Source organism: Arachis ipaensis, chromosome B7 (genome assembly GCF_059453495.1).
Source record: "Arachis ipaensis isolate K30076 ecotype BB chromosome B7, ASM5945349v1, whole genome shotgun sequence".
Taxonomy (NCBI): domain Eukaryota; kingdom Viridiplantae; phylum Streptophyta; class Magnoliopsida; order Fabales; family Fabaceae; genus Arachis; species Arachis ipaensis.
The window spans coordinates 82,180,877-82,252,965 of record NC_142442.1 but is presented as its reverse complement, the minus strand read 5'-3'; the positions used below and the strand labels follow the sequence as shown (position 1 = coordinate 82,252,965).

General features: G+C 38.8%; 5 non-coding genes across 5 annotated transcripts; 4 read left to right on the top strand and 1 right to left on the bottom strand.

The window, feature by feature from the left end:
• The first annotated feature begins 887 nt into the window (after window positions 1–887).
• Window positions 888–995, top strand: LOC148553169 (small nucleolar RNA R71). The gene has a single exon (XR_015892663.1). It is a non-coding gene; the product is annotated as a small nucleolar RNA R71 (small nucleolar RNA).
• Window positions 996–21,873: 20,878 nt separating this feature from the next.
• On the top strand, window positions 21,874–21,981 carry LOC148553168 (small nucleolar RNA R71). The gene has a single exon (XR_015893451.1). It is a non-coding gene; the product is annotated as a small nucleolar RNA R71 (small nucleolar RNA).
• A 9,122-nt stretch (window positions 21,982–31,103) lies between these two features.
• Window positions 31,104–31,211, top strand: LOC148553167 (small nucleolar RNA R71). The gene has a single exon (XR_015892808.1). It is a non-coding gene; the product is annotated as a small nucleolar RNA R71 (small nucleolar RNA).
• An 18,076-nt stretch (window positions 31,212–49,287) lies between these two features.
• Window positions 49,288–49,395, bottom strand: LOC148553166 (small nucleolar RNA R71). The gene has a single exon (XR_015892789.1). It is a non-coding gene; the product is annotated as a small nucleolar RNA R71 (small nucleolar RNA).
• A 10,152-nt stretch (window positions 49,396–59,547) lies between these two features.
• LOC148553165 (small nucleolar RNA R71) lies at window positions 59,548–59,655 on the top strand. The gene has a single exon (XR_015893425.1). It is a non-coding gene; the product is annotated as a small nucleolar RNA R71 (small nucleolar RNA).
• The last annotated feature ends 12,434 nt before the right edge of the window (window positions 59,656–72,089 follow it).

Genomic DNA, 72,089 nt, shown 5'->3' with positions numbered 1-72,089 from the left:
GTCTCTGAATGAGCCTCAAATTCCTTTGGTTCCTCAGAGGGAAACTCCTTATTGATCACTGGACGTCCCAGGAGGTCTTCCTCCTTGGGATTCACGTCCTCTCCTTCCCTTACAGGTTCGGCCATGGTGATCAATTCAATGGCCTTGCACTTTCCTTTTGGATTTTCTTCTGTATTGCTTGGGAGAGTACTAGGAGGGATTTCAGTGATCCTTTTACTCAGCTGGCCCACTTGTGCTTCCAAGTTTCTAATGGAAGACCTTGTTTCATTCATGAAACTCACAGTGGCCTTAGATAGATCAGAGACTAAGTTTGCTAAATTAGAGGTATTTTGTTCAGAGTTCTCTGTCTGTTGTTGAGTGGATGATGGAAAAGGTTCACTATTGTTAAACCTATTTCTTCTACCATTATTAAAGCCTTGTTGAGGCTTTTGTTGATCCTTCCATGAGAGATTTGGGTGATTTCTCCATGATAGGTTATATGTGTTTCCATAAGGTTCACCCATGTAATTCACCTCTGCTATTGCAGGGATTTCAGGATCATAAGCTTCTTCTTCAGAAGATGCCTCTTGAGTACTGTTGGATGCAGCTTGCATTCCATTCAGACTCTGAGAAATCATATTGACTTTCTGAGTCAATATTTTATTCTGAGCCAATATAGCATTCAGAGTATCAATTTCAAGAACTCCCTTTTTCATAGGCGTCCCATTATTCACAGGATTCCTTTCAGAAGTGTACATGAACTGGTTATTAGCAACCATGTCAATGAGTTCTTGAGCTTCTGCAGGCGTTTTCTTTAGGTGAATGGATCCACCTGCAGAAGTATCCAATGACATCTTAGTTAATTCAGACAGACCATCATAGAATATATCCAGGATGGTCCATTCTGAAAGCATGTCAGAAGGACACTTTTTGGTCAGTCCTTTGTATCTCTCCCAAGCTTCATAGAGGGATTCACCTTCTTTCTGTCTGAAGATCTGAACATCCACTCTAAGCTTACTCAGCTTTTGAGGAGGAAAGAACTTGGCTAAGAAAGCCTTGACCAGCTTATCCCAAGAGTTCAGGCTATCCTTAGGTTGGGAGTCCAACCATACTCTAGCTCTGTCTCTTACAGCAAAAGGGAAAAGCATGAGCCTGTAGACTTCAGGATCTACTCCATTAGTCTTAACAGTATCACATATCTGCAAGAATTCAGTTAAGAACTGAAATGGATCTTCAGATGGAAGTCCATAAAACTTGCAGTTCTGCTGCATCAGAGAAACTAATTGAGGTTTCAGCTCAAAATTGTTTGCTCCAATGGCAGGAATGGAGATGCTTCTTCCATGTAAATTGGAATTAGGTGCAGTAAAGTCACCAAGCATTCTCCTTGCATTATTGTTGTTGGGTTCGGCTGCCATCTCCTTTTTTTGTTCGAAAATTTCTGAAAGGTTGTCTCTGGACTGTTGTATTTTAGCTTCTCTTAGTTTTCTTTTTAGAGTCCTTTCAAGTTTTGGATCTGCTTCAACAAGAGTATTCTTGTCCTTGCTCCTGCTCATATGAAAAAGAGGGAACAAAATAATAATAATAATAGGGATCCTTTTTACCACAGTATAGAGGTCCCTGTGTGAGTAGGTGAATAAATAAATAGAAGGAGATGAGGGAGAAGGATTTTCGAAAATTATTTTTGAAAAAGGGTTAGTGATTTTTGAAAATAGTTTTTGAAAAAGGTTAGTAATTTTCAAAATTATAAAATCAAAAGTTAAAATAATTAGTTAATTTAAAAAGAAATTTTGAAAAAGAGGAGAGATATTTTCGAAAATTAGAGAGAGAGTTAGTTAGGTAGTTTTGAAAAGATTTGATTTTTAAAATCACACTTAATGACTTGATTCACAAGAAATCACAAGATATGATTCTAGAACTCAAAGTTTGAATCTTTCTTAACAAGCAAGTAACAAACTTGAAATTTTTGAATCAAAACATTAATTGATGATTATATTTTTGAAAATTATGAGATAAAAGTAAGAAAAAGTTTTTTGAAAAATATTTTTATAATTTTCGAAAATAAAAAAGAAAAATTAAAAAGATTTAATTTTTGAAAAAGATTTTGAAAAAGATAAGATTTTTAAATTGAAAATTTGATTTGACTCATAGAAACAACTAGATTTTTAAAAATTTTTTAAAAAGTCAAATCTAATTTTCGAAATTTTAAGAGAGAGAAAGGGAAAGATAGTTTTTTGATTTTTGAATTTTTATGATGAGAGAGAAAAACACTAAAAATGCTCAATGCATGGAAATTTTAGATCAAAACAATGAATGCATGCAAGAATGCTATAAATGTCAAGATGAACACCAAGAACACTTTGAAGATCATGATGAACATCAAGAACATATTTTTGAAAATTTTTATATGCAAAGAAAATATGCAAGACACCAAACTTAGAAATCTTTCATGTTCAGACACTATGAATGCAAAAATGCATATGAAAAATAAGAAAAGACACAAAACATGAAGACATCAAGATCAAACAAGAAGACTTACCAAGAACAACTTGAAGATCATGAAGAACACTATGAATGCATGAATTTTTCGAAAAATGCAAGATGAACATGCAATTGACAACAAACTTTCAACTTGACTCAAGACTCAAATAAGAAATACAAAATATTTTTTTGATTTTTGATTTTATGATTTTTTTGTATTTTCTTTTAATTTTTTCGAAAATCATTTTGAAAAAAGAAAAATAAGGATTCCAAAATTTTTAATATGAATTCCAGGAATCTTATGCTCTTTAGTCTAAAGCTCCAATCAAAGGGTCATGCATGGCTTAATAGCCAGCCAAGCTTTAGTATGTAACATGAGAGTAATTCATTCAATTTTAAGCCAAAACCTCAGTCCAAAAGAATTCAGACATGGCTCTACAGCCAGCCAGGCTTCAACATGCTTCATGAAACACTAGAATTCATTCTTAAAAATTCTGAAGAAAAATATATTTTTGAAAATATTTTTTTTTTCGAAAACAGATGAGAAATTTTTGAAAGGTTTTTTGAAAAATTTTTGAAAATAAAACAAAAAGAAAATTACCTAATCTGAGCAACAAGATGAACCGTCAGTTGTCCAAACTCGAACAATCCCCGGCAACGGCGCCAAAAACTTGGTGCACGAAATTGTGATCATCAATGGCGCCATCAACATGGTACGCTCAATTGTAATCTCAACTTTTTATCACAACTTCGCACAACTAACTAGCAAGTGCACTGGGTCGTCCAAGTAATAAACCTTACGCGAGTAAGGGTCGATCCCACGGAGATTGTTGGTATGAAGCAATCTATGGTCATCTTGTAAATCTCAGTCAGGCGGATATAAAATAGTTATGGAGTTTTCGAACATAAATAATAAATAGATAGAAAATAAGGATAGAAACACTTATGTAATTCATTGGTGAGAATTTCAGATAAGCGTATGGAGATGCTTTCGTCCCTCTGAATCTCTGCTTTCATGCTGTCTTCACCCAATCAGTCTTACTCCTTTCCATGGCTGGCTTTCTGTAAGGGCATCACCGTTGTCAATGGCTACATCCCATTGGTGCACGAATTATGAATCACACTTTTCACAACTCGTACCACTAACCAGCAAGTGCACTGGGTCGTCCAAGTAATACCTTACGTGAGTAAGGGTCGAATCCCACGGAGATTGTTGGTTTGAAGCAATCTATGGTTATCTTGTAATTCTTAGTCAGGAAGTCAATTTTATTTATCAGTTGAATTGCGAATAAACAAGAGAGCATGGGTTAAAGGTTACTTGTTATGCAGTAATGGAGAATATGTTGGAGTTTTGGAGATGCTTTGTCTTCTGAATCCCTGCTTTCCTCTGTCCTCTGATTCACGCACGCACGTCCTTCTATGGCAAGCTGTGTGTTGGGGCATCACCATTGTCAGTGGTTACATCCACTCCTCTTGTGAAAATGGTCCAAATGCTCTGTCACAGCACGGCTAATCATCTGAGGTTCCCGATCATGCTGGAATAGGATTCACCCTCCTTTTGCGTCTGTCACTACGCCCAGCACTCACGAGTTTGAAGCTCGTCACAGTTATTCAATCCCTGAATCCTACTCAGAATACCACAGACAAGGTTTAGACTTTCCGGATTCTCATGAATGCCGCCATCAATCTAGCTTATACCACGAAGATTCTGATTAAGGAATCTAAGAGATATTCATTCAATCTGATATAGAACGGAGGTGATTGTCAGACACACGTTCGTAGATTGAGAAAGGTGATGAGTGTCACTAATCATCACCTTCTCCATAGTTAGGCGCGAATGGATATCTTAGATAGGAACACGCATGTTTGAATAGAAAACATAAATACTTGCATTAATTCATTTAGACACAGCAGAGCTCCTCACCCCCAACAATGGAGTTTAGAGACTCATGCCGTCAAAGAGTACAAAGTTCAGATCTAAAATGTCATGAGATGCAAAATAAGTTTCTAAAAGTTGTTTAAATACTAAACTAGTAGCCTAGGTTTACAAAAAGTGAGTAGACTATGACAGATGGTGCAGAGATCCACTTCTGGGGCCCACTTGGTGTGTGCTGGGGCTGAGACTTAAACAATTCACGTGCATAAGGCTGTTTTGGGTGTTCAACGCCAGGTTTGGATCCATTTCTGGCGTTGAACTCCAACTTTTAATCCTTTTCTGGCGCTGGACGCCAGAATTGGGCAGAGAACTGGCGTTGAACGCCAGTTTACGTCATCTATCCTTGAGCAAAGTATGGACTATTATATATTGCTGGAAAGCACTGGATGTCTACTTTCCAACGAAATTGGAAGCGCGCCATTTTGAGTTCTGTAGCTCCAGAAAATCCACTTTGAGTGCAGGGAGGTCAGAATCCAACAGCATCAGCAGTCCTTTTTCAGCCTGAATCAGATTTTTGCTCAGCTCCCTCAATTTCAGCTAGAAAAATACCTGAAATTCAGAAAAATACACAACTCATAGTAAAGTCTAGAAATGTAAATTTTTCCTAAAAACTAATGGAAACAAACTAAAAACTCACTAAAACATACTAAAAACTATATGAAATTAACCCCAAAAAGCGTATAAAATATCCGCTCATCACAACACCAAACTTAAACTGTTGCTTGTCCTTAAGCAACTAGACAAATAAAATAGAAGACTAATAAGTTAAGAAGCAATAATATCTCAGAGTTTTGAGTGAAGCTCAGATTCTAATTAGATGAGCAGGACTAGTAGCTTTTTGCTTCCGAACAGTTTTGGCATCTCACTTTATCCATTGAAGCTCAGAGTGATTGACATCTATAGGAACTTAGAATTCAGATAGTGTTATTGATTCTCCTAATGAAGTATGATGATTCTTGAACACAGCTATTTCATGAGTCTTGGCCGTGGCCCTAAGCACTTTGTTTTCTAGTATTACCACCGGATACATAAATGCCACAGACACATAATTGGGTGAACCTTTTAGATTATGACTCAGCTTTGCTAAAGTCCCCAATTAGAGGTGTCCAGAGTTCTTAAGCACACTCTTCTTTCTGCTTTGGACCTTGACTTTAACCGCTCAGTCTCAAGTTTTCACTTGACACCTTCACGCCACAAGCACATGGTTAGGGACAGCTTGGTTTAGCCGCTTAGGCCAGGATTCTATTCCATTAGGCCCTCCTATCCACTGATGCTCAAAGCCTTGGGATCCTTTTTATTACCCTCGCCTTTTGGTTTTAAGGGTTATTGGCTTTTTTTTTTGCTGCTTTTTCTTGCTTCAAGAATCATTTTTATGATTTTTCAGATTATCAATAACATGTCTCATGTTCATCATTCTTTCAAGAGCCAACATATTTAACAGTCTTAAACAACAAATTCAAAAGACATATGCACTGTTCAAGCATTCATTCAGAAGACAGAAAGTATTGCCACCACATGTAACTAATTAGAATTTCTCTTATTAAAACTCGAAATTTTATTGCCTCTTATTCAAAAGATCTACTATTTTATTCATGTTTGCTGATGATGAGAAAAATAAACTATGGCTTAATTGGAGATAAAATAAAAATAGATACTAATTACTACTATATGACTCCTAATGTGAACTTCTATAATGACACTATCACAGAGTTAAAGCAGAAATTGGAATTTAACAACCTTTGTTCTGGGAAGTAGATGTTCCTCTGATCTGTGGGGTGCTTGGTCCTTCAAGAGATAACTTCTGGCACTTCAATTCCCTTAAGTCACGCCCTTGCTCCTCTTGTTCTTTAAACATATAGGTAAGGATTTGACTGTGTTCCTTCTGTTCTTTTATTATTTGTTCCATAGCTTCCCGTATCTTGGTGACAGACGTCTCAAGATACTCCCAGTATTCAGATTGAGGGATTTCTGGGAGAAATTCCTGTGTTTTCTTCTTGGTGGGATCATCCTGTGCTTGTTGTTTCTCCATTGATGCTTTGGTGATTGGTTTCTCAACTGAGATATACTCAGTTATTCCCATCCTTACTCCAGCGTTCTTGCAGAGCAGAGAAATCACGCTTGGATAAGCCAACCTGGCTTCTTTAGAATTTTTGTTAGCAATTTTGTAGAGTTCAGCTGAGATTAGCTGATGAACTTCCACTTCTTTTCCCATCATGATGCAATGGATCATCACTGCTCTTTTAACAGTGACTTCAGAACGGTTGCTAGTGGGCAATAGAGAATGCCCAATGAAGTCCAGCCATCCTCTGGCGACTGGTTTGAGATCTTCTCTCTTGAGTTGATTTGGGACACCCTTTGTGTTGGTGGTCCACCTGGCTCCAGGGATACATATGTCCTCTAGAATCTTATCCAGGCCCTTGTCTGTTCTCATCATTCTCCTGTTGAAGGAGTTTGGATCATCTTTCAGCTGAGGTAGCTTTAAGATCTCTCTAATCTTGTCAGGGATGGTATGAACAATCTTTCCTCTGACCATGGTCCGATATTCATAGAAAGCAGTTCCAGATAGTTTTTGCTTGTCAGTCTACCATATATTAGCATAGAACTCCTGGACCATATTCCTTCTCACTTTCGTCTCAGGATTAGCTAGGACCTCCCAGTTCCTGATTCGAATTTGCTCCTGGATCTCTGGATATTCGTCTTCTTTCAGATCGAATCTAACTTTCGGGATCACTGATCTTAGACCCATTATTTTGTAATAATGGTCTGCATGTTCTTTAGATAAGAACTTTCCTTGATTCCAAAGTGGTTTTGGAACGCTCTCTTTCTTGCCTCTTGAAGTGGGTTGTTTTCCCTTAGGAGCCATGCTCTTAGTGATCACGGATAAACACACCAAACTTAGAGGTTTGCTTGTCCTCAAGCAAAAGAAAAGAAAGGAGAGGGATAGAAGGAGAGCTAGGTGCAATTGTTGATGGAGGAGGGTGGAGGCCGAACCCATATATAAAAGGAGGGGGGTGGGTTCGAAAATTTTGAAAAGATATGATAAAAAGATTGATTTGGAAAAGATAAGATAGAAGATATGATAAGAGAGGATATAGTTTAAAATTGAAAAGATATGAAAAATTTTTGAAAAAGATAAATCTAGATTTTGAAAAAGATAATGTGGAGATTTTGAAAAAGATATTGATGAGTTGAAAAGATAGATTTGTTTTTTTTTTAAAAAAAGGATTTGAAAAGAGTTGGATTGAATTTGCAAAGAGGCTTGGTGCTTATGGATTAAGATACATTTGATATTTTTAAAGTAGGGTTTTTAGAAATTAGGGATTTTAGAAATTAGGGTTTTTAACATGTTTATGCAAGAAATCATGAATTAAAAATATGGAATTTTAAAATTAGAATGAAAAAATATGAAGAAGAATGATTTTTACCTCCTCCCCACTATCCTGGCGTTTGAACGCCCAAACACTGCCTGTTTTGGGCGTTCAACGCCCAATTGCTGCTCTCCTGGGCGTTCAACGCCCAGTTGTTGCCCTTTTCTGGCGTTGAACGCCAGATTGCTATCCTTACTGGCGTTCAGCGCCCACTGGCTGCCCCTTTTGGGCGCTGAACGCCCAAAATAGGCTCTTACTGGCGTTTTCTTGCTAGTGAGCTCTTTTTCTCTGTTTTGTGTGCAGATTCCTTCTGTAACCCTGTGAACTTATGCAATTGATTCTTTATCTTGTTATCAATGAACTCTATATAAACAAATAAAAATAAAAATAGGGCAAAATGCTTAGAGGATTGATGCCCCATGGCTGGGTTGCCTCCCAGCAAGTGCTTCTTTATTGTCTTTAGCTGGACCTTGCTGAGCTTTTAGTCTAGCTTCAGCCTTGAGCACTCTTGCTCAAGGTTGCCTTCAAGATAGTGCTTGATTCTCTGTCCATTGACAATGAACCTCTTATCAAAATCAATATCTTGAAGCTCCACATAACCATATGGCGATACACTTGTAATCACGTATGGTCCCCTCCACCGGGATTTCAGTTTCCCGGGGAATAGCCTGAGTCTAGAGTTGAACAGCAGAACCTTCTGTCCTGGCTCAAAGATTCTAGATGACAGCTTTCTGTCATGCCACTTTTTTGATTTCTCTTTATAAAGCTTGGCATTTTCGAAAGCTATGAATATGAATTCCTCTAGCTCATTTAGCTGGAGCAATCTTTTTTCTCCTGCTAATTTGGCATCAAAGTTTAGGAATCTGGTTGCCCAGTAGGCTTTATGTTCCAGTTCCACGGGCAGGTGACATGCCTTACCATACACAAGTTGGTATGGAGAGGTCCCTATAGAGGTCTTGAATGCTGTTCTGTAAGCCCACAGAGCATCATCCAAGCTCTGTGCCCAATCCTTTCTACGGGTACTTACTGTCCGTTCTAGGATTCTCTTTAATTCTCTGTTAGAGACTTCAGCTTGCCCGTTAGTTTGTGGATGATATGGAGTAGCCACCTTATGGCGAATTCCATACCGAACCATGGCGGAGTAAAGTTGTTTATTGCAGAAGTGAGTGCCCCCATCACTGATTAGTACTCTAGGGACACCAAACCTGCTAAAGATATGTTTCTGGAGGAACTTCAACACTGTTTTAGTATCATTGGTGGGTGTGGCAATGGCCTCAACCCATTTTGATACATAGTCAAATGCCACCAGAATATAAGTGTTTGAGTATGATGGTGGGAAAGGTCCCATGAAGTCAATTTCCCATACATCAAACAACTCAATTTCCAAGATTCCTTGTTGAGGCATGGCGTAACCATGAGGCAGATTACCAGCTCTTTGGCAACTGTCACAGTTACGTACAAACTCTCGGGAATCTTTATAGAGTGTGGGCCAATAGAAGCCGTATTGGAGGACCTTGGTGGCTGTTCGCTCACCTCTGAAATGGCCTCCATATTGAGATCCATGGCAATGCCACAGGATCCTCTGTGCTTCTTCTCTAGGCACACACCTACGGATTATTCCGTCTGCACATCTCTTAAAGAGATAGGGTTCATCCCACAAGTAGTACTTTGCATCAGTAATTAATTTCTTCTTTTGTATCCTGTTGTACTCCTTGGGTATGAACCTTGCAGCTTTATAGTTTGCAATATCGGCAAACCATGGTGTTTCCTGAATGGCAAATAAATGCTCATCCGGAAAAGTCTCAGAGATCTCAAGAGAGGGGAGGGGCGTTCCTTCTACTGGCTCTATCCGGGACAGATGATCAGCCACTTGGTTCTCTGTCCCTTTTCTGTCTCTTATTTCTATATCAAACTCTTGCAGAAGCAACACCCATCTGATGAGCCTGGGTTTTGAATCCTGCTTTGTGAGTAGATATTTAAGAGCAGCATGATCAGTATACACAATCACTTTTGATCCTACTAAGTATGATCTGAACTTGTCAATGGCGTAAACCACTGCAAGTAATTCTTTTTCTGTGGTTGTGTAATTTTTCTAGGCATCATTTAGAACGCGACTAGCATAATAAATGACGTGCAGAAGCTTGTCATGCCTCTGTCCCAACACTGCACCAATGGCGTGATCACTGGCATCACACATTAGCTCAAATGGTAATATCCAGTCTGGTGCAGAAATAACTGGTGCTGTGACCAGCTTAGCTTTCAGCGTTTTAAATGCCTGCAGGCACTCTGTGTCAAACACAAATGGCGTGTCAGCAGCTAGCAGATTGCTTAGAGGTTTTGCGATTTTTGAAAAATCCTTTATAAACCTCCTATAGAATCCTGCATGCCCCAGAAAGCTTCTGATTGCCTTGACATTGGCAGGTGGTGGTAATTTTTCAATTACCTCTATTTTTGCTTGATCCACCTTTATTCCCTTGTTTGAGATTTTATGCCCAAGAACAATCCCTTCAGTCACCATGAAGTGACATTTTTCCCAGTTTAAAACTAGGTTGGTCTCTTGGCATCTTTTCAGAACAAGTTTCAGGTGATCAAGACAGGAGCTGAATGAGTCTCCATATACTGAGAAGTCATCCATGAAGACTTCCAGAAATTTTTCCACCATATCAGAAAAAATAGAGAGCATGCATCTCTGGAAGGTTGCAGGCACATTACACAGCCCAAATGGCATCCTTCTATAAGCAAACACTCCAGATGGACATGTGAATGCTGTTTTCTCTTGATCCTGAGGATCTACTACAATCTGGTTATAGCCCGAGTAGCCGTCCAAAAAGCAGTAATAATCATGACCTGCTAGTCTTTCTAGCATCTGGTCTTTGAATGGTAAAGGAAAATGATCCTTTCTGGTGGCTGTGTTGAGCCTTCTGTAGTCAATACACATGCGCCACCCTGTAACTGTTCTTGTAGGAACCAGTTCATTTTTTTCATTATGAATCACTGTCATGCCTCTTTTTTTTGGGACGACTTGGACAGGGCTCACCCAGGGGCTATCAGAAATAGGATAAATAATCCCAGCCTCTAGTAATTTGGTGACCTCTTTCTGCACCACTTCCTTCATGGCTGGATTTAGCCGTCTCTGTGGTTGAACCACTGGTTTAGCATTATCCTCCAATAAAATTTTGTGCATGCATCTAGCTGGGCTTATGCCCTTAAGGTCACCTTTGGACCACCCAAGAGCTGTCTTGTGTGTCCTTAGCACTTGAATAAGTGCTTCCTCTTCCTGTGAATTTAAGGCAGAGCTCATGATCACTGAAAAAGTGTCACCTTCTCCCAGAAATGCATATTTCAAGGATGGTGGTAATGGCTTGAGCTTGGGTTTAGGAGGTTTTTCCTCTTCCAGAAGAGATTTCAGAGGCTCTTTCATGTCCTCTGAATCCTCCAAATCAGGCTGAACATCTTTAAAGATGTCTTCCCCAACTCCGATTCGAGACTCTCAGCCATGTTGATCTCTTCTACCAAGGAGTCAATGAGATCAACTTTCATGCAGTCTGTTGATGTGTCTGGATGCTGCATGGCTTTGACAGCGTTCAACTTAAACTCATCATCATTGACTCTCAGGGTTATTTCCCCCTGTTGGACGTCAATGAGGGATCGTCCAGTTGCTAGGAAGGGTCTTCCTAGAATGAGAGTAGCACTCTTGTGCTCCTCCATTTCCAGCACAACGAAGTCAGTGGGAAAGGCGAATGGCCCAACCCTGATAATCATGTCTTCAATCACGCCTGATGGGTATTTAGTGGAGCCATCAGCAAGTTGGAGACATATCCGGGTTGGTTTAACTTCTTCAATTAAACCAAGCTTTCTGATAGTGGATGCAGGTATTAGGTTGATTCTTGCCCCAAGATCGCATAAAGCTGTCTTGGTGCAATTACCTTCTAATATGCATGGTATCAGAAAACTCCCAGGGTCTTTAAGCTTTTCAGGAAAGCTCTTCAGAATGACTGCACTGCATTATTCAGTGAGGAGAACTCTTTCTGTTTCTCTCCAATCCTTTTTATGACTCAAGATCTCTTTCATGAACTTGGCATAAGAAGGTATTTGCTCAAGTGCTTCTGCGAATGGAATCTTTATTTCAAGAGTCCTGAGGTAATCTGCAAAGCGAGCAAATTGCTTATCCTGCTCCTCTTTCCGGAGTTTTTGAGGATAAGGTATCTTGGCTTTATATTCCTCAACCTTAGTTGCTGCAGGTTTATTGCCTACAGAAGTGGTTGAATAAGCCTTTTTAGAGGGGTTGTTATCAGCATTTGTGTGTGTCTGATCCCTCACTGGCAATTGAGTGCCAGGGTTAGAAGCTGGAGTGAAATTGGACGCCAGCTCCTTGTCTGTTCCTGGCGTCTGAACGCCAGAACTGTGCCCATTTTGGGCGTTCAGCGCCAGATCTTGCCCATTTTGGGCGTTCAACGCCAGATCCTTGCCTATTTCTGGCGTTGAACGCCCGTCCTGCCTTGTTTCTGGCGTTGAACGCCAGTCCTGAGCATGGTATGGGCGTTCAGCGCCAGCCTTCCACCAAATTTCTGGCATTTTAGTTCCAGAATTACTTTTTCCTGGGCTCTTACTGTCCTCAGGTGAATTTTGGGTGGTTTGCTCATTTCTTAGCTTTTTGCTGCCTTGAGGTTGGGTATTTAATATTTTCCCACTTCTTAATTGAATTACTTGGCATTCTTCTGTTATTTGCCTTGACAGCTGCTGCTTTGTTTGCTTAAACTGTTCTTCCATATGTATATTAGCCATCCTTGTCTCTTGTAGTCTATCTTTGAATTCGGCTAACTGCTTTGTTAGAAAGTCCAATTGCTGATTGAATTCAGCAGCTTGTTTTACAGGGCTGAGTTCAGCAGTTACTGTCTTAACCTCTTCTTTCATGGAAGGGTCGCTACTTAGGTACAGATGCTGATTCCTGGCAACTGTATCAATGAGCTCTTGAGCCTCTTCAATTGTCTTTCTCATGTGCATAGATCCACCAGCTGAGTAATCTAGAGACATCTGAGCTCCTTCTGCAAGCCCATAATAGAAGATGTCTAACTGAACCCACTCTGAAAACATTTCAGAGGGGCATTTTTGTAGCATCTCTCTGTATCTCTCCCAGGCATCATAAAGAGATTCATTATCTCCTTGTTTAAAGCCTTGGATGTCCAGCCTTAGCTGTGTCATCCGTTTTGGGGGAAAGTATTGATTCAGGAATTTTTCTGTCAGCTGTTTCCATGTCCTTATGCTGGCCTTAGGTTGGTTATTTAACCACCTCTTAGCTTGATCTTTCACAGCAAATGGAAACAGTAATAGTCTGTAGACATCCTGATCTATTTCCTTATCATGTACTGTATCAGCAATTTGTAAAAACTGTGCCAGAAACTCTGTAGGTTCTTCCTGTGGAAGACCGAAATACTGGCAATTTTGCTGCACCATGATAATGAGCTGAGGATTAAACTTAAAGCTACTGACTCCAATGGAGGGTATGCAGATACTACTCCCATATGAAGCAGTAGAGGGGTTAGCATATGACCCCAGAGTCCTCCTAGACTGTTCATTTCCACTTAGATCCATGATGGAGAAAGGGAGATGATAAAAAAAATATATTTTATTTATTTATTTATTTATTTCGAAAATGAAATAAATTAAAATAAAATAAATAAAAATGGTTGAAAATTTTCGAAAAAAAATGAGGAGAGAGAAAGTGGTTAGGATGTTTTGAAAAGGATATGATGATTTTTGAAAAAGGTTTTAAATTTTGAAATAAAAATCTGAATTTTAAAGGCAAATTTCGAAAATTTGCTTTAAAATAGAGAGAAAAGATATTTTTGAATTTAAAGAGGAGAGAGAAAAACAATAAGATAGCACAAGATTTAAAATTTTTAGATCTAATGCTCCTTGTTTTTGAAAATTTTGGAGGGAAAACACTAAGGAAGACCAAACTTAAAACTTTTAAGATCAAGACACAAGGAAAACTCAAGAACACTTTGAAGACTCACAAGAACACAAGAACATGAAGAAAGAACACCAAACTTAAAATTTTTAGAAAACCAAACCAAAATTTTCGAAAACCAAAGGGAAATCAACAAGAAAACACCAAACTTAAAGTTTGGCACAAAATTTAATAGAGAAATTATTATTTATGAAAAAGAAGATTTTGAAAAGAATATAAAAGATTCTAACCCAATTACCAAGAACACAGATTAACGCTCTAGCCAAATGAGTTATGAATGTAACACTTGTTTTGAAGAAGTATTTTTTATTTTATTTTTTTTAACCAAGAACAATAATAAGAGACTCTAAACCAAAAAGAAAAATTTTCCTAATCTAAGAAACAAAATAAACCGTCAGTTGTTCAAACATGAACAATCCTCGGCAATGGCGCCAAAAACTTGGTGCACGAATTATGAATCACACTTTTCACAACTCGTACCACTAACCAGCAAGTGCACTGGGTCGTCCAAGTAATACCTTACGTGAGTAAGGGTCGAATCCCACGGAGATTGTTGGTTTGAAGCAATCTATGGTTATCTTGTAATTCTTAGTCAGGAAGTCAATTTTATTTATCAGTTGAATTGCGAATAAACAAGAGAGCATGGGTTAAAGGTTACTTGTTATGCAGTAATGGAGAATATGTTGGAGTTTTGGAGATGCTTTGTCTTCTGAATCCCTGCTTTCCTCTGTCTTCTGATTCACGCACGCACGTCCTTCTATGGCAAGCTGTGTGTTGGGGCATCACCGTTGTCAGTGGTTACATCCCCTCCTCTTGTGAAAATGGTCCAAATGCTCTGTCACAGCACGGCTAATCATCTGAGGTTCCCGATCATGCTGGAATAGGATTCACCCTCCTTTTGCGTCTGTCACTACGCCCAGCACTCGCGAGTTTGAAGCTCGTCACAGTCATTCAATCCCTGAATCCTACTCGGAATACCACAGACAAGGTTTAGACTTTCCGGATTCTCATGAATGCCGCCATCAATCTAGCTTATACCACGGAGATTCTGATTTAGAAATCTAAGAGATATTCATTCAATCTGATGTAGAACAGAGGTAATTGTCAGACACACGTTCGTGGATTGAGAAAGGTGATGAGTGTCACTGATCATCACCTTCTCCATAGTTAGGCGCGAATGGATATCTTAGATAGGAACACGCATGTTTGAATAGAAAACATAAATACTTGCATTAATTCATTGAGACACAGCAGAGCTCCTCACCCCCAACAATGGAGTTTAGAGACTCATGCCGTCAAAGAGTACAAAGTTCAGATCTGAAATGTCATGAGATGCAAAATGAGTTTCTAAAAGTTGTTTAAATACTAAACTAGTAGCCTAGGTTTACAAAAAGTGAGTAGACTATGACAGATGGTGCAGAGATCCACTTCTAGGGCCCACTTGGTGTGTGCTGGGGCTGAGACTTAAACAATTCACATGCATAAGGCTGTTTTGGGTGTTCAACGCCAGGTTTGACTGGCGTTGAACTCCAACTTTTAATCCTTTTCTGGCGCTGGACGCCAGAATTGGGCAGAGAACTGGCGTTGAACGCCAGTTTACGTCATCTATCCTTAAGCAAAGTATGGACTATTATATATTGCAGGAAAGCTCAGGATGTCTACTTTCCAACACAATTAGAAGCGCGCCATTTCAAGTTTTGTAGCTCCAGAAAATCCACTTTGAGTGCAGGGAGGTCAGAATCCAACAGCATCAGTAGTCCTTTTTCAGCCTGAATCAGATTTTTGCTCAGCTCCCTCAATTTCAGCCAGAAAAATACCTGAAATTACAGAAAAACACACAACTCATAGTAAAGTCCAGAAATATGAATTTTTCTTAAAAACTAATGGAAACAAACAAAAAACTCACTAAAACATACTAAAAACTATATGAAATTAACCCCAAAAAGCGTATAAAATATCCGCTCATCACCCATCCTCTTGTGAAAATGGTCCAAATGCTCTGTCATGGCACGGCTAATCATCTGAGGTTCTCGATCATACTGGAATAGGATTCACCCTCCTTTTGCGTCTGTCACTACGCCCAGCACTCGCGAGTTTGAAGCTCGTCACAGTCATTCAATCCCTGAATCCTACTCGGAATACCACAGACAAGGTTTAGACTTTCCGAATTCTCATGAATGCCGCCATCAATCTAGCTGACACCACGAAGATTCTGATTAAGAGATCTAAGAGATACTCATTCAATCTAAGGTAGAACGGAAGTCGTTGTCAGGCACGCGTTCATAGGGAATGATGATGATTGTCACGTTCATCACATTCAGGTTGAGGTGCGAATGAATATCTTAGAAGCGGAATAAGTTGAATTGAATAGAAAAACAGTAGTACTTTGCATTAATCTTTGAGGAACAGCAGAGCTCCACACCTTAATCTATGGAGTGTAGAAACTCTACCGTTGAAAATACATAAGTGAAAGGTCCAGGCATGGCCGAATGGCCAGCCCCCATGATCTAAGAACCAGACGTCCCAAGATGATCAAAAGATCAAAAGATAATCCAAAGATGATCCAAAGATGTCTAATACAATAGTAAAAAGTTCTATTTATAATAAACTAGCTACTAGGGTTTACAGAAGTAAGTAATTGATGCATAAATCAACTTCCGGGGCCCACTTGGTGTGTGCTTGGGCTGAGCTTGAATGTTACACGTGTAGAGGTCAATCTTGGAGTTGAACGCCAGTTTGTAACGTATTTCTGGCGTTTAACTCCAGACAGCAGCGTAGAACTGGCGTTCAACGCCCTTTTACGTCATCTAAACTCGGCCAAAGTATGTACTATTATATATTGATGGAAAGCCCTGGATGTCGACTTTCCAACGCAATTGGAAGCGCGCCATTTTGAGTTTTGTAGCTCCAGAAAATCCACTTTGAGTGCAAGGAGGTCAGAATCCAACAACATCAGCAGTCCTTCTTCAACCTCTGAATCTGATTTTTGCTCAAGTCCCTCAGTTTCAGCCAGAAAATACCTGAAATCACAGAAAAACACACAAACTCATAGTAAAGTCCAGAAATATGAATTTAACATAAAAACTAATGAAAACATCCCTAAAAGTAACTAGATTCTACTAAAAACATACTAAAAACAATGCCAAAAAGCGTATAAATTATCCGCTCATCACAACACCAAACTTAAATTGTTGCTTGTTCCCAAGCAACTGAAAATTAAATAGGATAAAAAGAAGAGAATATACTATAAATTCCAAACTATCAATGAAACATAGCTCCAATCAGATGTGCGGGACTTGTAGCTTTTTGCCTCTTGAATAGTTTTGGCATCTCACTTTATCCATTGAGGTTCAGAATGATTGGCATCTATAGGAACTCAGAGTTCTAATAGTGTTATTGATTCTCCTAGTTCAGTATGATGATTCTTGAACACAGCTATTTTATGAGTCTTGGCCGTGGCCCTAAGCACTTTGTTTTCCAGTATTACCACCGGATACATAAATGCCACAGACACATAATTGGGTGAACCTTTTCAGATTGTGACTCAGCTTTGCTAAATTACCCAATTAGAGGTTTCCAGGGTTCTTAAGCACACTCTTCTTTTGCTTTGGACCTTGACTTTAACCGCTCAGTCTCAAGTTTTCACTTGACACCTTCACGCCACAAGCACATGGTTAGGGACAGCTTGGTTTAGCCGCTTAGGCCAGGATTTTATTCCTTTAGGCCCTCCTATCCACTGATGCTCAAAGCCTTGGGATCCTTTTTATTGCCCTTGCCTTTTGGTTTTAAGGGTTATTGGCTTTTTTCTCTTGCCTCTTGGTTTTAAGAGCTTTTGGCTTTTTCTGCTTGCTTTTTCTCTTCTTTTTTTTCGCTATTTTTTTTCTCTTTTTTTTTCTGCAAGCTTTGTTCTTTGCTGCTTTTTCTTGCTTCAAGAATCATTTTTATGATTTTTCAGATTATCAAATAACATGTCTCCTTTTCATCATTCTTTCAAGAGCCAACATATTTAACATTCTTAAACAACAACTTCAAAAGACATATGCACTGTTCAAGCATTCATTCAGAAAACAAGAAGCATTGTCACCACATCAATATAATTAAGCTAAGTTCAAGGATAAATTCGAAACTCATGTACTTCTTGTTCTTTTGAATTAAAACATTTTTCATTTAAGAGAGGTGATGGATTCATAGGACATTCATAACTTTAAGACATAGTTACTAAATACTAATGATCATGTAATGAAGGTACAAACATGGATAAACACTTAACATAGAGAAAACGAAAAACAGAGAATGTAAGAACAAGGAATGAGTCCACCTTAGTTATGGTTGCGTTTCCTTCTTGAGGAACCAATGATGTCCTTGACCTCTTCTATGTCTCTTCCTTGTCTTTGTTGCTCCTCCCTCATTGCTTTTTGATCTTCTCTAATTTCATGGAGGATGATTGAGTGCTCTTGATGTTCCACCCTTAATTGTCCCATGTTGGAACTTAATTCTCCTAGGGAGGTGTTGATTTGCTCCCAATAGTTTTGTGGAGGAAAATGCATTTGAGGCATCTCCAGGATCTCATGGTGATGAGCTTCATGCGTCTTTTGAGATCCATGAATGGGTTCTCTTGCTTGCTCCATCCTTTTCTTAGTGATGGGCTTCTCTTCCTCAATGGGAATGTCTCCTTCTATGGAAGCTCCAGCTGAGTAACATAGATGGCAAATAAGATGAGGAAAAGCTAGCCTTGCCATGGGGGAGGACTTTTCGGCTATTTTGTAGAGTTCAAGGGAGATGACTTCATGAACTTCTACTTCCTCTCCAATCATGATGCTATGAATCATGATGGCCCGATCCACAGTAACTTCGGATCGGTTGCTGGTGGGGATGATGGAGCGTTGTATGAACTCTAACCATCCTCTAGCTACAGGCTGGAGGTCTAGTCTTCTTAGTTGAACCGGCTTGCCTTTGGAGTCAATCTTCCATTGAGATCCTTCCACACATATGTCCATGAAGACTTGATCCAACCTTTGATTAAAGTTGACCCTTCTAGTGTAGGGGCGTGCATCTCCTTGCATCATAGGCAAGTTAAACTCCAACCTCACATTTTCCGGACTAAAATCTAAGTATTTCCCCCGAACCATGGTGAGATAATTCTTTGGGTCTGGGTTTTTACTTTGATCATGGTTCCTAGTGATCCATGCATTGGCATAGAACTCTTGAACCATTAGGATGCCGACTTGTTGGATGGGTTTTGTTAGAACTTCCCAACCTCTTCTTTGGATTTCATGTCGGATCTCCGGATACTCATTCTTTTTGAGCTTGAAAGGGACCTCAGGGATCACCTTCTTCTTGACCACAACATCATAGAAGTGGTCTTGATGAGCTTTGGAGATGAATCTTTCCATCTCCCATGACTCGGAGGTGGAAGCTTTTGTCTTCCCTTTCCCTTTTCTAGAGGATTCTCCGGTCTTGGGTGCCATCAATGGTAATGGAAAAACAAAAAGCTTATGTTTTTACCACACCAAACTTAGAATATTGCTCGCCCTCGAGCAAGAGAAGAAAGAATAGATGAAGAAGAAGAAGAAAATATGGAGGAGAGGTTGGAGGGGTGTATTCGGCCAAGGAGGGGAAGAAAGGGTTGTGTTGTGTGAAAATGAAGAAGAATGGAGGGCTTTATATAGGGAAGGGAGGGGGGTAAGGTTCGGCCATAAGGGTGGGTTTTGGGTGGGAAATTGATTTTGAATTTTGAAGGTAGGTGGGGTTTATGAGGTAGGTTTATGGGGAAGAGTGGATGGATGTGAGTGGTGAAGTGGTGATAGGGAAGAGAGATTGAGGTGATTGGTGAAGAGTTTTGGGGAAGAGTGTTTATGGGATTGTGTGAAAGAGGGGTGAGAAGAAGTGAGTGGAGGTAGGTGGGGATCCTGTGGAGTCCACAGATCCTGAGGTGATCCTGTGGGGTCCACAGATCCTGAGGTGTTCAAGGATTTACAACCTTGCACCAAATTAGGCATGCAAAATGCCCTTGCACACAACTCTGGGCATTCAGCGCCAGATTGGTGCTTGTTCTGGGCGTTGAACACCCATTTGTTGCCCATTTCTGGCGTTGAACACCAGAACCATGCTTGTTCTGGGCGTTCAGTGCCAGCTCTTCTCCTGGGTGCAATTCTGGCATTCAAACGCCCAGATGCTGCTAATTTTGGGCGTTCAGTGCCAGAACCATGCTCTGTTCTAGCGTTGAACGCCAGCCAGATGCTTCTTACTGGCGTTTAAACGCCAGTAAGGTCTTCCTCCAGGGTGTGATTTTTCTTCTGCTATTTTTGATTCTGTTTTCAATTTTTATATTTATTTTGTGACTCCACATGATCATGAACCTAGTAAAACATGAAAGAACAAGAAAAATAAAATTAGATAAATAAAAATTGGGTTGCCTCCCAACAAGCGCTTCTTTAATGTCAATAGCTTGACAGTGGGCTCTCATGGAGCCTCACAGATGTTCAGAGCATTGTTGAGACTTCCCAACACCAAACTTAGAGTTTGGATATGGGAGTTCAACACCAAACTTAGAGTTTGGTTGTGGCCTCCCAACACCAAACTTAGAGTTTGACTGTGGGGGCTCTGGTTGACTCTGTTTTGAGAGAAGCTTACTGTGCCTCTTTTCCATGTTTACAGAAGGGTAACCTTGAGTTGTAAACACAAGGGAGTCCTCATTCAATTGAAGGACTAATTCACCTTTGTCAACATCAATCACAGCTCTTGCTGTGGCTAGGAAGGGTCTTCCAAGGATGATAGATTCATCCTCATCCTTCCCAGTATCAAGGACTATGAAATCAGCAGGGATGTAAAGGCCTTCAACCTTTACTAACACGTCCTCTACTTGTCCATAAGCCTGTTTTCTTGAATTGTCTGCCATCTCTAATGAGATTTTAGTGGTTTGCACCCCATAGATTCCCAGTTTCTCTATTATAGAGAGGGGCATGAGGTTTATCCCAGAGCCAAGGTCACACAGAGCCTTCTCAAAGGTCATGGTGCCTATGGTACAAGGTATTACGAACTTTCTAGGATCCTGTTTCTTCTGAGGCAATGTCAGTTGATCCAGATCACTTAGTTCATTGGTGAACAAAGGAGGTTCATCTTCCCAAGTCTCAATACCAAATAATTTGGCATTCAGCTTCATGATTGCACCAAGAAACTTGGCAGCTTGCTCTTCAGTAACATCCTCATTCTCTTCAGAAGAGGAATACTCATCAGAGATCATGAATGGCATAAGGAGGTTTAATGGAATCTCTATGGTCTCTGGATGAGCCTCAGATTCTTTTGGTTCCTTAGAGGGAAACTCCTTATTGATCACTAGACGTCCCAGGAGGTCTTCCTCCTTGGGATTCACGTCCTCTCCCTCCCTTACAGGTTCGGCCATGGTAATTAATTCAATGGCCTTGCACTCTCCTTTTGGATTTTCTTCTGTATTTCTTGGGAGAGTACTAGGAGGGATTTCAGTGATCCTTTTACTCAGCTGGCCCACTTGTGCTTCCAAATTTCTAATGGAAGACCTTGTTTCATTCATGAAACTCACAGTGGCCTTAGATAGATCAGAGACTAAGTTTGCTAAATTAGAGGTATTTTGTTCAGAGTTCTCTGTCTGTTGCTGAGTGGATGATGGAAAGTATTTACTATTGTTAAACCTATTTCTTCCACCATTATTAAAGCCTTGTTGAGGCTTTTTTTGATCCTTCCATGAGAGATTTGGGTGATTTCTCCATGATGGATTATATGTGTTTCCACAAGGCTATTGTAGGGTTTTCAGGATCAAAAGCTTCTTCTTCAGAAGATGCCTCTTGAGTACTGTTGGATGCAGCTTGCATTCCATTCAGACTCTGAGAAATCATATTGACTTGCTAAGTCAATATTTTATTCTGAGCCAATATAGCATTCAGAGTATCAATTTCAAGAACTCCCTTCTTCATAGGCGTTCCATTATTCACAAGATTCCTTTCAGAAGTGTACATGAACTGGTTATTAGCAACCATGTCAATGAGTTCTTGAGCTTCTGCAGGCGTTTTCTTTAGGTGAATGGATCCACCTGCAGAGGTATCCAATGACATTTTAGCTAATTCAGACAGACCATCATAGAATATATCCAGGATGGTCCATTCTGAAAGCATGTCAGAAGGACACTTTTTGGTCAGTTCTTTGTATCTCTCCCAAGCTTCATAGAGGGATTCACCTTCTTTCTGTCTGAAGGTCTGAACATCCACTCTAAGATTACTCAGCTTTTGAGGAGGAAAGAACTTGGCTAAGAAAGCCTTGACCAGCTTATCCCAAGAGTTCAGGCTGTCCTTAGGTTGAGAGTCCAACCATACTCTAGCTCTGTCTCTCACAGCAAAAGGGAAAAGCATGAGCCTGTAGACTTCAGGATCTACTCCATTAGTCTTAACAGTATCACATATCTGCAAGAATTCAGTTAAGAACTGAAAAGGATCTTCAGATGGAAGTCCATGAAACTTGTAGTTCTACTGCATCAGAGAAACTAATTGAGGTTTAAGCTCAAAATTGTTTGCTCCAATGGCAGGAATGGAGATGCTTCTTCCGTGTAAATTGGAATTAGGTGCAGTAAAGTCACCAAGCATCCTCCTTGCATTATTATTATTTTCGGCTGCCATCTCCTCTTCTGTTCAAAAATTTCTGAAAGGTGCTTGCTGGATTGTTGTAATTTAGCTCCTCTTAGTTTCCTCTTCAGAGTCCTTTCATGTTCTGGATCTGCTTCAACAAGAATATTCTTGTCTTTGCTCCTGCTCATATGAAAAAGAGGGAACAGAAAAATAATAATAATAGGGATCCTTTTTACCCAAGCATAGAGGTTCCCTTATGTGAGTGGAAGAAAAGAAGAAGAGAAAATCTGAACTCAGAGAGAGAGGGTTCGGATTTTTGGTGAGATGAAGTGTTAGTAGATGAATAAAGGAATAGAAGAAGATGAGAGAGAAGGAGAATTTTCGAAAATTATTTTTGAAAAAGAGTTAGTGATTTTCGAAAATAGTTTTTGAAAAAGGTTAGTAATTTTGGAAAACTAAAATCAAAAATTAAAATAATTAGTTAATTAAAAAGAAATTTTGAAAAAAGAGGGAAGATATTTTCGAAAATTAGAGAGAGAGGGAGTTAGTTAGGTAGTTTTGAAAAAGATAAGAAACAAACAAAAAGTTAGTTAGTTAGTTGAAACAAATTTGAAAATCAATTTTGAAAAGATAAGAAGATAAGAAGTTAGAAAAGATATTTTAAAATCAAATTTTTGAAAAAGATATGATTTTGAAAAAGATAAGATAGAAAGATATTTTTGAAAAGATATGATTGAAATTAGTTTTGAAAAAGATTTGATTTTTAAAATCACAATTAATGACTTGATTCACAAGAAATCACAAAATATGATTCTAGAACTTAAAGTTTGAATCTTTCTTAACAAGCAAGTAACAAACTTGAAATTTTTGAATCAAAACATTAATTGATGATGTTATTTTCGAAAATTAGGAGGTAAAGATAAGAAAAAGATTTTTGAAAAATATTTTTAAAATTTTCGAAAATAACTAAGAAAATTGAAAAAGATTTGATTTTTGAAGAAGATTTTGAAAAAGATAAGATTTTCAAATTGAAAATTTGATTTGACTCATGAAAACAACTAGATTTTTAAAATTTTTGAAAAAGTCAAATCTAATTTTCGAAATTTTAAGAGAAGAAAAAGGAGAAGATATTTTTTTTTGAATTTTGAATTTTTAATGATGAAAGAGAAAAACATGAAAAAGATGCAATGCATGAAAGTTATGGATCAAAGTATGTGATGAATGCAAGAACACTATGAATGTCAAGATGAACACCAAGAACACTTTGAATGTCATGATGAACATCAAGACTTATTTTTGAAAATTTTTATATGCAAAGAAAATATGCAAGACACCAAACTTAGAAATCTTTCATGTTTAGACACTATGAATGCAAAAATGCACATGAAAAACAAGAAAAGATGCAAAATAAGAAAACATCAAGATCAAACAAGAAGACTTACCAAGAACAACTTGAAGATCATGAAGAACACCATGAATGCATGAATTTTTCAAAAAATGCAAGATGAACATGCAATTGACACCAAACTTTAAATCTGACTCAAGACTCAAACAAGAAATACAAAATATTTTTTTTTGATTTTTATGATTTTATGATTTTTTTGTATTTTCTTTTAATTTTTTTGAAAATCATTTTGAAAAAGAAAAATAAGGATTCCAAAATTTTTAATATGAATTCCAGGAATCTTATGCTCTTTAGTCTAAAGCTCCAATCAAAGGGTCATGCATGGCTTAATAGCCAGCCAAGCTTTAGTATGTAACTCAGACATGACACGCCTGACATTCCCTACCCAGAGGAATTAGACATGGCTTTACAGCCAGCCAGGCTTCAACATGCTTCATGAAACACTAGAATTCATTCTTAAAAATTCTGAAGAAAAATATATTTTTGAAAACATTTTTATTTTAAATTTTTTTTTCGAAAACAAAGGAGAAATTTTTGAAAGGTTTTTAAAAAATTTTTGAAAATAAAACAAAAAGAAAATTACCTAATCTGAGCAACAAGATGAACTGTCAGTTGTCCAAACTCGAACAATTCCCGGCAACGGCGGCAAAAACTTGGTGCACGAAATTGTGATCATCAATGGCGCCATCAACATGGTACGCTCAATTGTAATCTCAACTTTTTATCACAACTTCGATACAACTAACCAGCAAGTGCACTGGGTCGTCCAAGTAATAAACCTTACATGAGTAAGGGTCGATCCCACGGAGATTGTTGGTATGAAGCAAGCTATGGTCACCTTGTAAATCACAGTCAGGCAGATATCAAAAGGTTATGGAGTTTTCGAAATTAAATAATAAGTAAACGTAAAATAAGGATAGAAACACTTATGTAATTCATTGGTGAGAATTTCAGATAAGTGTATAGAGATGCTTTCGTTCCTCTGAATCTCTGCTTCCCTGCTGGCTTCATCCAATCAGTCTTACTCCTTTCCATGGCTGGCTTTATGTAAGGACATCAACGTTGTCAATGGCTACTTTTAATCCTCTCTGGAAAATGGTCCGATGCGCTGTCACTGCATGGCTAATCGTCTGGAGGCATCACCCTTGTCAATGGCTGCATCCTATCCTCTTGTGAAAATGGTCCAAATGCTCTGTCACATCATGGCTAATCATATGAGATTCTCGATCATACTGGAATAGGATTCACCCTCCTTTTGCGTCTGTCACTACGCCCAACACTCGCGAGTTTGAAGTTTGTCACAGTCATTCAATCCCAGAGTCCTACTCGGAATACCACAAACAAGGTTTAGACTTTCCAGACTCTCATGAATGCCGCCATCAATCTAGCTTATACCACGAAGATTCTGATTAAGAGATCCAAGAGATACTCATTCAATCTAAGGTAGAACGGAAGTGGTTGTCAGGCACGCGTTCATAGGGAATGATGATGATTGTCACGTTCATCAAATTCAGGTTGAAGTGCGAATAAATATCTTAGAAGCGGAATAAGTTGAATTGAATAGAAAAACAGTAGTACTTTGCATTAATCTTTGAGGAACAGCAGAGCTCCACACCTTAATCTATGGAGTGTAGAAACTCTACCGTTGAAAATACATAAGTGAAAGGTTCAGGCATGGCCGAATGGCCAGCCCCCATGATCTAAGAAAAAAACGTCCTAGGATGATCAAAAGATCAAAAGCTAATCCCAAGATGTCTAATACAATAGTAAAAAGTCCTATTTATAATAAACTAGTTACTAGGGTTTACAGAAGTAAGTAATTGATGCATAAATCCACTTTCAGGGCCCACTTGGTGTGTGCTTGGGCTAAGCTTGAATGTTACACGTGTAGAGGTCAATCTTGGAGTTGAACGCCAGTTTGTAACGTATTTCTGGCGTTCAACTTTGGCTTGTGACGTGTTTCTGGCGTTTAACTCCAGACAGCAGCATAGAATGGGCGTTCAACGCCCTTTTACATCATCTAAACTCGGCTAAAGTGTGAACTATTATATATTGCTGGAAAGCCCTGGATGTCAACTTTCCAACGCAACTGAAAGCGCACCATTTTGAGTTCTGTAGCTCCAGAAAATCCACTTTGAGTGCAGGGAGGTCAGAATCCAACAGCATCAGCAGTCCTTCTTCAACCTCTGAATCTGATTTTTGCTCAAGTCCCTCAATTTAAGCCAGAAAATACCTGAAATCACAGAAAAATACACAAACTCATAGTAAAGTCCAGAAATGTGAATTTAACATAAAAACTAATGAAAACATCCCTAAAAGTAACTAGATTCTACTAAAAACATACTAAAAACAATGCCAAAAAGCGTATAAATTATCCGCTCATCACAACACCAAACTTAAATTGTTGCTTGTCCCCAAGCAACTGAAAATCAAATAGGATAAAAAGAAGAGAGTATACTATAAATTCCAAACTATCAATGAAACATATCTCCAATTAAATGAGCGGGACTTGTAGCTTTTTGCCTCTTGAGTAGTTTTGGCATCTCACTTTATCCATTGAAGTTTAGAATGATTGGCATCTATAGGAACTCAGAGTTCAGATAGTGTTATTGATTCTCCTAGTTCAGTATGATGATTCTTGAACACAGCTATTTTATGAGTCTTGGCCGTGGCCCTAAGCACTTTGTTTTCCAGTATTACCACCGGATACATAAATGCCACAGACACATAATTGGGTGAACCTTTTCAGATTTTGACTCAGCTTTGCTAAAGTCCCCAATTAGAGGTGTCCAGGGTTCTTAAGCACACTCTTCTTTTGCTTTGGACCTTGACTTTAACCGCTCAGTCTCAAGTTTTCACTTGACACCTTCACGCCACAAGCACATGGTTAGGGACAGCTTGGCTTAGCCGCTTAGGCCAGGATTTTATTCCTTTAGGCCCTCCTATCCACTGATGCTCAAAGCCTTGGGATACTTTTTATTACCCCTGCCTTTTGGTTTTAAGGGTTACTGGCTTTTTGCTCTTGCCTCTTGGTTTTAAGAGTTTTTGGCTTTTTCTGCTTGCTTTTTCTTTTTCTTTCTATTTTTTTTCGCCTATTTTTTTTTCTGCAAGCTTTGTTCTTTGCTGCTTTTTCTTGCTTCAAGAATCATTTTTATGATTTTTCAGATTATCAAATAACATGTCTCCTTGTCATCATTCTTTCAAGAGCCAACATATTTAACATTCTTAAACAACAACTTCAAAAGACATATGCACTGTTCAAGCATTCATTCAGAAAACAAGAAGCATTGTCACTACATCAATATTATTAAACTAAGTTCAAGGATAACTTCGAAACTCATGTACTTCTTGTTCTTTTGAATTAAAACAGTTTTCATTTAAGAGAGGTGATGGATTCATAGGACATTCATAACTTTAAGACAAAGTTACTAAATACTAATGATCTTGTAATGAAGACACAAACATAGATAAGCACTTAACATAGAGAAAACGAAAAACAGAGAAAGTAAGAACAAGGAATGAGTCCACCATAGTGATGAGTGTGTTTCCTTCTTGAGGAACCAATGATGTCCTTGAGCTCTTCTATGTCTCTTCCTTGTCTTTGTTGCTACTCCCTCATTGCTTTTTGATCTTCTCTTATTTCATGAAGGATGATGGAGTGCTCTTGATGTTCCACCCTTAATTGTCCCATGTTGGAACTTAATTCTCCTAGGGAGGTGTTGATTTGCTCCCAATAGTTTTATGGAGGAAAATGCATTTGAGGCATCTCCAGGATCTCATGGTGATGAGCTTCATGCGTCTCTTGAGATCCATGAATGGGCTCTCTTGCTTGCTCTATCCTTTTCTTAGAGATGGGCTTCTCTTCCTTAATGGGAATGTCTCCTTCTATGAAAGCTCCAACTGAGTAACATAGATGGCAGATGAGGTGAGGAAAGGCTAACCTTGCCATAGTAGAGGACTCGTCAGCCACCTTGTAGAATTCTTGAGGTATAATCTCATGAACCTCCACCTCTTCTCCAATCATGATGCTATGGATCATGATGGCCCGATCTATAGTAACTTCAGACCGGTTGCTAGTGGGAATGATTGAGCATTAAATGAACTCCGACCATCCTCTAGCTATAGGCTTAAGGTCCAGTCTTCTCAGTTGAACCGGTTTGCCTTTTGAGTCAATCTTCCATTGAGCTCCTTCCACACATATGTCCATGAGGACTTGGTCCAACCTTTTATCAAAGTTGACCCTTCTAGTTTAGGGGCGTGCATCTCCTTGCATCATAGGCAAGTCAAACGCCAACCTCACATTTTTCGGACTAAAATCTAAGTATTTCCCCCGAACAATGGTGAGATAATTCTTTGGATCCGGGTTCTTACTTTGATCATGGTTCCTAGTGATCCATGCATTGGCATAGAACTCTTAAACCATTAGTATGCCGACTTGTTGGATGGGTTTTGTTAGAACTTCCCAACCTCTTCTTTGGATTTCATGTCGGATCTCCGGATACTCATTCTTCTTGAGCTTGAAAGGGACCTCGGAGATCACCTTCTTCTTGGCCACAACATCATAGAAGTGGTCTTGATGAGCTTTGGAGATGAATCTTTCCATCTCCCATGACTCGGAGGTGGAAGCTTTTGTCTTCCCTTTCCCTTTTTTAGAGGATTCTCTGGTCTTGGGTGCCATCATTGGTAATGGAAAAACAAAAAGCTTATGCTTTTACCACACCAAACTTAAAATATTGCTCGCCCTCGAGCAAGAGAAGAAGGAAAAGATGAAGAAGAAGAAGAAAATATGGAGAAGAGGGGGAGAGGTGTATTCGGCCAAGAAGAGAAGAGAGGGTTGTGTTGTGTGAAAATGAGGAAGAATGGAAGGCTTTATATATGGAAGGGAGGGGGGGTTAGGTTCGGCCATATAGGGTGGGTTGGGTGGGAAATTGATTTTGAATTTTGAATGTAGGTGGAGTTTATGAGGTAGGTTTATGGGGAAGAGTGGATGGATGTGAGTGGTGAAGTGGTGATAGGGAAGAGAGATTGAGGTAATTGGTGAAGAGTTTTGGGGTAGAGTGTTTATGGGATTGTGTGAAAGAAGGGTGAGAAGAAGTGAGTGGAGGTAGGTGGGGATCCTGTGCGGTCCACAGATCCTGAGGTGATCTTGTGGGGTCCACAGATCCTGAGGTGTTCAAGGATTTACAACCTTGCACCAAATTAGGCATGTAAAATGCCTTTGCACACAACTCTGGGCGTTCAGTGCCAGATTGGTGCTTGTTCTGGGCGTTGAACGCCCATTTGTTGCCCATTTCTGGCGTTGAACGCCAGAACCATGCTTGTTCTGGGCGTTCAGCGCCAGCTCTTCTCCAGGGTGCAATTCTGGCGTTCAAACGCCCAGATGCTGCCCATTTTGGGCGTTCAGCGCCAGAACCATGCTCTGTTCTGGCGTTGAACGTCAGCCAGATGCTTCTTAGTGGCGTTTAAACGCCAGTAAGGCCTTCCTCCAGGGTGTGATTTTTCTTCTGCTATTTTTGATTCCGTTTTCAATTTTTATATTTATTTTGTGACTCCACATCATCATGAACCGAATAAAACATGAAAGAACAAGAAAAATATAATTAGATAAATAAAAATTGGGTTGCCTCCCAACAAGCGCTTCTTTAATGTCAATAGCTTGACAGTGGGCTCTCATGGAGCCTCACAGATGTTCAGAGCATTATTGAGACTTCCCAACACCAAACTTAGAGTTTGGATATGGGAGTTCAACACCAAACTTAGAGTTTGGTTGTGGCCTCCCAACACCAAACTTAGAGTTTGACTGTGGGGGCTCTGGTTGACTCTGTTCTGAGAGAAGCTTTTTATGCTTCCTCTCAATGTTTACAGAAGGATGTCCTTGAGTTTTAAACTCAAGGGAGTCCTCATTCAACTAAAGGACTAGTTCACCTCTGTCAACATCAATTACAGCTCTTGCTGTGGCTAGGAAGGGTCTTCCAAGGATGATGAATTCATCCTCATCCTTCCCAGTATCTAGGACTATGAAATCAGCAGGGATGTAAAGGCCTTCAACCTTTACTAACACGTCCTCTACTTGTCCATAAGCCTGTTTTCTTGAATTGTCTGCCATCTCTAATGAGATTTTAGCAGCTTGTTCCCCATAGATTTCCAGTTTCTCTATTACAGAGAGGGGCATGAGGTTTATCCCTGAACCAAGGTCACACAGAGCCTTTTCAAAGATCATGTTGCCTATGGTACAAGATATTACGAACTTTCCAGGGTCCTGTTTCTTCTGAGGCAATCTCAGTTGATCTAGATCACTTAGTTCATTGGTGAACAAGGGAGGTTCATCTTCCCAAGTCTCAATACCAAATAATTTGGCATTCAGCTTCATGATTGCACCAAGAAACTTGGCAGCTTGCTCTTCAGTAACATCCTCATTCTCTTCAGAAGAGGAATACTCATCAGAGCTCATGAATGGCATAATGAGGTTCAATGGAATCTCTATGGTCTCTAGATGAGTCTCAGATTCCTTTGGTTCCTCAGAGGGAAACTCCTTATTGATCACTGGACGTCCCAGGAGGTCTTCCTCCTTGGGATTCACGTCCTCTCCCTCCCTTACAGGTTCGGCCATGGTAATTAATTCAATGGCCTTGCACTCTCCTTTTGGATTCTCTTCTGTATTGCTTGAGAGAGTACTAGGAGGGATTTCAGTGATCCTTTTACTTAGCTGGCCCACTTGTGCCTCCAAATTTCTAATGGATGACCTTGTTTCATTCATGAAACTCACAGTGGCCTTAGATAGATCAGAGACTAAGTTTGCTAAATTAGAGGTATTTTGTTCAGAGTTCTCTGTCTGTTGCTGAGTGGATGATGGAAAAGGTTTACTATTGTTAAACCTATTTCTTCCACCATTATTAAAGCCTTGTTGAGGCTTTCGTTGATCCTTCCATGAGAGATTTGGGTGATTTCTCCATGATGGATTATATGTGTTTCCATACGGTTCACCCATATAATTTACCTCTGCTATTGCAGGGTTTTCAGGATCATAAGCTTCTTCTTCAGAAGATGCCTCTTGAGTACTGTTGGATGCAGCTTGCATTCCATTCAGACTCTGAGAAATCATATTGACTTGCTGAGTCAATATTTTATTCTGAGCCAGTATGGCATTCAGAGTATCAATTTCAAGAACTCCTTTCTTCATAGGCGTCCCATTACTCACAGGATTCCTCTCAGAAGTGTACATGAACTGGTTATTAGCAACCATGTCAATGAGTTCTTGAGCTTCTGTAGGCGTTTTCTTTAAGTGAATGGATCCACCTGCAGAAGTATCCAATGACATCTTAGCTAATTCAGACAGACCATCATAGAATATATCCAGGATGGTCCATTCTGAAAGCATGTCAGAAGGACACTTTTTGGTCAGTTCTTTGTATCTCTCCCAAGCTTCATAGAGGGATTCACCTTCTTTCTGTCTGAAGGTCTGAACATCCACTCTAAGCTTACTCAGCTTTTGAGGAGGAAGGAACTTGGCTAAGAAAGCCTTGACCAGCTTATCCCAAGAGTTCAGGCTATCCTTAGGTTGAGAGTCCAACCATACTCTAGCTCTGTCTATTACAGCAAAAGGGAAAAGCATGAGCCTGTAGACTTCAGGATCTACTCCATTAGTCTTAACAGTATCACAGATCTGCAAGAATTCAGTTAAGAACTGAAAAGGATCTTCAGATGGAAGTCCATGAAACTTGCAGTTCTGCTGCAACAGAGAAACTAATTGAGGCTTCAGCTCAAAATTGTTTGCTCCAATGGCAGGAATGGAGATGCTTCTTCCATGTAAATTGGAATTAGGTGCAGTAAAGTCACCAAGCATCCTCCTTGCATTATTATTATTTTCGGCTGCCATCTTCTCTTCTTGTTCGAAAATTTCTAAAAGGTGCTTGCTTGATTGTTGTAATTTAGCTTCTCTTAGTTTTCTCTTCAGAGTCCTTTCAGGTTCTGGATCTGCTTCAACAAGAATGTTCTTGTCCTTGCTCCTGCTCATATGAAAAAGAGGGACAGAAAAATAATAATAATAGGGGTCCTTTTTACCACAGTATAGAGGTCCCTGTGTGAGTAGAAGAAAAGAAGGAGATGAGAGAGAAAGAGAATTTTTGAAAATAATTTTTGAAAAAGAGTTAGTGATTTTCGAAAATTGTTTTTGAAAAAGGTTAGTAATTTTCGAAAATTAAAATCAAAAATTAAAATAATTAGTTAATTAAAAAGAAATTTTGAAAAAGAGGGAAGATATTTTCGAAAATTAGAGAGAGAGAGAGAGTTAGTTAGGTAGTTTTGAAAAAGGTAAAAAAAAACAAAAAGTTAGTTAGTTAGTTGAAATAAATTTGAAAATCAATTTTGAAAAGATAAGAAGATAAGAAGTTAGAAAGGATATTTTAAAATCAAATTTTTGAAAAAGATAAGATAAAGAGATATTTTTGAAAAGATATGATTGAAATTAGTTTTGAAAAAGATTTGATTTTTAAAATCACAATTAATGACTTGATTGACAAGAAATCACAAGATATGATTCTAGAACTCAAAGTTTGAATCTTTCTTAACAAGCAAGTAACAAACTTGAAATTTTTGAATCAAAACATTAATTGATGATGTTATTTTCAAAAATTAGGAGATAAAGATAAGAAAAATATTTTTCAAAATATTTTTAAAATTTTCGAAAATAACTAAGAAAAATGAAAAAGATTTGATTTTTGAAAAAGATTTTGAAAAAGATAAGCTTTTTAAATTGAAAATTTGATTTGACTCATAAGAAACAACTAGATTTTAAAATTTTTTGAAAAAGTGAACTCAAATTTTCGAATTTTATGAGAGAAAAGAGGGAAAGATATTTACAATTAAGCTTAAGGTTTATTTTATGCACTATTGAGGCATCACCTTCTTCTTGGTGCACGAAATTATGATCATGAATGGCGCCATCAACATGGTACGCTCAATTGTAATCTCAACTTTTTATCACAACTTCGCACAGCTAACCAACAAGTGCACTGGGTCGTCCAAGTAATAAACCTTACGTGAGTAAGGGTCGATCCCACGGAGATTGTTGGTATGAAGCAAGCTATGGTCACCTTGTAAATCTCAGTCAGGCGGATATCAAAAGGTTATGGAGTTTTCGAAAATTTAATAATAAGTAAACATAAAATAAGGATAGAAACACTTATGTAATTCATTGGTGAGAATTTCAGATAAGCGTATAGAGATGCTTTCGTTCCTCTGAACCTTTGCTTTCCCGCTGTCTTCATCCAATCAGCCTTACTCCTTTCCATGGCTGGCTTTATGTAAAGGCATCACCGTTGTCAATGGCTACATCCCATCCTTTTGTAAAAATGGTCCAAATGCTCTATCACAGCATGGCTAATCATCTGAGGTTCTCGATCATACTGGAATAGGATTCACCCTCCTTTTGCGTCTGTCACTACGCCCAGCACTCGCGAGTTTGAAGTTCGTCATAGTCATTCAATCCCAGAGTCCTACTCGGAATACCACAGACAAGGTTTAGACTTTCCGGACTCTCATGAATGCCGCCATCAATCTAGCTTATACCACGAAGATTCTGATTAAGAGATCCAAGAGATACTCATTCAATCTAAGGTAGAACGGAAGTGGTTGTCAGGAACACGTTCATAGGGAATGATGATGATTGTCACATTCATCACATTCAGATTGAAGTGCGAATGAATATCTTAGAAGCGGAATAAGTTGAATTGAATAGAAAAATAGTAGTACTTTGCATTAATCTTTGAGGAACAGCAGAGCTCCACACCTTAATCTATGGAGTGCAAAAACTCTACCGTTTGAAAATACATAAGTGATGAAGGTCCAGGAATGGCCGAGAGGCCAGCCCCCATGATCTAAGAACTAGGCATCCCAAGATGATCAAAAGATCAAAAGATAATCCAAAGATGATCCAAAGATGTCTAATACAATAGTAAAAAGTTCTATTTATAATAAACTAGCTACTAGGGTTTACAGAAGTAAGTAATTGATGCATAAATCCACTTCCGGGGCCCACTTGGTGTGTGCTTGGGCTGAGCTTGAATGTTACACGTGCAGAGGCTCTTTCTGGAGTTGAACGCCAGGTTGTAACGTATTTTTGGCGTTCAACTCTGGTTTGTGACTTGTTTCTGGCGTTTAACTCCAGACAACAGCGTAGAACTGGCGTTCAACGCCCTTTTATGTCGTCTAAACTCGGCCAAAGTATAGACTATTATATATTGATGGAAAGACCTGGATGTCTACTTTCCAACACAATTGGAAGCGCGCCATTTTGAGTTCTGTAGCTCCAGAAAATCTACTTTGAGTGCAGGGAGGTCAGAATCCAACAGCATCAGCAGTCCTTCTTCAACCTCTGAATCTGATTTTTGCTCAAGTCCCTCAGTTTCAGCCAGAAAATACCTGAAATCATAGAAAAACACACAAAATCATAGTAAAGTCCAGAAATGTGAATTTAACATAAAAACTAATGAAAACATCCCTAAAAGTAACTAGATTCTACTAAAAACATACTAAAAACAATGCCAAAAAGCGTATAAATTATCCGCTCATCACAACACCAAACTTAAATTGTTGCTTGTCCCCAAGCAACTGAAAATCAAATAGGATAAAAAGAAGAGAATATACTATAAATTCCAAATTATCAATGAAACATAGCTCCAATCAGATGAGCGGGACTTGTAGCTTTTTGCCTCTTGAATAGTTTTGGCATCTCACTTTATCCATTGAGGTTCAGAATGATTGGCATCTATAGGAACTCAGAGTTCAGATAGTGTTATTGATTCTCCTAGTTCAGTATGATGATTCTTGAACACAGCTATTTTATGAGTCTTGGCCGTGGCCCTAAGCACTTTGTTTTCCAGTATTACCACCGGATACATAAATGCCACAGACACATAATTGGGTGAACCTTTTCAGATTGTGACTCAGCTTTGCTAAAGTCCCCAATTAGAGGTGTCCAGGGTTCTTAAGCACACTCTTCTTTTGCTTTGGACCTTGACTTTAACCACTCAGTCTCAAGTTTTCACTTGACACCTTCACGCCACAAGCACATGGTTAGGGACAGCTTGGTTTAGCTGCTTAGGCCAGGATTTTATTCCTTTAGGCCCTCCTATCCACTGATGCTCAAAGCCTTGGGATCCTTTTTATTGCCCTTGCCTTTTGGTTTTAAGGGTTATTGGGTTTTTGCTCTTGCCTCTTGGTTTTAAGAGCTTTTGGCTTTTTCTGCTTGCTTTTTCTCTTCTTCTTTTTTTTTTCGCTATTTTTTTTCTCTTTTTTTTTCTGCAAGCTTTGTTCTTTGCTGCTTTTTCTTGCTTCAAGAATCATTTTTATAATTTTTCAGATTATCAAATAACATTCCTCCTTGTCATCATTCTTTCAAGAGCCAACATATTTAACATTCTTAAACAACAACTTCAAAAGACATATGCACTGTTCAAGCATTCATTCAGAAAACAAGAAGCATTGTCACTACATCAATATTATTAAACTAAGTTCAAGGATAACTTCGAAACTCATGTACTTCTTGTTCTTTTGAATTAAAACAGTTTTCATTTAAGAGAGGTGATGGATTCATAGGACATTCATAACTTTAAGACATAGTTACTAAATACTAATGATCATGTAATGAAGACACAAACATGGATAAGCACTTAACATAGAGAAAACGAAAAACAGAGAATGTAAGAACAAGGAATGAGTCCACCTTAGTGATGGTGGCATTTCCTTCTTGAGGAACCAGTGATGTCCTTGAGCTCTTCTATGTCTCTTCCTTGTCTTTGTTGCTCCTCCCTCATTGCTTTTTGATCTTCTCTAATTTCATGGAGGATGATTGAGTGCTCTTGATGTTCTACCCTTAATTGTCCCATGTTGGAACTTAATTCTCCTAGGGAGGTGTTGATTTTCTCCCAATAGTTTTGTGGAGGAAAATGCATTTGAGCCATCTCCGGGATCTCATGATGATGAGCTTCATGCATCTCTTGAGATCCATGAATGGGTTCTCTTGCTTGCTCCATCCTTTTCTTAGTGATGGGCTTCTCTTTCTCAATGGGAATGTCTCCTTCTATGAAAGCTCCAGCTGAGTAACATAGATGGCAAATAAGATGAGGAAAAGCTAGCCTTGCCATGAGAGAGGACTTTTCGGCTATTTTGTAGAGTTCAAGGGAGATGACTTCATGAACTTCTACTTCCTCTCCAATCATGATGCTATGAATCATGATGGCCCGATCCACAGTAACTTCGGATCGGTTGCTGGTGGGGATGATGGAGCGTTGTATGAACTCTAACCATCCTCTAGCTACAGGCTTGAGGTCCAGTCTTCTTAGTTGAACCGGCTTGCCTTTGGAGTCAATCTTCCATTGAGCTCCTTCCACACATATGTCCATGAGGACTTGGTCCAACCTTTGATTAAAGTTGACCCTTCTAGTGTAGGGGCGTGCATCTCCTTGCATCATAGGCAAGTTAAACGCCAACCTCACATTTTCCGGACTAAAATCTAAGTATTTCCCCCGAACCATGGTGAGATAATTCTTTGGGTCCAGGTTCTTACTTTGATCATGGTTCATAGTGATCCATGCATTGGCATAGAACTCTTGAACCATTAGGATGCCGACTTGTTGGATGGGTTTTGTTAGAACTTCCCAACCTCTTCTTTGGATTTCATGTCGGATCACCGGATACTCATTCTTCTTGAGCTTGAAAGGGACCTCAGGGATCACCTTCTTCTTGGCCACAACATCATAGAAGTGGTCTTGATGAGCTTTGGAGATGAATCTTTCCATCTCCCATGACTCGGAGGTGGAAGCTTTTGTCTTCCCTTTCCCTTTTCTAGAGGATTCTACGGTCTTAGGTGCCATCAATGGTAATGGAAAAACAAAAAGCTTATGCTTTTACCACACCAAACTTAGAATATTGCTCGCCCTCGAGCAAGAGAAGAAAGAAAAGATGAAGAAGAAGAAGAAGATATGGAGAAGAGGGGCAGAGGTGTATTCGGCCAAGGAGAGAAGAGAGGGTTGTGTTGTGTGAAAATGAGGAAGAATGGAGGGCTTTATATAGGGAAGGGAGGAGGGTTAGGTTCGGCCATTTAAGGTGGGTTGGGTGGGAAATTGATTTTGAATTTTGAAGGTAGGTGGAGTTTATGAGGTAGGTTTATGGGGAAGAGTGGATGGATGTAAGTGGTGAAGTGGTGATAGGGAAGAGAGATTGAGGTGATTGGTGAAGAGTTTTGGGGAAGAGTGTTTATGGGATTGTGTGAAATAAGGGTGAGAAGAAGTGAGTGGAGGTAGGTGGGGATCCTGTGGGTCCACAGATCCTGAGGTGATCCTGTGGGGTCCACAGATGTTGAGGTGTTCGAGGATTTACAACCTTGCACCAAATTAGGCATGTAAAATGCCCTTGCACACAATTCTAGGCGTTCAGCGCCAGATTGGTGCTTGTTCTGGGCATTGAACGCCCATTTGTTGCCCATTTCTGGCGTTGAACGCCAGAACCTGGGCGTTCAGCGCCAGCTCTTCTCCAGGGTGCAATTCTGGCGTTCAAACGCCCAGATGCTGCCCATTTTGGGCGTTCATCGCCAGAACCATGCTCTGTTCTGGCATTGAACGCCTGCCAGATGCTTCTTACTGGCATTAAAACGCCAGTGAGATCCTCCTCCAGGGTGTGATTTTTCTTCTGCTGTTTTTGATTCCTTTTTCAATTTTTATATTTATTTTGTGACTCCACATGATCATGAACTTAATAAAACATGAAAGAACAAGAAAAATAAAATTAGATAAAAATTGGGTTGCCTCCCAACAAGCGCTTCTTTAATGTCAATAGCTTGACAGTGGGCTCTCATGGAGCCTCACAGATGTTTAGAGCATTGTTGATACTCCCCAACACCAAACGTAGAGTTTGGATATGGGAGTTCAACACCAAACTTAGAGTTTGATTGTGGCCTCCCAACACCAAACGTAGAGTTTGACTGTGGGGGCTCTGGTTGACTCTGTTTTGAGAGAAGCTTTTTATGCTTCCTCTCCATGTTTACAGAAGGATAACCTTGAGTTGTAAACACAAGGGAGTCCCCATTCAATTGAAGGACTAATTCACCTTTGTCAACATCAATCATAGCTCTTGATGTGGCTAGGAAGGGTCTTCCAAGGATGATGGATTCATCCTCATCCTTCCCAGTATCAAGGACTATGAAATCAACAGGGATGTAAAGGCCTTCAACCTTTACTAACACGTCCTCTACTTGTTCATAAGCCTGTTTTCTTGAATTGTCTGCCATCTCTAAGGAGATTTTAGTGGTTTGCACCCCATAGATTCCCAATTTGTCTATTACAGAGAGCAAAATACACTATTTATCAAACTTAAACTGTTGCTTGTCCTCAAGTAGCTAGATAAATAAAATAGAATACAAATAATTTAAGAAGCAATAATATCTCAGTGTTTTTGAGTGAAGCTCAGATTCTAATTAGATGAGCGGGACTAGTAGCTTTTTGCTTCTGAACAGTTTTGGCATCTCACTTTATCCACTGAAGTTCAGAGTGATTGGCATCTATAGGAACTCAGAATTCAGATAGTGATATTGATTCTCTTAGTTCAGTATGTTGATTCTTGAACACAGCTACTTTATGAGTCTTGGCCGTGGCCCTAAGCACTTTGTTTTTCAGTATTACCACCGGATACATAAATGCCACAGACACATAATTGGGTGAACCTTTTCAGATTGTGACTCAGCTTTGCTAGAGTCCCCAATTAGAGGTGTCTAGGGTTCTTAAGCACACTCTTCTTTTTGCTTTGGACCTTGACTTTAACCGCTCAGTCTCAAGTTTTCACTTGACACCTTCACGCCACAAGCACATGGTTAGGGACATCTTGGTTTAGCCGCTTAGGCTGGGATTTTATTCCTTTAGGCCCTCCTATCCACTGATGCTCAAAGCCTTGGGGTCCTTTTTATTACCCTTGCCTTTTGGTTTTAAGGGCTATTGGCTTTTTGCTCTTGCCTTTTGGTTTTAAGAGCTTTGGCTTTTTCTGCTTGCTTTTTCTTTTTCTTTCTCTATTTTTTTCTGCAAGCTTTTGTATTCACTGCCCTTTCTTGCTTCAAGAATCAATTTTATGATTTTTTCAGATTATCAATAACATGTCTCATGTTCATCATTCTTTCAAGAGCCAACATATTTAACAGTCTTAAACATCAAATTCAAAAGACATATGCACTTTTCAAGCATTCATTCAGAAGACAGAGAGCATTGCCACCACATATAAATAATTAGAATTTATCTTATTAAAAACTCGAAAAAATATTGCCTCTTATTCTAAAGAAATCCATCTATTTTATTCATGTTTAATGATGATGATAAAATTAAATTATAGCTCAATTGGGGATAAAATCAAAAATATAGATACTAATTACTACTATATGACTCCTAAGGTAAAACTAAAATAAAAACAGTTATCACAGAGTTAAGGCTAAGATTGGAATTTAACAACCTTTGTTCTGGGAAGTGGATGTTCCTCTAATCTGCGGGGTGCTTGGTCCTTCAAGAGATAATTTCTGGCGCTTCAATTCCCTTAAATCACGCCCTTGCTCCTCCTGTTCTTTAAGCAAATAGCAAAGAATGCTACTTTGTTCCTTCTGTTCTTTCTGTATTTGTTCCATAGCTTCTTGCATCTTGGTGATAGATGTTTCAAGATACTCCAAGTATTCAGATTGAGGGATTTCTGAGAGAATTTCCTGTGTTCTCTTCTTGATGGGGTCATCCTGTGCTTGTTGTTTTTCCATTGATGCTTTGGTGATTGGCCTCTCAACTGAGATATACTCAGTTATTCCCATCCTTACTCTAGCGTCCTTACAGAGCATAGAAATCAAGCTTGGATAAGCCAACCTGGCATCTTTGGAATTTTTGTTTGCAATTTTGTAGAATTCAGTTGAAATCAGTTGATGAAATTCCACTTCTTTTCCCATCATGATGCAATGGATCATCACTGCTCTTCTAATAGTGACTTCCGAATGGTTGCTAGTGGGCAGCAGAGAATGCCCAATGAAATCCAGCCATCCTCTGGCGACTGGTTTGAGATCTTCTCTTTTGAGTTGATTTGGGACACCCTTCGTGCTGGTGGTCCACCTGGCTCCAGGGATGCATATATCCTCTAGAATCTTATCCAGGCCCTTGTCTGTTCTCATCATTCTCCTATTGAAGGAGTCTGGATTATCTTTCAGCTGAGGTAGTTTTAAGATCTCCCTGATCTTGTCAGGGTGGGTATGAACAATCTTTCCTCTGACCAAGGTCTGATAGTCATAGATAGCAGATCCAGATAGTCTTTGCCTGTCTGTATGCCACATATTAGCATAGAACTCCTGGACCATATTCCTTCCCACTTTCGTTTCAGGATTAGCTAGGATCTCCCAGTTCCTGATTCGAATTTGCTCCTGGATCTCCGGATATTCGTCTTCTTTCAGATCGAATCTAACTTCCGGGATCACTGATCTTAGACCCATTATTTTGTAATAATGGTCTAAATGTTCTTTAGTTAAGAACTTCCCTTGATTCCAAAGTGGTTTTGGAACGCTTTCTTTCTTGCCTCTTGGAGAGGGTTGTTTTCCTTTAGGAGCCATGATCTTAGTGATCACAGATAAGCACACCAAACTTAGAGGTTTGCTTGTCCTCAAGTAATAAAAAAAAGAAAGGAGAGGGAGAGAAGGGGAGCTAGGGGCAATGGTGGATGGGAGGGGAGGGAGGCCGAACCCATATTTAAAGGGAGAGGGGGTGGGTTTTCGAAAATAGGGAGGAAGATTAGATAGAAGATATGATTTTTAAGAAAAATTTAAGTATGATAAGAAAAGATATAATTTAAAATTGAAAAGATATGAGAGATATTTGAAAAAGATAAAATTGGATTTTTGAAAAAGATATTGATTAGTTGAAAAGATTTTTGAATGAAAAGAGATAGATTTGTTTTGAAAATTTTGAAAAAGAGTTGAATTGGATTGAAAAAACATTTGTGCTTATGGATTAAGATACATTTGATATTTTTAAAATAGGGTTTTTAGAAAGTAGGGATTTTAGAAATCAGGGTTCTTAACATGTTTATGCAAGAAATCATGAATTGAAACATGAAAATCAAATTTAGAATGAAAAATGTGAAGTAAAAAATGAATTCACCTCCTTCCCACCATCCTGGCGTTTGAACGCCCAAATGCTGCCTCTCCTGGGCGTTCAACGCCCAGCTGCTGCATATTTCTGGCGTTGAACGCCAGGAACTCCTTTGTCACTGGGCGTTTTTCTGAACGCCCAGGACGCTGTAAATCTGGCGTTAAACGCCCAGAAGGAGCTTCTTTCTGGCGTTTAACGCCCAGATGGCTATCCTTACTGGCGTTCAACGCTCAGTGGATGCTTCTTTTGGGCGTTGAACGCCCAAAATAGACTCTTACTGGCGTTTTCTTGCCAGTGATCCTTTTTTTTCTTTGTTTTGTGTGCAGAATCCTTCTGTAACCCTGTGAACTTATACAATTGACTCTTTACCTTAGTATCAGTGAACTTTATATAAACAAATAAAATCAAGAATAGGGCAAAATGCTTAGAGGAAGTGATGCCCCATGGTTGGGTTGCCTCCCAGCAAGCGCTTCTTTATTGTCTTTAGCTGGACCTTGCTGAGCTTTTAATCTAGCTTCAGCCTTGAGCACTCTTGCTCAACATTGCCTTCAAGATAGTGCTTGATTCTCTGTCCATTAACAATGAACTTCTTATCAGAATCACTATCTTGAAGCTCCACATAACTATATGGTGATACACTTGTAATCACATATGGTCCCCTCCACCAGGACTTCAGTTTCCCGGGGAATAGCCTGAGCCTAGAGTTAAACAACAGAACCTTTTGTCCTGGTTCAAAGATTCTAGATGACAGCTTTCTGTCATGCCACTTTTTTTATTTTTCTTTGTAAAGCTTGGCATTTTCGAAAGCAGTGAATCTGAATTCCTTTAGCTCATTTAGCTGGAGAAATCTTTTTTCTCCAGCTAATTTGGCATCAAAGTTTAGGAATCTAGTTGCCCAGTAGGCTTTATGTTCCAGTTCTACGGGCAGGTGGCATGCCTTACCATACACAGGTTGGTATGCAGAGGTCCCTATAGGAGTCTTGAATGCTGTTCTGTAAGCCCATAGAGCATCATCCAAGGTTCGTGCCCAATCCTTTCTACGGGTACTTACAGTCCGTTCCAGGATTCTTTTTAGTTCTCTGTTAGAGACTTCAGCTTGCCCATTTGTCTGTGGATGATATGGAGTCGCCACCTTGTGGCGAATCCCATACTGGACCATGGCAGAGTAAAGCTGTTTGTTGCAGAAGTGAGTGCCCCCACCACTAATCAGTACCCTGGGGACACCAAACCTGCTGAATATATGTTTCTGGAGGAATTTCAGCACTGTTTTAGTATCATTGGTGGGTGTGGCAATGGCCTCAACCCAATTTGATATATAGTCAACTGCCACCAGAATATAAGTGTTGGAGTATGATGGAGGGAAAGGCCCCATGAAATCAATACCCCATACATCAAACAACTCAATCTCCAAGATTCCTTGTTGAGGCATGGCGTAACTGTGAGGCAAATTACCAGCTCTCTGGCAACTGTCACAGTTACATACAAACTCTCGGGAATCTCTGTAGAGTGTAGGCCAGTAGAAGCCACATTGGAGGACCTTGGTGGCTATTCGCTCACCTCCGAAATGACCTCCATATTGTGACCCGTGGCAATGCCATAAGATCCTTTGTGCTTCTTCTTTAGGCACACACCTACGGATTATGCCATCTGCACATCTCTTAAAGAGATAAGGTTCATCCCACAAGTAGTACTTTGCATCAGTAATTAATTTTTTCTTTTGTTGCCTGCTGTACTCCTTGGGAATGAACCTTGCAGCTTTGTAGTTTGCAATGTCTGCAAACCATGGTGTTTCTTGAATGGCAAACAAATGTTCATCCGGAAAGGTCTCAGAGATTTCAAGAGAGGGGAATGACGTCCCTTCTATTGGCTCTATCCGGGACAGATGATCAGCCACTTGGTTCTCTGTCCCTTTTCTGTCTCTTATTTCTATATCAAACTTTTGCAGAAGCAACACCCATCTTATGAGTCTGGGTTTTGAATCCTGCTTTGTGAGTAGATATTTAAGAGCAGCATGATCTGTGTACACAATCACTTTTGATCCTACTAAGTATGATCTAAACTTGTCAATGGCATAAACCACTGCAAGCAATTCTTTTTCTGTGGTTGTGTAATTTTTCTAGGCATCATTCAAAACACGGCTAGCATAATAGATGACATGCAGAAGCTTGTCATGCCTCTGCCCCAGTACTGCACCAATGGCGTGATCACTGGCATCACACATTAGCTCAAATGGTAATGTCCAGTCTAGTGCAGAAATAACTGGTGCTGTGACCAGCTTGGCTTTCAGCGTTTCAAACGCCTACAGACACTCTGTGTCAAACACAAATGGCGTGTCAGCAGCTAGCAGATTGCTAAGAGGTTTTGCGATTTTTGAAAAATCTTTTATAAACCTCCTATAGAATCCTGCATGCCCCAGAAAGCTTCTGATTACCTTAACATTGGCAGGTGGTGGTAATTTTTCAATTACCTCTATTTTTGCTTGATCCACCTCTATTCCCTTGTTTGAAATTTTATGCCCAAGGACAATCCCTTCAGTCACCATAAAGTGACATTTTTCTCAGTTTAAAACTAGGTTGGTCTCTTGGCATCTTTTCAGAACTAGTTTCAGGTGATCAAGACAGGAGTTGAATGAGTCTCCATATACTGAGAAGTCATCCATGAAGACTTCCAGAAATTTTTCCACCATATCAGAGAAAATAGAGAGCATGCATCTCTGGAAGGTTGCATGCACATTACACAGCCCAAATGGCATCCTTCTATAAGCAAACACTCCAAATGGACATGTGAATGCTGTTTTCTCCTGATCCTGGGGATCTACTGCAATCTGGTTATAGCCTGAGTAGCCATCCAAAAAGCAGTAATAATCATGACCTGCCAATCTTTCTAGCATTTGGTCTATGAATGGTAAAGGAAAATGATCCTTTCTGGTGGCTGTATTGAGCCTTCTGTAGTCAATACACATGCGCCACCCTGTAACTGTTCTTGTAGGAACCAGTTCATTCTTTTCATTATGAACCACTGTCATGCCTCCCTTTTTGGGGACAACTTGGACAGGGCTCACCTAGGGGCTGTCAGAAATAGGATAAATAATCCCAGCCTCCAGTAATTTGGTGACCTCTTTTTGCACCACTTCCTTCATGGCTGGATTTAGCCGCCTCTGTGGTTGAACCACTGGTTTAGCATTATCCTCCAATAAGATTTTGTGCATGCATCTAGCTGGGCTTATGCCCTTAAGGTCACCTATGGACCACCCAAGAGCTGTCTTGTGTGTCCTTAGCACTTGAATAAGTGCTTCCTCTTCCTGTGGATTTAAAGCAAAGCTTATGATCACTGGAAAAGTGTCACCTTCTCCCAGAAATGCATATTTTAGGGATGGTGGTAATGGTTTGAGCTCGGGTTTAGGAGGTTTTTCCTCTTCCAGAGGAAATTTCAGAGGATCTTTCATTTCCTCTGAATCCTCCAAATCAGGCTAAACATCTTTGAAGATGTCTTCCAACTCTGATTTGAGACTCACAGCCATGTTGATCTTCTCTACCAAAGAGTCAATAAGATCAACTTTCATGCAATCTTTTGATGTGTCTGGATGCTGCATGGCTTTGACAGCATTCAACTTAAACTCATCATTATTGACTCTCAGGGTTATTTCCCCTTGTTGGACATAAATGAGAGTTCGTCCAGTTGCTAGGAGGGGTCTTCCTAAAATGAGAGTGGCACTCTTGTGCTCCTCCATTTCCAGCACTACAAAGTCAGTGGGAAAGGCGAATGGCCCAACTCTGACAATCATGTCTTCAATCACGCCTGATGGGTATTTAATGGAGCCATCAGCAAGTTGGAGACATATCCGGGTTGGTTTAACTTCTTCAGTTAAACCAAGCTTTCAGATAGTAGATGCAGGTATTAGGTTGATGCTTGCCCCAAGATCACATAAAGCTGTCTTGGTGCAATTACCGTCTAATGTGCATGGTATCAGAAAACTCCCAGGGTCTTTAAGCTTTTCAGGAAAGCTTTTCAGAATGACTGCACTGCATTCTTCAGTGAGGAGAACTCTTTCAGTTTCTCTCCAATCCTTCTTATGGCTCAAGATCTCTTTCATGAACTTGGTATAAGAAGGTATTTGCTCAAGTGCCTCTGCAAATGGAATCTTTATTTCAAGAGTCCTGAGATAATCTGCAAAGCGAGCAAATTGCTTATCCTGCTCTTCTTGGCGGAGTTTTTGAGGATAAGGTATCTTGGCTTTATACTCCTCAACCTTAGTTGCTGTAAGTTTATTTCCTACAGAAGTGGTTGAAGAAGCCTTTTTAGATGGGTTGTTATCAGCACTTGTGTGTGTCTGATCCCTCACTGGCAATTGAGTGCCAGAGTTAGAAGCTGGAGTGACGTTAGACGCCAGCTCCTTATCTGTTCCTGGCATTTGAACGCCAGAACTGAGCTTCTTTTGGGCGTTCAACGCCAGATCCTTGCTTGTTTCTGGCGTTGAACGCCAGTCCTGAGCATAGTCTGGGCGTTCAGCGCCAGCCTTCCACCCAACTTCTGGCATTTTAGTGCCAGAATTATTTTTCCCAGGGCTCTTACTGTCCTCAGATGGATTTTGGGTGGTTTGCTCATTTCTTGGTTTCCTGCTGCCTTGAAGTGGGGTATTTAGTGCTTTCCCACTTCTTAACTGAACTGCTTGACATTCTTCTATTATTTATTTTGACAGCTGCTGCTTTGTTTGCTTTAATTGTACTTCCATGTTTATATTAGCCATCCTTGTCTCTTGTAGTTTATCCTTGAATTTAGCTAACTGTTTTGTTAGAAGATCCAATTGCTGATTGAATTCAGTAGCTTGCTCTGCAGGACTGAGTTCAGCAGTTACTGTTTTAGCCTCTTCTTTCATGGAAGAGTCACTGCTTAGGTACAGATGCTGATTTCTAGCAACTGTATCAATGAGCTCTTGAGCTTCTTCAATTTTCTTTCTCATGTGGATAAATCCACCAGCTGAGCAATCTAGAGAGATCTGAGCTCTTTTTGTAAGCCCATAATAGAAGATGTCTAACTGAACCCACTCTGAAAATATTTCAGAGGGGCAGTTTTGTAGCATCTCTCTGTATCTCTCCCAGGCATCATAAAGAGATTCATTATCTCCTTGTTTAAAGCCTTGGATGTCCAGCCTTAGCTGTGTCATTCGTTTTAGAGGAAAGTATTGATTCAGGAATTTTTCTGTCAGCTGTTTCCATGTCCTTATGCTAGCCTTAGGTTGGTTGTTTAACCACCTTTTAGCTTGGTCTTTTACAGCAAATAGAAACAGTAATAATCTGTAGACATCCTGATCTACTTCCTTATCATATACTGTGTCAGCAATCTGTAAAAACTGTGCCAGAAACTCTGTAGGCTCTTCCTGTGGAAGACCGAAATACTGGCAACTTTGCTACACCATGATAATGAGCTGAGGATTCAACTCAAAGCTACTGACTCCAATGGAGGGTATGCAGATATTACTCCCATATGAAGCAGTAGAGGGGTTAGCATATGAGCAGAGTCCTCCTGGACTGTTCATTTCCACTTAGATCCATGATGGAGAAAGGGAGATGATGTAAAATGAAAAATTTATTTTTATTTATTTATTTATTTATTTAATTATTTCGAAAATAGAGTAAATTAAAATAAAATAAATAAAAATAGGTGAAGATTTTCGAAAAAAAAATGAGGAGAGAGAAAGTGGTCAAGAAGTTTTGAAAAAGAAATGATTTGAAAAAGATTTTAAATTTTTGAAAAAAAAATCTGAATTTTAAAAATAAATTTCGAAAATTTGTTTTAAAAAATAGAGAGAAAAGATATTTTTGAATTTAAAGAGGAAAGAGAGAAACAATAAGATAGCACAAGATTTAAAATTTTTAGATCTAATGCTCCTTGTTTTCGAAAATTTTAGAGGAAAAATACCAAAGAACACCAAAATTAAAAATTTTAAGATCAAGACACAAGAAAAACTCAAGAACACTTTGAAGACTCACAAGAACACAAGAACATGAAGAAAGAACACCAAACTTAAAATTTTTAGAAAACCAAAATAAAATTTTCGAAAAACAAAGGAAAATCAACAAGAAAACACCAAACTTAAAGTTTGGCATGAGATTTAATAGAAAAATTATTTATTTTTTTTTAAGAAAAATTTTTGAAAAGAAAATAAAAGACTCTGACCCAAAAGACAAAAATTTCCTAATCTAAGCAACAAGATTCTCCGTCAGTTGTTCAAACTCAAACAATCCCCGGCAACGGCGCCAAAAACCTGAGATTATTATTATTATCAGTTGTCTTTCCTGCTGATTCTTTTCCTAGACTTTCTTTTTGTTTTATTTTCAAAAATTTTTCAAAAAAAAAACTTTCAAAAATTTCTCATCTGTTTTCGAAAAAAAAAATGTTTTCAAAAATATATTTTTCTTCAGAATTTTTAAGAATGAATTCTAGTGTTTCATGAAGCATGGCTGGCTATAAAGCCATGTCTAAATTCTTTTGGACTGAGGTTTTGGCTTAAAATTGAATGAATTACTCTCATGTTACATACTAAAGCTTGGCTGGCTATTAAGCCTTCATCTTTCATTTTTCGAAAAATTCATGCATTCATAGTGTTCCTCATGATCTTCAAGTTGTTCTTGGTAAGTCTTCTTGTTTGATCTTGATGTCTTCATGTTTTGTGTCTTTTCTTGTTTTTCATATGCATTTTTGCATTCATAGTGTCTGAACATGAAAGATTTCTAAGTTTGGTGTCTTCATATTTTCTTTGCATATAAAAATTTTCAAAAATATGTTCTTGATGTTCATCATGATCTTCAAAGTGTTCTTGGTGTTCATCTTGACACTCATAGCATTCTTGCATGCATTCATTGTTTTGATCTAAAATTTCCATGCATTGAGCATTTTTAGTGTTTTTCTCTCTCATCATAAAAATTCAAAAATCAAAAAAATATCTTTCCCTTTTTCTCTCTTAAAATTTCGAAAATTAGATTTGACTTTTTAAAAAATTTTTAAAAATCTAGTTGTTTCTATGAGTCAAATCAAATTTTCGATTTAAAAATCTTATCTTTTTCAAAAATCAAATCTTTTTAATTTTTCTTTTTTATTTTCGAAAATTATAAAAATATTTTTCAAAAATCTTTTTCTTACTTTTATCTCATAATTTTCGAAAATATCATCATCAATTAATGTTTTGATTCAAAAATTTCAAGTTTGTTACTTACTTGTTAAGAAAGATTCAAACTTTGAGTTCTAGAATTATATCTTGTGATTTCTTGTGAATCAAGTCATTAATTGTGATTTTAAAAATCAAATCTTTTTCAAAACCAATTTCAATCATATCTTTTCAAAAATATCTTCTTATCTTATCTTTTTCAAAATTTGATTTCAAAATATCTTTTCTAACTTCTTATCTTCTTATCTTTTCAAAATTGATTTTCAAATTTGTTTTAACTAACTAACTAACTTTTTGTTTGTTTCTTATCTTTTTCAAAACTACCTAACTAACTCTCTCTCTCTAATTTTCGAAAATATCTCTCCTCTTTTTCAAAATTTCTTTTTAAATTAACTAATTATTTTAAATTTTGATTTTAAAATTTCAAAAATTACTAACCTTTTTCAAAAACTATTTTCAAAAATCACTAACCCTTTTTCAAAAATAATTTTCGAAAATCCTTCTCCCTCATCTCCTTCTAATTATTTATTCATCTACTAACACTTCTCTTCATCTCACATCACTGCCCCTATCCTTACCCTTGTGTTTGGATTCTTCATTCTTCTTCACTCCTATTCCTTTTCTTCTTCTACTAACAATAAGGAACCTCTTTACTGTGACATAGAGGATTCCTCTTCTTTTCTTGTTCTCGTCTCTTTCTTATGAGCAGGAACAAGGAAAAAGGCATTCTTGTTGAAGCTGATCAAGAATCTGAAAGGACTCTGAAAAGGAAACTAAGAGAAGCTAAATTACAACAATCCAGAGACAACCTCATTGAAAATTTCGAACAAGTAAAGGAGATGGCAGCCGAACCCAACAACAATAATGCAAGGAGAATGCTTGGTGACTTTACTGCACCAAATTCCAATTTACATGAAAGAAGCATCTCCATCCCTGCCATTGGAGCAAACAACTTTGAGCTGAAACCTCAATTAGTTTCTCTGATGCAGCAGAACTGCAAGTTTCATGGACTTCCATCCGAAGATCCTTTTCAGTTCTTAACTGAATTCTTGTAGATATGTGATACTGTTAAGACTAATGGAGTAGATCCTGAAGTCTACAGGCTCATGCTTTTCCCTTTTGCTGTAAGAGACAGAGCTAGAGTATGGTTGGACTCTCAACCTAAGGATAGCCTGAACTCTTGGGATAAGCTGGTCAAGGCTTTCTTAGCCAAGTTCTTTCCTCCTCAAAAGCTGAGCAAGCTTAGAGTGGATGTTCAGACCTTCAGACAGAAAGAAGGTGAATCCCTCTATGAAGCTTGGGAGAGATACAAAGGATTGACCAAAAAGTGTCTTTCTGACATGCTTTCAGAATGGACCATCCTGGACATATTCTATGATGGTCTGTCTGAATTAGCTAAAATGTCATTGGATACCTCTGCAGGTGGATCCATTCACCTAAAGAAAACGCCTGCAGAAGCTCAAGAACTCATTGACATGGTTGCTAATAACCAGTTCATGTACACTTCTGAGAGGAATCCTGTGAGTAATGGGACGCCTATAAAGAAGGGAGTTCTTGAAATTGATACTCTGAATGCCATATTGGCTCAGAATAAAATATTGACTCAGCAAGTCAATATGATTTCTCAGAGTCTGAATGGAATGCAAGCTGCATCCAACAGTACTCAAGAGGCACCTTCTGAAGAAGAGGCCTATGATCCTGAGAACCCTGCAATAGCAGAGGTAAATTACTTAGGTGAACCTTATGGAAACACCTATAACTCATCATGGAGAAATCATCCAAATTTCTCATGGAAAGATCAACAAAAACCTCAACAAGGCTTTAATAATGGTGGAAGAAACAGGTTTAGCAGTAGCAAGCCTTTTCCATCATCCACTCAGCAACAAACAGAGAACTCTGAACAAAATACCTCTAATTTAGCAAACTTAGTCTCTGATCTATCTAAGGCCACTGTGAGTTTCATGAATGAAACAAGGTCTTTCATTAGAAATTTGGAAGCACAAGTGGGCCAGCTGAGTAAAACAATCACTGAAATCCCTCCTAGTACTCTCCCAAGCAATACAGAAGAAAATCCAAAAGGAGAGTGCAAGGCCATTGAATTAATCACCATGGCCGAACCTGTAAGGGAAGGAGAGGACGTGAATCCCAAGGAGGAAGACCTCCTGGGACGTCCAGTGATCAATAAGGAGTTTCCCTCTGAGGAACCAAAGGAACCTGAGGTTCATCCAGAGACCATAGAGATTTCATTAAACCTCCTTATGCCATTCATGAGCTCTGATGAGTATTCCTCTTCTGAAGAGAATGAGGATGTTACTGAGGAGCAAGTCACCAAGTACCTTGGTGCAATCATGAAGCTGAACGCCAAATTATTTGGTATTGAGACTTGGGAAGATGAACCTCCCTTGTTCACCAATGAACTAAGTGATGTGGATCAACTGTCATTACCTCAGAAGAAACAGGATCCTGGAAAGTTCGTAATACCTTGTACCATAGGCAACATGATCTTTGAAAAGGCTCTGTGTGACCATGGTTCAGGGATAAACCTTTTGCCCCTCTCTGTAATAGAGAAACTGGGAATCTATGGGGTGCAGGCTTCTAAAATCTCATTAGAGATGGTAGAAAATTCAAGAAAACAGGCTTATGGACAAGTAGAGGACGTGTTAGTAAAGGTTGAAGTCCTTTACATCCCTGCTGATTTCATAGTCCTAGATACTGGGAAGGATGAGGATGAATTCATCATCCTTGGAAGACCCTTCCTAGCCACAGCAAGAGCTGTGATTGATGTTGACAGATGTGAATTAGTCCATCAATTGAATGTGGACTCCCTTGTGTTTACAACTCAAGGTTATCCTTCTGTAAACATGGAGAGGAAGCATAAAAAGCTTCTCTCAGAACAGAGTCAACCAGAGCCCCCACTGTCAAACTCTAAGTTTGGTGTTGGGAGGCCACAACCAAACTCTAAGTTTGGTGTTGAACTCCCATATCCAAACTCTATGTTTGGTGTTGGGAAGTCTCAACAATGCTCTGAACATCTGTGAGGCTCAATGAGAGCCCACTGTCAAGCTATTGTCAAGCTATCTAATTATATTTTTCTTGTTCTTTCATGTTTTATTAGGTTCATGATCATGTGGAGTCACAAAATAAATATAAAAATTGAAAACAGAATCAAAAGCAGCAGAAGAAAAATCACACCCTGGAGGAAGGCCTTACTGGCATTTAAACGCCAGTAAGAAGCATCTGGCTGGCGTTCAACGCCAGAACAGAGCATGGTTCTGGCGCTAAACGCCCAAAATGGGCAGCATCTGGGCGTTTGAATGCCAGAATTGCACCCTGGAGAAGAGCTGCAGCTGAACGCCCAGAACAAGCATGGTTCTGGTGTTCAACGCCAGAAATGGGCAACAAATGGGCGTTCAACGCCCAGAACAAGCACCAATCTGGCGCTGAACGCCTAGAGTTGTGTGCAAGGGCATTTTGCATGCCTAATTTGGTGCAAGGTTGTAAATCCTTGAACACCTCAAGATCTGTGGACCCCACAGGATCACCTCAGGATCTGTGGACCCCATAGGATCCCCACCTACCTCCACTCACTTCTTCTCACCCTTCTTTCACACAATCACATAAACACTCTTCCCCAAAACTCTTCACCAATCACCTCAATCTCTCTTCCCTATCACCACTTCACCACTCACATCCATCCACTCTTCCCCATAAACCTACCTCATAAACTCCACCTACCTTCAAAATTCAAAATCAATTTCCCACCCAACCCACCCTAAATGGCCGAACCTAACCCCCCCTCTCTTCCCTATATAAAGCCCTCCATTCTTCCTCATTTCCACACAACACAACCCTCTCTTCTCTTCTTGGCCGAATACACCTCTCCCCCTCTTCTCCATATTTTCTTCTTCTTCATCATCTTTTCTTTCTTCTCTTGCTCGAGGGCGAGCAATATTCTAAGTTTGGTGTGGCAAAAGAATAAGCTTTTTGTTTTTCCATTACCATTGATGGAACCTAAGACCGGAGAATCCTCTAGAAATGGGAAAGGGAAGACAAAAGCTTCCACCTCCGAGTCATGGGAGATGGAAAGATTCATCTCCAAAGTTCATCAAGACCACTTCTATGATGTTGTGGCCAAGAAGAAGGTGATCCCTGAGGTCCCTTTCAAGCTCAAGAAGAATGAGTATCCGGAGATCCGACATGAAATCCAAACAAGAAGTTGGAAAGTTCTAACAAAACCCATCCAACAAGTCGGCATCCTAATGGTTCAAGAGTTCTATGCCAATGCATGGATCACTAGGAACCATGATCAAAGTAAGAACCCGGACCCAAAGAATCATCTCACCATGGTTCGGGGGAAATACTTAGATTTTAGTCCGGAAAATGTGAGGTTGGCGTTTAACTTGCCTATAATGCAAGGAGATGCACACCCCTACCCTAGAAGGGTCAACTTTAATCAAAGGTTGGACCAAGTCCTCATGGACATATGTGTGGAAGGAGCTCAATGGAAGATTGACTCCAAAGGCAAGCCGGTTCAACTAAGAAGACTGGACCTTAAGCCTATAGCTAGAGGATGGTTGGAGTTCATTCAACGCTCAATCATTCCTACTAGCAACCGGTCTGAAGTTACTATAGACCGGGCCATCATGATCCATAGCATCATGATTGGAGAAGAGGTGGATGTTCATGAGATTATACCTCAAGAATTCTACAAGGTGGCTGACAAGTCCTCCACTATGGCAAGGTTAGCCTTTCCTCACCTCATCTGCCATCTATGTTACTCAGTTGGAGCTTTCATAAAAGGAGACATTCCCATTGAGGAAGAGAAGCCCATCTCTAAGAAAAGGATAGAGCAAGCAAGAGAGCCCATTCATGGATCTCAAGAGGTGCACGAAGCTCATCACCATGAGATTCCGGAGATGCCTCAAATGCATTTTCCTCCACAAAACCATTGGGAGCAAATCAACACCTCCCTAGGAGAATTAAGTTCCAACATGGGACAATTAAGGGTGGAACATCAAGAGCACTCCATCATCCTTCATGAAATAAGAGAAGATCAAAAAGCAATGAGGGAGGAGCAACAAAGACAAGGAAGAGACATAGAAGAGCTCAAGAACATCATTGGTTCCTCAAGAAGGAAACGCACCCATCACTAAGGTGGACTCATTCCTTGTTCTTACTTTCTCTGTTTTTCGTTTTCTCTATGTTAAGTGCTTATCTATGTTTGTGTCTTCATTACATGATCATTAGTATTTAGTAACTTTGTCTTAAAGTTATGAATGTCCTATGAATCCATCACCTCTCTTAAATGAAAACTGTTTTAATTCAAAAGAACAAGAAGTACATGAGTTTCAAACTTATCATTGAACTTAGTTTAATTATATTGATGTCGTGACAATGCTTCTTATTTTCTGAATGTATGCTTGAACAGTGCTTATGTCTTTTGAAGTTGTTGTTTAAGAATGTTAAATATGTTGGCTCTGTGTGACCTTGGTTCAGGAATAAACCTCATGCCCCTCTTTGTAATAGAGAAACTGGGAATCTATGGGGTGCAAGCTGCTAAAATCTCATTAGAGATGGCAGACAATTCAAGAAAACAGGCATATGGACAAGTAGAGGACGTGTTAGTAAAGGTTGAAGGCCTTTACATCCCTGGTGATTTCATAGTCCTGGATACTGGAAAGGAAGAGGATGAATCCATCATCCTAGGAAGACCTTTCCTGGCCACAGCAAGAGCTGTGATTGATGTTGACAGAGGTGAAATAGTCCTTCAATGGAATGAGGACTCCCTTGTGTTTAAAACTCAAGGATCTCCCTCTGCAACCATGGAGAGGAAGCAGAAAAAGCTTCTCTCAAAGCAGAGTCAACCAGAGCCCCCACAGTCAAACTCTAAGTTTGGTGTTGGGAGGCCACAACCAAACTCTAAGTTTGGTGTTGAACTCCCATATCCAAACTCTAAGTTTGGTGTTGGAGAGTCTCAACAAAGCTCTGCACATCTGTGAGGCTCCATGAGAGCCCACTGTCAAGCTATTGACATTAAAGAAGCACTTGTTGGGAGGCAACCCAATTTTTATTTATCTAACTATATTTTTCTTAGTTATAAGTCTTTATAGGTTCATGATCATGTGGAGTCACAAAATAAATATAAAAATTGAAAACGGAATCAAAAATAGCAGAAGAAAATCCACACCCTGGAGGAGCATCTGTCTGGCGTTCAGCGCTAGAACAGAGCATGGTTCTGGCGCTGAACGCCCAAAATGGGCAGCTTCTGGGCACTGAACGCCAGAACAGGCATGGTTCTGGCGTTCAACGCCAGAAATGGCACACAAATGGGCGTTGAACGCCCAAAATGGCCACCAACCTGGCGCTGAACGCCCAGAGTTGGGTGCAAAGGCATTTTTGCATGCCTAATGGGTGCAGGGATGTAAATCCTTGAACACCTCAGGATCTGTAGACCCCACAGGATCCACTCAGGATCTGTGGACCCCACAGGATCCACTCAAGATCTGTGGACCCCACAGGATCCCCACCTACCTCATCATCTCTCTTTCCATTCATGATCATCCCTTCTGTTTTCCATTCACCACTCACATCCATACATCCCAATTACCTACAAAATTCAATATCTTTTTCCCACCCAATCCCACCCATATGGCCGAATACACACATCCATCCATCTCCTCCATATCTTCTTCTTCTTCTTCTATTCTTTCTTCTTTTGCTCGAGGGCGAGCAACATTCTAAGTTTGGTGTGGTAAAAGCATAGCTTTTTTGTTTTTTCCATAACCATTGATGGCACCTAAGGCCAGAGAAACCTCTAGAAAGAGGAAAGGGAAGACAAAAGCTTCCATCAAGGGTCTATAGCTCAGTGGTAGAACATTTGACTGCAAATCAAGAGATCCCTGAGATACCTCAGGGGATACATTTTCTTCCACACAATTATTGGAAGCAACTAAGGGTGGAACATCAAGAGCACTCCATCATCCTTCATGAAATAAGAGAAGATCAAAAAGCAAGGAAAGGAGGAGCAACAAAGACAAGGAAGAGACATAGAAGAGCTCAAGGACATCATTGGTTCCTCAAGAAGGAAACGCCACCATCACTAAGGTGGATTCATTCCTTGTTCTTATTTCTTCTGTTTTTCGTTTTCTATGTTATGTGCTTATCTATGTTTGTGTCTTCATTACATGATCATTAGTAGTTAGTAACTTTGTCTTAAAGTTATAAATGTCCTATGAATCCATCACCTCTCTTAAATGAAAAAAATGTTTTAATTCAAAAGAACAAGAAGTACATGAGTCTCGAATTTATCCTTGAACTTAGTTTAATTATATTGATGTGGTGACAATGCTTCTTGTTTTCTGAATGTATGCTTGAATAGTGTATATATCTTTTGAAGTTGTTATTTAAGAATGTTAAATATGTTGGCTCTTGAAAGAATGATGACTAGGAGACATGTTATTTGATAATCTGAAAAATCATAAAAATGATTCTTGAAGCAAGAAAAAGCAGCAAAGAACAAAGCTTGCAGAAAAAAAAATAGGCGAAAAAAAATAGAAAGAAAAAGAAAAAGCAAGCAGAAAAAGCCAAAAGCTCTTAAAACCAAGAGGCAAGAGCAAAAAGCCAAAAAGCCAATAACCCTTAAAACCAAAAGGCAAGGGCAAATAAAAAGGATCCCAAGGCTTTGAGCATCAGTGCATAGGAGGGCCTACAGGAATAAAATCCTGGCCTAAGCGGCTAAACCAAGCTGTCCCTAACCATGTGCTTGTGGCGTGTAGGTGTCAAGTGAAAACTTGAGACTGAGCGGTTAAAGTCAAGGTCCAAAACAAAAAAGAGTGTGCTTAAGAACCCTGGACACCTCTAATTGGGGACTTTAGCAAAGCTGAGTCACAATATGAAAAGGTTCACCCAATTATGTGTCTGTGGCATTTATGTATCCGGTGGTAATACTGGAAAACAAAGTGCTTAGGGCCACGGCCAAGACTCATAAAACAGCTGTGTTCAATAATCATCATACTGAACTAGGAGAATCAATAACACTATCTGAACTCTGAGTTCCTATAGATGCCAATCATTCTGAACCTCAATGGATAAAGTAAGATGCCAAAACTATTCAAGAGGCAAAAAGCTACAAGTCCCGCTCATCTGATTGGAGCTATGTTTCATTGATAGTTTGGAATTTATAGTATATTCTATTCTTTTTATCCTATTTTGATTTTCAGTTGCTTGGGGACAAGCAACAATTTAAGTTTGGTGTTGTGATGAGCGGATAATTTATACACTTTTTGGCATTGTTTTTAGTATATTTTTAGTAGAATCTAGTTACTTTTAGGGATGTTTTTAATAGATTTTATGTTAAATTCACATTTCTGGACTTTACTATGAGTTTGTGTGTTTTTCTATGATTTCAGGTATTTTCTTGCTGAAATTGAGGGACCTGAGCAAAAATCAGATTCAGAGGTTGAAGAAGGACTGCTAATGCTGTTGGATTCTGACCTCCCTGCACTCAAAGTGGATTTTCTGGAGCTACAAAACTCAAAATGGCGCGCTTCCAATTGTGTTGGAAAGTAGACATCCAGGGCTTTCCAGAAATATATAATAGTCCATACTTTACCCAAGTTTAGATGATGCAAACTGGCGTTCAACGCCAGCTCTCTGCCCAACTCTAGAGTTCAGCGCCAGAAATGGATCAAAAACCAGAGTTGAACGCCAGAAATGGATCCAAACCTGGCGTTCAACTCCACAAATGGCTTCTGCACGTGGAAAGTTAAAGTTCAGCCCAAGTACACACCAAGTGGGTCCCGGAAGTGGATTTATGCATCAATTACTTATTTCTGTAAACCCTAGTGACTAGTTTATTATAAATAGGACCTTTTGCTATTGTATTAGACATCTAGGAACGCATAGTTCTTAGACCATGGTGGCTGGCCTCTCGGCCATGCCTGGACCTTTCACTTATGTATTTTCAACGGTAGAGTTTCTACACTCCATAGATTAAGGTGTGGAGCTCTGCTGTTCCTCAAAGATTAATGCAAAGTACTACTGTTTTCTATTCAATTCATCTTATTTCGCTTCTAAGATATTCATTCGTACTTCAATCTGAATGCGATGAATGTGACAATCATCATCATTCCCTATGAACGCGTGCCTGACAACCACTTCCGTTCTACCTTCGACTGAATGAATATCTCTTAGATCTCTTAATCAGGATCTTCGTGGTGTAAGCTAGAATGATGGCGGCATTCAAGAGAATCCAAAAAGTCTAAACCTTGTCTGTGGTATTCCGAGTAGGATTCAATGATTGAATGACTGTGACGAGCTTCAAACTCGCGAGTGCTGGGCGTTAGTGACAGACGCAAAAGGAGGGTGAATCCTATTCCAGCATGATCGAGAACCGACAGATGATTAGCCGTGCTGTGACAGAGCATGTGAGCATATTTTTCACTGAGAGGAGGGGATGTAGCCACTGACAACGGTGATGCCCTTGCATAAAGCCAGCTATGGAAAGGAGTAAGACTCATTGGATGAAGATAGCAGGAAAGCAGAGGTTCAGAGGAATGAAAAGCATCTCCATTCGCTTATCTGAAATTCCTACCAATGACTTACATAAGTACCTCTATCCCTATTCTATTATTTATTATTCAAAAACATCATTATCAATTTATATCTGCCTAAATGAGATTTGCAAGGTGACCATAGCTTGCTTCATACCGACAATCTCCGTGGGATTCAACCCTTACTCACGTAAGGTATTACTTGGACGACCCAGTGCACTTGCTGGTTAGTTACACGGAGTTGTGAACTATGGTCTTGGCATCATGTTTTTGGCGCCATTACCAGGGAAAGAAAGAGCGATGAATTTTACATAATTAAAGTGTAATCACGATTCCGCGTACCAGTTGTGGCCTCCCAACACCAAACTTAGAGTTTGATAGTGGGGGCTCTGGTTGACTCTGTTCTGAGAGAAGCTTTTGATGCTTCCTCTCCTTGTTTATAGAAGGGTAACCTTGAGTTGTAAATACAAGGGAGTCCTCATTCAGTTGAAGGACTAATTCACCTCTGTCAACATCAATCACAGCTCTTGCTGTGGCTAGGAAAGGTCTTCCAAGGATAATGGATTCATCCTCATCCTTCCCAGTATCAAGGATTATGAAATCAGCAGGGATGTAAAGGCCTTCAACCTTTATTAACATGTCCTCTACTTGTCCATAAGCCTGTTTTCTTGAATTGTTTGCCATCTCTAATGAGATTTTAGTAGCTTGCACCCCATAGATTCCCAGTTTCTTTATTACAGAGAGGGGCATGAGGTTTATCCCTGAACCAAGGTCACACAGAGCCTTTTCAAAGATCATGTTGCCTATGGTACAAGGTATTACGAACTTTCCAGGATCCTGTTTCTTCTGAGGCAATGTCAGTTGATCCAGATCACTTAGTTCATTGGTGAACAAGGGAGGTTCATCTTCCCAAGTCTCAATACCAAATAATTTGTCGTTCAGCTTCATGATTGCACCAAGGTACTTGGTGACTTGCTCCTCAGTAACATCCTCATTCTCTTCAGAAGAGGAATACTCATCAGAGCTCATGAATGGCATAAGGAGGTTTAATAGAATCTCTATGGTCTCTGGATGAGCCTCAGATTCCTTTGGTTCCTCAGAGGGAAACTCCTTATTGATCACTGGACGTCCCAGGAGGTCTTCCTCCTTGGGATTCACGTCCTCTCCTTCCCTTACAGGTTCGGCCATGGTGATTAATTCAATGGCCTTGCACTCTCGTTTTGGATTTTCTTCTGTATTGCTTGGGAGAGTACTATGAGGGATTTCAGTGATCCTTTTACTCAGCTGGCCCACTTGTGCTTCCAAATTTCTAATGGAAGACCTTGTTTCATTCATGAAACTCACAGTGGCCTTAGATAGATCAGAGACTAAGTTTGCTAAATTAGAGGTATTTTGTTCAGAGTTCTCTGTCTGTTACTGAGTGGATGATGGAAAAGGCTTGCTGTTGCGAAACCTGTATCTTCCACCATTATTAAAGCCTTGTTGAGGCTTTTGTTGATCCTTCCATGAGAAATTTGGATGATTTCTCCATGATGAGTTATAGGTGTTTCCATAAGGTTCACCCATATAATTTACCTCTGCTATTGCAGGATTTTCAGGATCATAAGCTTCTTCTTCAGAAGATGCCTCTTGAGTACTGTTGGATGTAGCTTGCATTCCATTCAGACTCTGAGAGATCATATTGACTTGCTGAATCAATATTTTTTTCTAAGCCAATATGGCATTCAGAGTATCAATTTCAAGAACTCCCTTCTTCATAGGTGTCCCATTATTCACAGGATTCCTTTAAGTGTACATAAACTGGTTATTAGCAACCATGTCAATGAGTTCTTGAGCTTCTGCAGGCGTTTTCTTTAGGTGAATGGATCCACCTGCAGAGGTATCTAATGACATTTTAGCTAATTCAGACAAACCATCATAGAATATATCCAGGATGGTCCATTCTGAAAGCATGTCAGAAGAACACTTTTTGGTCAGTTCTTTGTATCTCTCCCAAGCTTCATAGAGGGATTCACCTTCTTTCTGTCTGAAGGTCTGAACATCCACTCTAAGCTTGCTCAGCTTTTGAGGAGGAAAGAACTTGGCTAAGAAAGCCTTGACCAGCTTGTCCCAAGAGTTCATGCTATCCTTAGGTTGAGAGTCCAACCATACTCTAGCTCTGTCTCTTACAGCAAAAGGGAAAAGCATGAGCCTGTAGACTTCAGGATCTTCTCTATTAGTCTTAACAGTATCACATATTTGCAAGAATTCAATTAAGAACTGAAAAGGATCTTCGGATGGAAGTCCATGAAACTTGCAGTTCTGCTGCATCAGAGAAACTAATTGAAGTTTCAGCTCAAAGTTGTTTGCTCCAATGGCAGGGATGGAGATGCTTCTTCCATGTAAACTGGAATTTGGTGCAGTAAAGTCACCAAGCATTCTCCTTGCATTATTGTTGTTGGGTTCGGCTGCCATCTCCTTTACTTGTTCGAAATTTTCAATGAGGTTGTCTCTGGAGTGTTGTAATTTAGCTTCTCTTAGTTTCCTTTTCAGAGTCCTTTCAGGTTCTGGATCAGCTTCAACAAGAATGCTTTTTTCCTTGTTCCTGCTCATAAGAAAGAGAAGAGAACAAGAAAAGAAGAGGAATCCTCTATGTCACAGTAAAGAGGTTCCTTATTGTTAGTAGAAGAAGAAAAAGAATAGGGGTGAAGAAGAATGAAGAATCCAAACACAAGGGTAAGGATAGGGGCAGTGATGTGAGATGAAGAGAAGTGTTAGTAGATGAATAAATAATTAGAAGGAGATGAGGGAGAAGGATTTTCGAAAATTATTTTTGAAAAAGGGTTAGTGATTTTTGAAAATAGTTTTTGAAAAAGGTTAGTAATTTTTGAAATTTTAAAATCAAAAGTTAAAATAATTAGTTAATTTAAAAAGAAATTTTGAAAAAGAGGAGAGATATTTTCGAAAATTAGAGAGAGAGTTAGTTAGGTAGTTTTGAAAAAGATAAGAAACAAACAAAAAGTTAGTTAGTTAGTTGAAACAAATTTGAAAATCAATTTTGAAAAGATAAGAAGATAGGAAGTTAGAAAAGATATTTTAAAATCAAATTTTGAAAAAGATAAGATAAGAAGATATTTTTGAAAAGATATGATTGAAATTAGTTTTTTGAAAAAAGATTTGATTTTTAAAATCACACTTAATGACTTGATTCACAAGAAATCACAAGATATGATTCTAGAACTCAAAGTTTGAATCTTTCTTAACAAGCAAGTAACAAACTTGAAATTTTTGAATCAAAACATTAATTGATGATGTTATTTTCGAAAATATGATGTAAAGATAAGAAAAAGATTTTTGAAAAATATTTTTAAAATTTTCGAAAATAACTAAGAAAAATGAAAAAGATTTGATTTTTGAAAAAGATTTTGAAAAAGATAGGATTTTTAAATTGAAAATTTTGATTTGACTCATGAAGATAACTAGATTTTTAAAAATTTTTTAAAAAGTCAAATCTAATTTTCGAAATTTTAAGAGAGAGAAAGGGAAAGATATTTTTTTGATTTTTGAATTTTTATGATGAGAGAGAAAAACACTAAAAATGCTCAATGCATGGAAATTTTAGATCAAAACAATGAATGCATGCAAGAATGCTATGAATGTCAAGATGAACACCAAGAACACTTTGAAGATCATGATGAACATCAAGAACATAATTTTGAAAATTTTTATATGCAAAGAAAACATGCAAGACACCAAACTTAGAAATCTTTCATGTTCAGACACTATGAATGCAAAAATGCATATGAAAAACAAGAAAAGACACAAAACATGAAGACATCAAGATCAAACAAGAAGATTTACTAAGAACAACTTGAAGATCATGAAGAACACTATGAATGCATGAATTTTTCGAAAAATGCAAGATGAACATGCAATTGACACCAAACTTTCAACTTGACTCAAGACTCAAATAAGAAATACAAAATATTTTTTTGATTTTTGATTTTATGAATTTTTTGTATTTTCTTTTAATTTTTTTCGAAAATCATTCTGAAAAAGAAAAATAAGGATTCTAAAATTTTTAATATGAATTCCAGGAATCTTATGCTCTTTAGTCTAAAGCTCCAATCAAAGGGTCAGGCATGGCTTAATAGCCAGCCAAGCTTTAGTATATAACATGAGAGTAATTCATTCAATTTTAAGCCAAAACCTCAGTCCAAAAGAATTTAGACATGGCTTTATAGCCAGACATACTTCATGAAACACTAGAATTCATTCTTAAAAATTCTGAAGAAAAATATATTTTTGAAAACTTTTTTTTTTCGAAAACAGATGAGAAATTTTTCAAAGTTTTTTTTTTGAAAAATTTTTGAAAATAAAACAAAAAGAAAATTACCTAATCTGAGCAACAAGATGAACCGTCAGTTGTCCAAACTCAAACAATCCCCGGCAACGGCGCCAAAAACTTTTAGGGATGAGCGGATAATTTATACGCTTTTTGGCATTGTTTTTAGTAGAATCTAGTTACTTTTAGGGATGTTTTCATTAGTTTTTATGTTAAATTCACATTTCTGGACTTTACTATGAGTTTGTGTGTTTTTCTGTGATTTCAGATATTTTCTGGCTGAAATTAAAGGACTTGAGCAAAAATCAGATTTAGAGGTTGAAAAAGGACTGCTGATGCTGTTGGATTCTGACCTCCCTGCACTCAAAGTGGATTTTCTGGAGCTACAGAACTCAAAATGGCGTGCTTCTAATTGTGTTGGAAAGTAGACATCCAGGGCGTTTCAGCAATATATAATATTCCATACTTTGAACGAGTTTAGATGACGTAAAAGGGCGTTGAACGCCAGTTCTACGCTGCTGTCTGGAGTTTAACGCCAAAAACAAGTCACAAACCAGAGTTGAACGCCAGAAATACGTTACAAACTGGCGTTCAACTCCAAGAATGACCTCTACACGTGTAACATTCAAGCTCAGCCCAAGCACACACCAAGTGGGCCCCGGAAGTGGATTTATGCATCAATTACTTACTTCTATAATTCCTAGTAGCTAGTTTATTATAAATAGGACTTTTTACTATTGTATTAGACATCTTGGGATTAGCTTTTGATCTTTTGATCATCCTAGGACGTTTTGTTCCTTGATCATGGGGGCTGGCCATTTGGCCACGCCTGGACCTTTCACTTATGTATTTTCAACGGTAGAGTTTCTACACTCCATAGATTAAGGTGTGGAGCTCTGCTGTTCCTCAAAGATTAATGCAAAGTACTACTGTTTTTCTATTCAATTCAACTTATTCCGCTTCTAAGATATTCATTCACACTTCAACCTGAATGTGATGAACGTGACAATCATCATCATTCCCTATGAACGCGTGCCTGACAACCACTTCCGTTCTACCTTAGATTGAATGAGTATCTCTTAGATCTCTTAATCAGAATCTTCGTGGTATAAGCTAGATTGATGGCGGCATTCATGATGGTCCGGTAAGTCTAAACCTTGTCTGTGGTATTCCGAGTAGGACTCTGGGATTGAATGACTGTGACGAACTTCAAACTCGCGAGTGCTGGGCGTAGTGACAGACGCAAAAGGAGGGTGAATCCTATTCCAGTATGATCGAGAACCTCAGATGATTAGCCGTGCCGTGACAGAGCATTTGGACCATTTTCACAAGAGGATGGGATGTAGCCATTGACAACGGTGATGCCCTTACAGAAAGCCAGCCATGGAAAGGAGTAAGACTGATTGGGTGAAGACAGCAAGAAAGCAGAGATTCAGAGGGACGAAAGCATCTCTATACGCTTATCTGAAATTCTCACCAATGAATTACATAAGTGTTTCTATCCTTATTTTCTATCTATTTATTATTTATGTTCGAAAACTCCATAACTATTTTATATCCGCCTGACTGAGATTTACAAGATGACCATAGCTTGCTTCATACTAACAATCTCCGTGGGATCGACCCTTACTCACGTAAGGTTTATTACTTGGACGATCCAGTGCACTTGCTGGTTAGTTGTATCAAAGTTGTGAATGAAAAACTATTTATTAAGACGTGCGTACAGAGTTTCTGGCGCCGTTACCTGAGATCATAATTTCGTGCACCAAGTTTTTGGCACCGTTGACGGGGATTGTTCGAGTTTGGACAACTAACGGTTCATCTTGTTGCTCAGATTGGGTAACTTTCTTTTCGTTTTCTTTTCAAAAAAAATTTTTTCAAAAACCTTTCAAAAATTTCTCATCTGTTTTCGAAAAAAATTTTAAAATAAAAATGTTTTCAAAAATATATTTTTTTTCAGAATTTTTAAGAATGAATTCTAGTGTTTCATGAAGCATGTTGAAACCTGGCTGGCTATAAAGCCATGTCTAAATTCTTTTGGACTGAGGTTTTGGCTTAAGATTGAATGAATTACTCTCATGTTACATACTAAAGCTTGGCTGGCTATTAAGCCATGCCTGACCCTTTGATTGGAGCTTTAGACTAAAGAGCATAAGATTCCTGGAATTCATATTAAAAATTTTGGAATCCTTATTTTTCTTTTTCAGAATGATTTTCGAAAAAAATTAAAAGAAAATACAAAAAATTCATAAAATCAAAAAAATAAAAAATATTTTGTGTTTCTTGTTTGAGTCATGTGTCATGTTATAAGTTTGGTGTCAATTGCATATTCATCTTTCATTTTTCAAAAATTCATGCATTCAGAGTGTTCTTCATGATCTTCAAGTTGTTCTTAGTAAGTCTTCTTGTTTGATCTTGATGTTTTCATGTTTTGTGTCTTTTCTTGTTTTTCATGTGCATTTTTGAATTCATAGTGTCTAAACATGAAAGATTTCTAAGTTTGGTGTCTTGCATGTTTTCTTTGCATATAAAAATTTTCAAAAATAAGTCTTGATGTTCATCATGACATTCAAAGTGTTCTTGGTGTTCATCTTGACATTCATAGTGTTCTTGCATGCATTCATTGTTTTGATCTAAAAATTTTCATGCATTGCATCATTTTGTTGTTTTTCTCTGTCATCAAAAATAAAAAAAATATCTTTCCCTTTTTCTCTCTTAAAATTTCGAAAATTAGATTTGACTTTTTCAAAAATTTTTAAAAATCTAGTTGTTTCTATGAGTCAAATCAAATTTTCAATTTAAAAATCTTATCTTTTACAAAATCTTTTTCAAAAATCAAATCTTTTTCATTTTTCTTTTTTATTTTCGAAAATTATAAAAATATTTTTCAAAAATCTTTTTCTTACTTTTATCTCATAATTTTCGAAAATATCATCATCAATTAATGTTTTGATTCAAAAATTTCAAGTTTGTTACTTGTTAAGAAAGATTCAAACTTTGAGTTCTAGAATCATATCTTGTGATTTCTTTTGAATCAAGTCATTAATTGTGATTTTAAAAATCAAATCTTTTTCAAAACCAATTTCAATCATATCTTTTCAAAAATATCTTCTTATCTTATCTTTTTCAAAATTTGATTTCAAAATATCTTTTCTAACTTCTTATCTTCTTATCTTTTCAAAATTGATTTTCAAATTTGTTTCAACTAACTAACTAACTTTTTGTTTGTTTCTTATCTTTTTCAAAACTACCTAACTAACTCTCTCTCTAATTTTCGAAAATATCTCTCCTCTTTTTCAAAATTTCTTTTTAAATTAACTAATTATTTTAACTTTTGATTTTAAAATTTCGAAAATTACTAACCTTTTTCAAAAACTATTTTCAAAAATCACTAACCCTTTTTCAAAAATAATTTTCGAAAATCCTTCTCTCTCATCTCCTTCTAATTATTTATTCATCTACTAACACTTCTCTTCATCTAACATCACTGCCCCTATCCTTACCCTTGTGTTTGGATTCATCATTCTTCTTCAACCCTATTCCTTTTCTTCTTCTACTAACAATAAGGAACCTCTTTACTGTGACATAGAGGATTTCTCTTCTTTTCTTGTTCTCTTCTCTTTCTTATGAGCAGGAACAAGGAAAAAGGCATTCTTGTTGAAGTTGATCCAGAACCTGAAAGGACTCTGAAGAGGAAACTAAGAGAAGCTAAATTACAACAATCCAGAGACAACCTTATTGAAAATTTCGAACAAGTAAAGGAGATGGTAGCCGAACCCAACAACAATAATGCAAGGAGAATGCTTGGTGACTTTACTGCACCAAATTCCAATTTACATGGAAGAAGCATCTCCATCCCTACCATTGGAGCAAACAATTTTGAGCTTAAACCTCAAATAGTTTCTCTGATGCAACAAAACTACAAGTTTCATGGACTTCCATCTGAAGATCCTTTTCAGTTCTTAACTGAATTCTTGCAGATCTATGATACTGTTAAGACTAATGGAGTAGATCCTGAAGTCTACAGGCTCATGCTTTTCCCTTTTGCTGTAAGAGACAAAGCTAGAGTATGGTTGGACTCTCAACCTAAGGATAGCCTGAACTCTTGGGATAAGCTGGTCAAGGCTTTCTTAGCTAAGTTCTTTCCTCCTCAAAAGCTGAGTAAGCTTAGAGTGGATGTTCAGACCTTCAGACAGAAAGAAGGTGAATCCCTCTATGTAGCTTGGGAGAGATACAAAAGACTGACCAAAAAGTGTCGTTCTGACATGCTTTCAGAATGGACCATACTGGACATATTCTATGATGGTATGTCTGAATTAGCTAAAATGTCATTGGATACCTCTGCAGGTGGATCCATTCACCTAAAGAAAATGACTGCAGAAGCTCAAGAATTCATTGACATGGTTGCTAATAACCAGTTCATGTACACTTCTGAGAGGAATCCTGTGAGTAATGGGACGCCTATGAAGAAGGGAGTTCTTGAAATTGATACTCTGAATGCCATATTGTCTCAGAATAAAATATTGACTCAGCAAGTCAATATGATTTCTCAGAGTCTGAATGGAATGTAAGCTGCATCCAACAGTACTCAAGAGGCATCTTCTGAAGAAGAAGCTTATGATCCTGACAACCCTGCAATAGCAGAGGTAAATTACTTGGGTGAACCTTATGGAAACACCTATAATCCCTCATGGAGAAATCACCCAAATCTCTCATGGAAGGATCAATAAAAGCCTCAACAAGGCTTTAATAATGGTGGAAGAAACAGGTTTAGTAATAGCAACCCTTTTCCATCATCCACTCAGCAACAGACAGAGAACTCTGAACAAAATACCTCTAATTTAGCAAACTTAGTCTCTGATCTATCTAAGGCCACAGTGAGTTTCATGAATGAAACAAGGTCCTCCATTAGAAATTTGGAAGCACAAGTGGGCCAGCTGAGTAAAAGGGTCACTGAAATCCCTCCTAGTACTCTCCCAAGCAATACAGAAGAAAATCCAAAAGGAGAGTGTAAGGCCATTGAATTGATCACCATGGCCGAACCTGTAAGGGAAGGAGAGGACGTGAATCCCAAGGAGGAAGACCTCTTGGGACGTCCAGTGATCAATAAGGAGTTTCCCTCTGAGGAACCAAAGGAATCTGAGACTTATCTAGAGACTATAGAGATTCCATTAAACCTCCTTATGCCCTTCATGAGCTCTGATGAGTATTCCTCTTCTGAAGAGAATGAGGATGTTATCGAAGGGCAAGTCACCAAGTACCTTGGTGCAATCATGAAGCTGAATGCCAAATTATTTGGTATTGAGACATGGGAAGATGAACCTCCCTTGTTCACCAATGAACTAAGTGATCTGGATCAACTGACATTGTCTCAGAAGAAACAGGATCCTGGAAAGTTCGTAATACCTTGTACCATAGGCAACATGATCTTTGAAAAGGCTCTGTGTGACCTTGGTTCAGGGATAAACCTCATGCCCCTCTCTGTAATAGAGAAACTGGGAATCTATAGGGTGCAGGCTTCTAAAATCTCATTAGAGATGGTAGAAAATTCAAGAAAATAGGCTTATGGACAAGTAGAGGATGTGTTAGTAAAGGTTGAAGGCCTTTACATCCCTGCTGATTTCATAGTCCTAGATACTGGGAAGGATGAGGATGAATTCATCATCCTTGGAAGACCCTTCCTAGCCACAGCAAGAGCTGTGATTGATGTTGACAGAAGTGAATTAGTCCTTCAATTGAATGGGGACTCGCTTGTGTTTACAACTCAAGGTTATCCTTGTGTAAACATGGAGAGGAAGCATAAAAAGCTTCTCTCAGAACAGAGTCAACCAGAGCCCCCACTGTCAAACTCTAAGTTTGGTGTTGGGAGGTCACAACCAAACTCTAAGTTTGGTGTTGAACTCCCATATCCAAACTCTAAGTTTGGTGTTGGGAAGTCTCAACAATGCTCTGAACATCTGTGAGGCTCCATGAGAGCCCACTGTCAAGCTATTGACATTAAAGAAGCGCTTGATGGGAGGCAACCCAATTTTTATTTATCTAATTATATTTTTCTTGTTCTTTCATGTTTTATTAGGTTCATGATCATGTGGAGTTACAAAATAAATATAAAAATTGAAAACGGAATCAAAAACAGCAGAAGAAAAATCACACCCTGGAGGTGCCTTACTGGCGTTTAAAAACTTGGTGCACGAAATTGTGATCATCAATGGCGCCATCAACATGGTACGCTCAATTGTAATCTCAACTTTTTATCACAACTTCGATACAACTAACCTGCAAGTGCACTGGGTCGTCCAAGTAATAAACCTTAGGTGAGTAAGGGTCGATCCCACGGAGATTGTTAGTATGAAGCAAGCTATGGTCACCTTGTAAATCTCAGTCAGGCGGATATCAAAAGGTTATGGAGTTTTCGAAATTAAATAATAAGTAAACATAAAATAAGGATAGAAACACTTATGTAATTCATTGCTGAGAATTTAAGATAAGTGTATAGAGATGCTTTCGTTCCTCTGAATCTCTGCTTTCCTACTGTCTTCATCCAATCAGTCTTACTCCTTTCCATGGCTGGCTTTATGTAAGGACATCACCGTTGTCAATGGCTACTTTTAATCCTCTCTGGAAAATGGTCCGATGCGCTGTCACTACATGGCTAATCGTCTGGAGGCATCACCCTTGTCAATGGCTGCATCTTATCCTCTTGTGAAAATGGTCCAAATGCTCTGTCACAGCACGACTAATCATCTGAGGTTCTCGATCATACTGGAATAGGATTCACCCTCCTTTTGCGTCTGTCACTACGCCCAGCACTCGCGAGTTTGAAGCTCGTCACAGTCATTCAATCCCTGAATCCTACTCGGAATACCACAGACAAGGTTTAGACTTTCCGGATTCTCATGAATGCCGCCATCAATCTAGCTTACACCACGAAGATTCTGATTAAGAGATCTAAGAGATACTCATTCAATCTAAGGTAGAACGGAAGTGGTTGTCAGGCACGCGTTCATAGGGAATGATGATGATTGTCACGTTCATTACATTCAGGTTGAAGTGCGAATGAATATCTTAGAAGCGGAATAAGTTGAATTGAATAGAAAAACAGTAGTACTTTGCATTAATCTTTGAGGAACAGCAGAGCTCCACACCTTAATCTATGGAGTGTAGAAACTCTACCGTTGAAAATACATAAGTGAAAGGTCCAGGCATGGCCGAATGGCCAGCCCCCATGATCTAAGAACAAAACGTCCTAGGATGATCAAAAGATCAAAAGCTAATCCCAAGATGTCTAATACAATAGTAAAATGTCCTATTTATAATAAACTAGCTACTAGGGTTTACAGAACTAAGTAATTGATGCATAAATCCACTTCCGGGGTCCACTTGGTGTGTGCCTGGGATGAGCTTGAATGTTACACGTGTAGAGGTCATTCTTGGAGTTGAACACCAGTTTGTAACGTATTTCTGGCGTTCAACTCTGGTTTGTGACTTGTTTCTGGCGTTTATCCAGACAGCAGCGTAGAACTGGCGTTCAACGCCCTTTTACGTCATCTAAACTCGTTCAAAGTATGGACTATTATACATTGCTGGAAAGCCCTGGATGTCTACTTTCCAACACATTTGGAAGCGCGCCATTTTGAGTTCTTTAGCTACAGAATATCAACTTTGAGAGCAGGGAGGTCAGAATCCAACAGCATCAGCAGTCCTTCTTCAACCTCTGAATCTGATTTTTGCTCAAGTCCTTCAATTTCAGCCAGAAAATACCTGAAATCACAGAAAAATACACAAACTCATAGTAAATTCCAGAAATGTGAATTTAACATAAAAACTAATGAAAACATCCCTAAAAGTAACTAGATTCTACTAAAAACATACTAAAAACAATGCCAAAAAGCGTATAAATTATCCGCTCATCACAACACCAAACTTAAATTGTTGCTTGTCCCCAACCAACTGAAAATCAAATAGGATAAAAAGAAGAAAATATACTATAAATTCCAAACTATCAATGAAACATAGCTCCAATTAAATGAGCGGGACTTGTAGCTTTTTGCCTCTTGAATAGTTTTGGCATCTCACTTTATCCATTGAAGTTCAGAATGATTGGCATCTATAGGAACTCAGAGTTCAGATAGTGTTATTGATTCTCCTAGTTCAGTATGATGATTCTTGAACACAGCTATTTTATGAGTCTTGGTCGTGGCCCTAAGCACTTTGTTTTCCAATATTACCACCGGATACATAAATGCCACAGACACATAATTAGGTGAACCTTTTCAGATTGTGACTCAGCTTTGCTAAAGTCCCCAATTAGAGGTGTCCAGGGTTCTTAAGCACACTCTTCTTTTGCTTTGGACCTTGACTTTAACCGCTCAGTCTCAAGTTTTCACTTGACACCTTCACGCCACAAGCACATGGTTAGGGACAGCTTGGTTTAGCCGCTTAGGCCAGGATTTTATTCCTTTAGGCCCTCCTATCCACTGATGCTCAAAGCCTTGGGATCCTTTTTATTACCCTTGCCTTTTGTTTTAAGGGCTATTGGCTTTTTTCTTGCTCTTGCCTCTTGGTTTTAAGAGCTTTGGCTTTTTCTGCTTGCTTTTTCTCTCTTTTTTTTTTCTATTTCTTTCGCCTTTTTTTTTCTGCAAGCTTTGTTCTTTACTGCTTTTTGTTGCTTCAAGAATCATTTTTATGATTTTTCGGATTATCAAATAACATGTCTCCTTGTCATCATTCTTTCAAGAGCCAACATATTTAACATTCTTAAACAACAACTTCAAAAGACATAAGCACTGTTCAAGCATACATTCAGAAAACAAGAAGCATTGTCACCACATCAATATAATTAAACTAAGTTCAATGATAAGTTCGAAACTCATGTACTTCTTGTTCTTTTGAATTAAAACAGTTTTCATTTAAGAGAGGTGATGGATTCATAGGACATTCATAACTTTAAGACAAAGTTACTAAATACTAATGATCATGTAATGAAGAAACAAACATAGATAAGCACTTAACATAGAGAAAACGAAAAATAGAGAAAGTAAGAACAAGGAATGAGTCCACCTTAGTGATGGGTGTGTTTCCTTCTTGAGGAACCAATGATGTCCTTGAGCTCTTCTATGTCTCTTCCTTGTCTTTGTTGCTCCTCCCTCATTGCTTTTTGATCTTCTCTTATTTCATGAAGGATGATGGAGTGCTCTTGATGTTCCACCCTTAATTGTCCCATGTTGGAACTTAATTCTCCTAGGGAGGTGTAGATTTGCTCCCAATAGTTTTGTGGAGGAAAATGCATTTGAGGCATCTCCGGGATCTCATGGTGATGAGCTTCGTGCGCCTCTTGAGATCCATGAATGGGCTCTCTTGCTTGCTCCATCCTTTTCTTAGAGATGGGCTTCTCTTCATCAATGGGAATGTCTCCTTCTATGAAAGCTCCAACTGAGTAACATAGATGGCAAATGTGGTGAGGAAAGGCTAACCTTGCCATAGTGGAGGACTTGTCAGCCACCTTGTAGAATTCTTGAGGTATAATCTCATGAACCTCCACCTCTTCTCCAATCATGATGCTATAGATCATGATGGCCCGGTCTATAGTAATTTTAGACCGGTTGCTAGTAGGAATGATTGAGCGTTGAATGAACTCCAACCATCCTCTAGCTATAGGCTTAAGGTCCAGTCTTCTTAATTGAACTGGCTTGCCTTTGGAGTCAATCTTCCATTGAGCTCCTTCCACACATATGTCCATGAGGACTTGGTCCAACCTTTGATTAAAGTGGACCCTTCTAGTGTAGGGGCGTGCATCTCCTTGCATCATAGGCAAGTTAAACGCCAACCTCACATTTTTCGGACTAAAATCTAAGTATTTCCCCCGAACCATGGTGAGATGATTCTTTGGGTCCGGGTTCTTACTTTGATCATGGCTCCTAGTGATCCATGCATTGGCATAGAACTCTTGAATCATTAGGATGCCGACTTGTTGGATGGGTTTTGTTAGAACTTCCCAACTTCTTCTTTGGATTTCATGTCGGATCTCTGGATACTCATTCTTCTTGAGCTTGAAAGGGACCTCAGGGATCACCTTCCTCTTGGCCACAACATCATAGAAGTGGTCTTGATGAGCTTTGGAGATGAATCTTTCCATCTCCCATGACTCGGAGGTGGAAGCTTTTGT